Source organism: Euleptes europaea, chromosome 18 (assembly GCF_029931775.1).
Source record: "Euleptes europaea isolate rEulEur1 chromosome 18, rEulEur1.hap1, whole genome shotgun sequence".
Taxonomy (NCBI): Eukaryota; Metazoa; Chordata; class Lepidosauria; order Squamata; family Sphaerodactylidae; genus Euleptes; species Euleptes europaea.
Window position 1 is genome coordinate 11,601,432 of NC_079329.1, and position 64,753 is coordinate 11,666,184.

Consider the following 64,753-nt stretch of genomic DNA (forward strand, 5'->3'; position numbering starts at 1 on the left):
CTTCTTCCTGCCGGCCCCTGGGCTGGTGTTAGGGTTGCCAGGTCCCTCTTCTAAACTGGCGGGAGGTTTTTGGGGCAGAGCCTGAGGAGGGCAGGGTTTGGGGAGGGGCCTCCAACGCCATAGAGTCCAATTTCCAAAGCAGCCATTTTCTCCAGGGGAACTGATCTCTATTGGCTGGAGATCAGTTGTAATAGCGGGAGATCTCCAGCTATTACCTGGAGGTTGGCAACCCTAGCCGGTGTTTTCATGAACATCCATTGAACATCTACCTGCGTTTAGGATATGAAAAATATATGCCTAGATTGCTGTATATGCTTATGGCAATTTATGTACATAGCACTTCACTGATGTGAATTGTCACTTCTGTATATAGCACCTTGCTGTTGTTGTTTGTTTGGTTTTCCAATACAAACTGTTTTTGCAGATATTTCAGCATTACCTGGAGGTTGGCAACCCTAGCCGGTGTTTTCAAACTCTAGACAGCCCCGACCAGTCAAGGGAGATAATACAGAGCTAGACGGACCGATGGTGTGACTTGATATAAAGTGGATTCATATACAAGTTCTAAGATGCTGGGTATAACCTAGAGGAGCATCCTCTAAAAGCAAAGAATGCTTTCCCCCTCTTTAGAACAATTTCCCCCCTCACATGCAGATTTGTGAAGATTTAATCAACTAATTGATTGATCGACCAACAGCACAGTCCCCAACAGAGTTATACTTTTCTGTGTCCATTGAAGTGAATGACCTTAAAAGGGTGTAACTCTTATTTGGCACTACACTTTTAAACGTGCAGTTCATAGACAAAGCTTTTTTTGTATCAAATGACAATTCTAGCTAAAATCCTTTGTTGGGGGAGGGGGAAGGCATTTGACCCCATCTTCTCTCTCTGCCTTTTCAATCACGTCTTTTCAAAGAATGGCAAATCCATAGCTTCCCCTTTATCTTCCTTAGATTTCTTCCCAAATGGAGGTAGAACGTCTTCTCCTCTGTGGGGCCAGCTAGGGTTGCCAACCTCCAGGTAATACCAGAAGACCTCTTGCTATTACAACCGATCTCCAGCCAATAGAGATCAGTTCACCTGGAGAAAATGGCCGCTTTAGCAATTGGACTCTATGGCATTGAAGTCCCTCCCCTGCCAAACCCCACCCTCCTCAAGCTCCGCCCAAAAAATCTCCCACCGATAGCGAAGAGGGACATGGCAACCCTAGGGCCAGCTGTAACTGGTTTCCTGCTGGGCTCTTTGAAAACTGGGGGGTTACCGCACTTGTATTCCCAGTGATGTATTAAGAGTTTGAAAACGTTATAAAAATACTGTTCTCACTTTGTTTGGCGCCTTTAGCTATGAAGACATCTTCCAACCATTTATAAGCCGTGGTATCCAAAAACCCTTTTAAAGCGATGTTTTTTATAACATTTTCAAACTCTTTACTTCGCTGGGAATACAAAGTGTGGTAACCCTCCTGGTTATTGATTTCGGCTCTATTTGTAGCACAAGAGGTATTTGGAGTTGCAGAGGCTGAATCCCGCTATAAAGAGCACGTTCTCCACTGAGATGCCACAAGAGAAGGTTATTCTGCTTATTGCTAGAGGGAAGTGGTACTTCTTGTTCTCAGCTGAGATGAGAAAACAGATTCCTGTGTAGGAGAACAGAAGCTTTGTGGCTAGCAGGCCAGAACGGAATAGAGGGGAAAGAGGAAAATAAGAAGGGCTTACTTGTGCCTTACGGATTTATTTCTAAGGCATCATCACTCGATCATGGCACTTTACACGGTATAAGAGACAAGACTCTGCCTCAAGGAGCTTCCAGTTTTATGTGGCATAAGGTAGGGAAGAAAGGTGGAGATAAACCAGTGGAAGAACCTGAGTTCATTCTACTTAACCATGCTTAGTGAGGGAGGGGGACCAAGAAGAAGAAGAGTTGGTTTTTATATGCTGACTTTACCACTTAAGGAAGAATCAAACCGGCTTACAATCGCTTTCCCTTCCCCTCCCCACAACAGACACCCTGTGAGGTAGGTGGGGCTGAGCGAGCTCTAAGAGAGCTGTGACTAGCCCAAGGTCACCCAGCTGGCTTCATGTGTAGGAGTGGGGAAACCGACCCAGTTCACAGATTAGCCTCCGCCACCACTCACGTGGTGGAGTGGGGAATCGAACCCGGTTCTCCAGATCAGAATCCACCACTCCAAACCACCGTTCTTAATCACCACACCACGCTGGTGATAGAAGACAGTCTCGGCTTGAGACCCTGGAGAGCCGCTGCCAGTCAGAGTAGACAAGACTGACCTTGATAGACCAAGGGTCTGACTCAGTATGAGACAGCTTCATGTGTTCATGCGAAGCACAAGTTCCGGGGCAAGAAAAGCTGTAGTCTTCACAATTAAATTAAGAGCATTTGCATAATTCCTGTGATGAGCCATTGAGAGTGGTTCGCCTGTCACAACAGAGGCTGCTTACGCTTCCAGTGCCAAGGGGAAGTTATGGATGGTTTCAGATTGTACGTGGGCTTTTTTCTGTGGCAGCTTCAATCCTCTGAAATGTGCTGTGTAGAAAAGTGCAAGAAATGTAACCCCTGGTGACTGCGGGGGGTGGAGGTGTAAGGCCAAACTGTTTAAAAGGGCCTTTGGAAATTAACTCATTGTTGTGCCGATTTGTTCGCTAATCTGTTGCTTCCGCTGCCAGTATAATGTCCTAATGCCCGGGCTGGCCCGATCTCATCACATCTTGGAAGCTAAGCAGGGCTGGTCCTGGTTAGTTCTTGGATGGGAGACCCTTTATTGCCCCAGCCCCAACTAGATACCTGTTGGCGCCAGCCACTTATTTGCTTTCCCTTGAAGCAAATAGACGCAGAAGAGCATTCTCACTCGCCAGATGCTCAGCACTGCCCTCGGCTTTAGTAGAGGGTCGTTATAAAAAATAAAATCCCCAGGGCTCAAAGATTTTGTCTGTGTGGCAGTGGGCAAGTCGAGACCACGGAGTCACATCCTACTATTCTGACCTCTCTATGAAAAAGCCTTGTGTTGAAATGATCTCTCCGCTGTTGGTAAGGTTCCCAGGCCGGGATTCAGGGTCGCGAGACTGTTAAGCGGCGAGAACCCTCAGGTTACAACTCAGGTTGCCAAATTTTGTGCTGTCTCTATGAAGCTTCGTAAATCTCTGCTAGGATGATGTCATTAACCAAAAAATAACACCTCTGTACTAATACCTAAGGTTAGAAAGCAAGTACAGAAAACAGGCAATGCTATAACAATGTAACAAAAGTGTATTGAGTATGATAAACATACATGTGACACATAAGTGTATGAATAAATATACAGTAACATTCAATCCAAGATAGATGTCTTGAAAGAAGAGTGTGTGGAAAGGGATACGATCGTTTCAAGTCTTCCTCAATCCCGTTTAGTTAGAATTTCAACATATACACTTGTTTCAATTGAAGCTTCTAGAGCCGACAATATCAAACTCCCATAGGGATGAAAAAGGCAGACCATGTAGAATTATTTCATAAATTCCTAAGGTGGGATATCTTTTCGCCAATACATGGTTGCACAGACAATTTCAACAGCTTACAGCGTTCCCGAACAGGATGCAATCAGTATAGCTTTTACTGGTCTGATTGTACTAATAAATTTGAATTTCAATAAATTTGAATTTGGATGGGAGACCTCCGAGGAAGTCCAGGGTCGCTATGCAGAAGCAGGAAATGGCAAAGCACCTCTGAACGTCTCTTGTCTTAAAAGCCTCATGAGAGGTCACCATAAATCAACTGTGTCTTGAGGGTGGATTTACACACACACAAGCCATTTATGCATGGCTGTTTCCTCGCTGACACCCCGACAACTGTTTCGGGGCTTTTCTTTCATCATGCCTACATTCTCCAGCCATGAGAGGTCGCCTCGCTCTCTGCACGTTTCCCCTCGTTTTACCTGCGTTTTCTGGATTTGTGTTGCCAGTTCCATGTTAGGAAATACCTGGAGATTTTGGGGGTGGAGCCTGAGGAGGGCGGGGTTTGGGGAGGGGAGGGACTTCAATGCCATAGAGTCCAATTGCCAAAGTGGCCATTTTCTCCAGGGGAACTGATCTCTATCGGCTGGAGATCAGTTGTAATAGCGGGAGATCTCCAGCCACAACCTGGAGGTTGGCAACCCTAGTATTTAGCCAGCATACAGAAAACGCATGGAAACGCACGGGGAGAGCAAGGCAACCTCTGAACATTGAAAAATGCAAGCATGATCAAAGCAAAGCCCCGAAGTAGTCGGTGGGGTGACCGCGAGGAAACAGCCATGCATAAATGGCCATAATGCTTATGGTATGCTGTATTCATGGAAATTGCTTTGTGTATGACTGAAAAACAGTATCGAAATATGTGAAATAGATAAAATACCTGCTCATTTCCCTATAATTTAATTCCACTCCTACTAGCTTCAGCCTGTTCTAGTCCCTGTCGCAACTGAGGGATCTATGAAAAAGTTAACACGGCCTGCTGTTAGATGACGAATGTCTTGTTGGGGAAAAGATGAAGTATGCCAATGATTAACCTGGCCTTAACATTTCAGTCGATTAATTGAATGGAATGTTTTGATTGACTAACAAGGTGCCTCTTATTAATCAGTCTAGATTTTATTTTTTTAAACTCATTTTTAACATAGAAAGGCCATCCTTTTAATCTAAAATTTTATTAACTATTATTTTAAAATGCAAAACACAAGTGGTCCCTTGCCTAGGGTTGCCAACCTCCAGGTGCTGGCTGGAGATCTCCTGCTATTACAACTGATCTCCAGCTGCTTTGGCAACTGGACTCTATGGCACTGAAGTCCCTCCCCTCCCCAAACCCCGCCCACCTCAGGCTCCGTCCCAAAAACTTCCCGCCGATGGCGAAGCGGGACCTGGCAACCCTAACCCATGCCCCCCAAGCCACTTCCATAAGAGAAAACTAAAGCAGAAAAAAGTAAGTAAAGAAAGAAAAGCGGAGGAAAGTGGAGTGTATCAACTATGAAGTCACTTTTGTACAATTCTCAAAAAAAGTGGCCCCCAACAAACTAAACTTCCTGTTTCCCAGCTTTTGAAAACCTCTTTTTTTTTTTTGCCTGGTTCTTACATTTCCTCTGTCCTGTTTTTATATGTGAAATGGTTGCAACTATACATCCTTGAAGGATAGGTCCACAAAGGCCACCCTGAAAGAAGTATTCCCTCCTTTGTGAAAGATCTCAGGGAATGCTGCTGGCTGTGTCGGACATCACCTCAAGAAAAGCAAACGCCTTTTTTCCTTTAAGGATAGTGGGTTAGCGCTAATGACTCCCCTCTGCTAAACTGGATCTAGTGACTCTCGACTTTGATGGGGAAAGACCTCCGCTAACAGAAAGTAGTCTTTCTCTACTGGAGGAAGACTTAGTGGATGAACGTAACTGGATCCAACCCATTTTACATACAAATGAATGCAGATGAAATACAGTAATCAACTAAAATGTTTTTAATCGCATGACAGCCCAAGTGATTATTTCTAGAGCTCTGGCTGGGATTTCTCATAGCAGCATTTGTGGGGAGGGGTGCCACATTTTTTAGTTTAGGGGACATAAATGACTGCCTAAATACATAGTCTGCCTAGGAAACGTCGGGATGTGATGTCACCCCATGGGTCAGGAATGACCCGGTGCTTGCACAGGGGACTACCTTTACCTAAATATGTGTATAGTTGAGCTGTAAAGAAATTAAGCTGTGTGTGTGTGTGTGTGCGTTCGTGCGTGCGTGCCGTGGGTGCAAGCAATTAGACTTTGGAGCGACATCTTTGCATTGAGTTGAATCCCACATTTCCCTTCCACTAATACACAGCCATCCTGATAGTGTTGCCAGCTCCGGATTGGGAAATTGCCAAGGTGGCTGATGGTGAGGTGAAAAAGCATATTACACCATCAAGAAGAAGAATTGGTTTTTATATGTCGATTTTCTCTACCTTTCAAGGACAATCAAAGTGGCTTACAATTTCCTTTCCTTGTGAGGTAGGTGAGGCTGAGAGAGTTCTAGAAGAACTGTGACTGGCCCAAGGTCACCCAGCTGGCTTCATGTGGAGGAGTGGGGAATCAAACCTGGTTCTCCAGATCAGAGTACACCGCTCCAAACCACCACTCTTAACCACTACACCACGCTGGCTTTCTTGGGTGACCAAGGACTTGTTAATGCAGTTTGGATACTGTACTGTGCAACAAAATCGGTGTGTGTACAGAAAAACAATCCTCATATGGTACTAAGAAGGTCCAGATCTTATCTGGGGGGAAACTGCACTTAATCTTACTGCTTCTCACCTTCTTGTGCAGTTTGACTAAAGTCAGAATCCAGTCTGTCCTACAGAAGACTTGGGGGGAGGTTATAAGGAAGGATGATAAACTGCGCTAAGTAGGAAGGCTGAATCCCTGAACCCCAGAAAACCCTGTGGGTCCTCTTTCAGGTTGAGTGCCTCAAACTACAACCTATCCTTCAGCAATTAATCGCCTCTTGTCAAGATCATCCCCCACCGCACAAAAATCCTAGCGGCAATTCTGCTCCTATCCACCCCTTTCCCAGATATTCCTGCCCAGCTGTAGTCCGGTTTCTTTAGTAGAAAATTCTTTGTATGGTGATGATTTTGTCCCAGAATGATGAAGTTTAAACCTTTTTATTTTTTTAGCAGAGGAAAAAAGAGATAAAAGCCACATTTTTTTCAGGATTTTGCATAAAGTACTTGGTTTTTCTCCCCCTCCAACCACTCGCATCTTGTTCTCTGCAGTGTGTTGACAGTCATGCAAATTTCTAAGCCCCCTGAGCTAGACAGTGTAGGGGGTTTTGTAGCTCATGTTTGTAACCGTCTGTTCAGCGCCTGTGAGGATAAAAGTCTGTGCGTATGCGAGCAAAGCACGGAGATCGCTTTGCATATCTATGAATGATCCCAGACATTTTATGCATACATATGTATAGAGGAGTGAAATGGGTATTGCATAATGTGCTGGCTCTGCAGATTCTGATAAGCATGCGACACACATACACTCAAAATTTTCCTCGGTGCATTTCGCAAGCAAGCAAAGGCTCTATTCCGTTCCTAAGATTTCCATCCATCATAATAACGCACCAATTTTCCAACCATCCCAACAGGTGATCTTGGTTCCCCTTCTTTCCTTCCTGTCCATCTAGCAACACACTTTCGCTCACCCTGTTCCCGTATTTCGTTCTTTCCCTGCGCCTGTACCCTTAAGGCCTGTGTGTGTGTGTCCGCATGAACATGTGTCAGCCTTTGTGTGGTTCACTGTGTGCCTTCGCCTTGACAGAGCAGGTGCCTCTTTTCCTCTCCATCTGGTTGAAAGAGTGATTCAAATGAAAAAATAAGAGAGACCTGCGTGTACACCCCTTTCTTTTTGATATAAGGCACTATTGGGAGGGATGTGTGAAGAGGTATCTTAGCCATTTGGCTGATTGCTTGAAGGTGACCAGGCAGTTTTATTTATTTTTATTTTTAAGTTATTTTGAACATTTGCACAATGCTTCTCCTGGCCTGTCTGAGGCAGCTCGTAACTAAAACAAAGCCAACCGAGACAGTAAAAAACGAGTCAATAGAACCAAATCGATGACACGAGTCAAGCCAATGAATAAATAAATAAATGTCAATAAAAATAGGTCAAGCCAATAAAAACAAGCCATGGCATAAGAGCACATAAAACAAACCTTACTATCTAAAAGAATATTAATAAAAGAAGGACTTTTGTTGTGATGATACTCGCAGGTACTGAATACTGGCACCTTTTTCAAGACTCTCCCAAGTCCTGAGGAGGGAATGGGTGGAAATCAGCCAAAAGCTTATATATGAGTTCAGTCCACTCGGGTGGGTCCAAATGTGGCACTTGCCCAGCAGGACTTCTGATTGGCCCCGCCCTCCTCAGGCTCCGCCCCAAAACCTCCCGCTGGTGGCGAAGAGGGACCTGGCAACCCTAGGGACCCCTGACCTAGAATGCCAGGGTGCCTCGGCTGCTGCCACCAATATGTCCACCATGAGGCCAGTACTGCCCCAACAAAGTTTTCCACTTTGGGGTGATGGATGAGATTAGCTGGCATTTGACACATTAATTCAAAATGGCTAATTACACCCCACACTCATGATTCAATAATTTTGCAAGACTCAAACTTTAATCATCTGCCTCTCAAGCAATTCTTAATTTGTTTAAAGACACTTGTGTATTACCAAAATGTTAGCACAGTTGACTTTTCTGAGATATTGAAGGAAAAAGGATATAGTAGGTTAGATCCATACTAAATTTTCCACTAATGGAAGGGGAAGGGGTGGTGGTGAAAAATGCCATCAAGTTGAAGCCAACTTAATGCTACCCCATAGGGTTTTCAAGGCAAGAAACGTTCAGAGGTGGTTGGCCATTGCCTGCCTCTGCACAGCGGCCCTGGACTTCCTTGTGGTCTCCCATCCAAGTATTAGCCAGGGCCAACCCTGCTTAGCTTATGTTCACCAATTCCTCCTTCCTGCTTGCAGATCTCAAATTTTCCTCTTAGTAGCGTTGTCGAGTCCACCGGCGGGAGGTTTCTGGGGCGGAGCCTGAGGAGGGAGGGGTTTGGGGAGGGGAGGGACTTCAATGCCATAGAGTCCAATTGCCAAAGCGGCCATTTTTTCCAGGGGAACTGACCTCTATCGGCTGGAGATCAGCTGTAATAGTAGGAGATCTCCAGCTAGTACCTGGTGGTTGGCAACCCTACCTCTTAGGCTGTTCCTAGGGGTCCCCTGTCAACCAGGAACATCATTGGGGGTGGGGGAGTCAATGGGCTGCAATTGAAGCGGAGAAGTAGGAAATTTGTGTTCCAGTGACGTAAGTGCCTTGCATAAGCAGAAAACTTAATCTGGATCCAACCCAGTAAATTAATAATAAAATTGAACATTCGTCGGAGGCCTGCTTAAATATTCCCTTTGTCGTTCTGTTACAGTAAAATTCCAAAAACAAAAATTTAAAAGTGTGTCCTTAATTTGCCAATCAAAATGGGCTCCTGTTAGTTACTTAAATAAACCTTTAGCTGAGCAAAATATCACACTCTGGCGCCGCGGCTTTGGTTGACCTCTTCGCAGTGACTGTCAACAAAGGAAAAAGAACCTATCAATTACTCTCAGCCCGGCCACTGAAGGGAAGCCGCCTATGGTCAGTCCAGCTAGCTACCCAGAAGTCTTTTCTCCCATCATGGCTGACATGGCACATACACGGCACAAATGGGCAACATTCTGCTCTGGCATGGCCAGTGGGGGACATCGCAGCATCCAATCACACAAAGGCCTCTGCCTCTGAAATGGGTGGGAGTTTGAAGAAACTGGGAATTGCTGGTCAGGAATTTACCCACAACTCTGCACTTTGTGTGTGCTGATCCTATTTCCAGAGGAGGAAAGGGAGCATTTCAATCCAATAAGCATTATAATATTGTCTGTTAAAAAATATAATGCCACATATTGTATTGGCTATATGACCCTCAAATAGGGTTGCCAGGTCCCTCTTCGCCATCGGCGGGAGGTTTTTGGGGCGGAGTCTGAGGAGGGCAGGGTTGGGGAGGGACTTCAATGCCATAGAGTCCAATGGCCAAAGCGGCCATTTTTCTCCAGGGGGACCTGATCTCTATCGGCTGGGGATCAGTTGTAATAGCAGGAGATCTTCTGTTATTACCTAGAGGTTGGCAACCCTACCCATAAATATCTCTTGCCAAAATGGCTGCCCTAAAGGGAACGTGTGCTCTTAGGACTGCCAATGCCAAAGTCTCCCTTGCTGATACAACTGATAGGGAATGCATACAAAATGTATATGAAAAGGCTGATGTGGAATGCATGGAAAAAAATGATCAGTTTTTCGCAAGGACTCATGTCTGCCTGTCCAAACAGCCTAGGTGCTCCCCCCAATCCAGGCCCTCGAGTCCTAGGCTAGCAATCACGCAAACCCAAAAGACCTCAAGATTCACTTTCCTCCCTGAAATTCCCTGCGTAATTCCTCTTTGATCCTAAAGGAAACCCCTCCATATGAGACACCTTTGTGATAGGTGACCCTCACGCCAATGGCAGCACACGGTGACCCACCCCCAGTCCAGGTCCCTAATGAACTCCCCCCCCCTCCTGCATCCCTTTTCTCCCCTTCTACCCCCAATGGTGGGTCTTCATTCATCTGACAGATCCAGGCAGCCTTGCTGTTTCCATGACAACATTGCCATGGAAACTGCAGAGCCCGTTACCTCCTCCCCCTTATCGCCATCCTTCCCTTCTACCCTTACTCCCCTCTTGCTTCAAAGATGAACCACAACTGCGGTTCGCTGGCTCAGCCCGCCTGGGAAAGGAGCCCCAGGGGCAATATTGGCAGAAAGACTCCCAAAAGCTCAAGGGAGGAGGGGGGGTGTGACTCTTCAGCTCAGCTGGCACCCATGTTTAAAGGCTGGGGAAGCACAAACATAATTCAAAGATGCGGCTTAATTCGCTGCATGTCAGCTCTCCCCCTTCCTCGTCATTTCTTTGGCTTTTCGTAGGTAGCTGCCTAGCTTAATCTCTCTTATTTTATAATCTTACCACTGCCCCCCTCCCAATCATTCCTCTTCAAATATCCCTTTTACAGGATTCTCCCCCTCTCTCTTTCCTTCCATCCCTCCTGATATCCACCCTCCCGTTCCTGACTACCTGAGATGCCCCCATCCGTGTTCCCTTCTGTCCAATCCCTTCCTATGACGGTAGGAGATCCCGCCAGCAAAACACCTGTGGGTGCGCGTGGCCTGCACCCTCTCACCGACAGCACCGCTGGCACCTGGTGAGAAAGGTGTTGTTTCTTTAGGTTTCGCCTCCTGCATTCGCACAACCACCTCCCTCACAAGCACACCAAACATATCTCCGCACGCACTCTCCAGCGTGCGCATACCTTTGCTGAGCGATACACCCAGGTGTGCAAATGCAAGTGCTTCACGCATGCTCTGCGCTGACATGTATAAACTTCTCACACATACCCTGTGCAATCAAGCCCCTGTTCACACATGCAAACATGAATTCCTGTCTATGTTCATTCACACGCAGAGACTTGATGGCTATGTCTGGCCTGATGCATATGTTCTGAATCTCCCGCATACACAGCATCGTTCTCTTCCACACAGGAATGCAGACATGCGAGGGTGCGCAGTCATGGATACTGCCACATGTGTGTTCACACACGCATATAGCCAGCACCTGTTTTATGTTGGAGCCGTTCCTTTGTCAAATTTCGGCAGAAGAGCAGTGTAGCTGCCCCAGGGGGGTTGGTAAGAGGAGGGGTGTTGTGGTTAATTTGTGCAAGCTCTGCCAGCCGGTAAAATCTCAGAGAAGTCAGTTTCTATCATCTTCATTCAGTGTGTGTGTGCGTGCATCTGTGCCTGTGTGTATGGAGAGAGGGCAGAAGAAGCAAGTAACCCTCGTGTGTAAATGCCATAGGAATGGCTCATGTTGAAGCTGCTAAAATATAACACCCTCCACATAGATGCATGCAGAGACAAACGCGCACTAAGTAACACACTCAGACCCTCACACGCACGCACACATAAAGCAGCAAGAAGCGGAAAGCACAACTCATGATGTGGTACGCGCGCGCACACACAAAGGAAATGTCACATGCCCAGACCCGCAGCACCGATACACACACATACACTCACACCTAGCACAAGCACAGTCTTGAGCACATAACAGAAATGCACAAAAGCCTCCATCTCATGCTCACACATAGGCTGGCAGACAACTACCCAGACCAAGTAACAGCATCTTTGAAGGTGTGAAAAGCACACACACACACACACTCAGATACAACCTTAAGAAGAAGCAAAAGGAAACCAGTCACTCTTTTTACCAACTGCCTCAAGAACACATACACACACAGGCACAATCGTCTGCACCGCTAAAACCAATTACAAAATTGTTGCCGCTCGTACTACAGTAGGGACCGGGGTCCTGTCAAACCATCCCAAGAGCCACATGCCACATCGCCTTTGAATGTCAAGATAATTCCGTTCCCCCACAGACTCAAACCGGGGGGGAGGGGGTACCTTTGCACCAGAACGCAACAGCCAGTGACTGGGCAGCCCCAGCTCTCCTCCCTCCCCAAGAGAAACTGCTCGTAAAATTAACAACAGAAATGTTGAGATTTCGCATAATTGGCACAGACTTCGATGGTAGCAAAATCTGAGGTGCAAATACACATCCCCAAACACCTGCACACAAATTCTCATAAGTCTTTGTGGGGGACACACATACATACTCATAACTTAGACCTGTGTACACATATGCACACAGACATAACTAAATCCTTTAAGAGGTCTTCCCTTTTTAAACCCCCCACCCCACTGGCATCTGCCAATTCTGGGTAGAAAACTGCAACCCCTTTAGCTTGCTCTGACCCACCGACCCAGGTTACCAACAGGAAGATCGGCAAAAATCCACTGCTTACCTTGATCTGTTTAAAAAATCCCGTACAAAACACTTCCCCAGTTGGTGTAGATTTTTTTGCGGCAGCCCATCAGTGGAAGCATCTACTTAAAAAAAAAAAAAATAGGAGCACCTGAAATTCCAGATGTTCCTCCCACCCTCAGTAAGGAAATATTTCAATTTTCCTTAATAGAAAAAAAAATCCCACACCAAAAGTGGGCACTTTCTATTAAAAAATGGAATTCCACTCTGGTACAGGCAAGGCAACGAATGAATTAGACATGATGCTTGAGGAATTCTATTGGCTGGCTGGCCAGCAGGAGGCTGCTCTGATTGGTGGAGAAAATGCTCTCGGCGGATAACTAGAGTCCCTCCACAAAAAACTGGATCCCTCCCTTCGAACTGCCTTCGAGACCCAAAGGAGTGAAGAGGGTGGGTGGGAAGAGCTTTCATTAAGAAAAAAAAGAAGTGAGCATCCAGCGCGAGATGGGGCTAAGAGAGTGGGATGCGGGGGCACGTGATTGGACAGGGAAGGCTGTCAATCAGAGGGGGTAACACACCTTCCCCTCTCTCCCCTCCTTTCTGCTTTGAGAAAGGAGGGGAAACGGGGAAACGCTGTTCATTACCTGCTGCTGTCCCGTAGATCCTAAAAAGCCTTTTCCAGAAAACCTAGGACTCCCAGCTGACAGATCTCATTGCTCCAGCCTTCCACAATCTCAAGAGTTCTTCCTCTTACGAAGAGATCATTTACACTGATACAGTGTGGAGCATCGTATAGGTTATTTGCACACAGGCTCTTCGACCAGTTCTCATCGGTTGCTAGCTGAACCAGTGCATTTGAGTCAGTGTGCACCGCTGGCTTCATCCTTTGACAATTAATTTAAGTGTTGGAAGCCCACAAGGAATCCTGGGGGGCTGCACAATTTTATTCATTTTAATTTTCAAAATAATATTTTTGCATACCTGCAGAAAATATTCAGAAACCCCTGGTCTGTGGGTGACCCCAGTTCGCTAATGTACTGAGAAGCACTCAACCATGAATGCTGCTAACAGAAGAAAGAATAGGTCACCCAGCGTGGTGTAGGACAGTCAGCATGGTGTAGTGGTTAAGAGCTGTGGTTTGGAGCAGTGGACTCTAATCTGGAGAACCTGGTTGGATTCCCCACTCCTCCACACGAGCTGCGGAGGCTAATCTGGTGACCTGGATTTGTTTCCCCACTCCTACACACGAAGCCAGCTGGGTGACCTTGGGCAAGTCACAGCTCTGTTAGAGCTCTCAGCCCCACCTACCCCACAGAGTGTCTGTTGTGGGGAGGGAAGGTGATTGTAAGCCGGTTTGAGTCTCCCTTAAGTTGTAGAGAAAGTTGGCATATAAAAACCAACTCTACTTCTTCTTCACCCTATCCTGAAGGATGTGGGTGGGTTACAATTTTAAGCAATTCAATTCAGCAAATATAATTCAGCAATCCTATACTCATATAATCCTATACTTATCTCCTTTTTTAAAAATGTAGCAAATTCCAGAATTTCTTCTTAGTTCTAGTACCACAAAATTGCAGCTCACTAAAAACAAGTTCACACATGCATTTTATCATTTGGTGACTGCAGCATCAGGTAATAGTAAGCCTGTGTGTATGAGTCATGATAGTTATAACATCCTATAACACTCTGGCCAGAACTTTTATGTTGTTTCATCTCACCACAAATTTTAAATATTTATACGCCTGCTTTTCAGCCTGGTATCAGACATCCAAGGTAAGTAATGATCAAATCCATATGGCACTGTAATTACTATTACTATGTAATTACCAAGTATGGCATTATAATTATAACAACAATAGAAAAAAATTACCAGCAGATTAACATTAATACCCAGCTAGCAATACAGCACAAAACACAATGGTTTGTGGCTTTCCTAGATGGTTTTTATGCCATCTTAAAAAGGGAAGAAAAGATCTTGGTACCAGGTTCAATTCCCCAGTCCTCCCCATGAAGCCTGCTGGGTGACCTTGGGCTAGTCACAGTTTTCCCAGAATTCTCTCAGCCCATGCTGAGGCAGACAAGGGCAAACCACCTCCAAATGTCTCTTGCCTTGAAAACCCTATGGGGTCGCCATAAGTCAGCTGTGACTTGACGGCACCATGATATCAGGGAGGGAACTATGGTATATCCCAGTTCCTCATCGTCCCCATCTGCTCTCTCTTTCTCTTTCTACATCTTCATTCCAGCTCCGTGCCTGGCAGAAATGTCTCTTGGCTCCCTCCATTTCCTGGTTGGCGCCGGATCAGTATATCTGCCATTTGATGTTGGCTTTTTTGGGTAATTAGGGAAATCTGGCAGGACGGCACCAGAGCTCCCTAGAGCTAGAATCAAAACAGTGCAGAATCCAGGGTTATCTAGTCCAACCCCCTGCACAATGCAGGAAATTCACAACTACCTCCCCCACACACACCCAGTGCCCAGAAGATGGCCCAGATGCCCTCCCTTTCAGGAACTGCCTAAGTTCATAGAATCAGCATTGCTGACAGAAGGCCATCTAGCCTCTGCTTAAAAACCTCTGCTTAAAGGAGATTGTACAGCTCAACACCCCCTTTGGATGTTTTGGATGCACACCTTAACATGGTGAGGGGGTTTGAGTGTGTCAGGGAAGCTGACAGAAATACCGGAAAGGGGGTCTAGAATCTATCAAGACACTAAATTCCTAGCAGAGTCACTCAAGATGGAATGGTCTCAGCGGAGACACCAGACGAAGATGCATCCACCTCCTTAAGGGATCAATGGCCACATCCGCAGAAGAGAACAGGCGGTTCCAATGGGGATGGGGGCAGAGGAATCCTTGAAGGTTAGCTACTGGGGAGCAGCAGTAGCGGAAGGTGACACTGGTGGAGGATCTTTCGTAGACAACGGCAGTGCCACTACGGCTAACCCTGGTTAGTACTGCGCAGAAGAAGGCACTGGTAAACCACTTCTGACCAACCTTTACCTTGAAAACCCTATGATGAGACAATCCAAAGCAGAAAATAACCATAGGGTCGCCGTGAGTTGGAAGCGACTTGACGGCACTTAACACACACACACAGCTCAACAATGTGTGATACTGTGTATGTATGTGTGTGCTGTCAAGTCACAACAGACTTATGGCAAACCCCCAAAGGGGCTTTCAAGGCAAGTGAGAAGCAGAGGTGGCTTGCCGTTGCCTTTCTCTGCAGAGTGATTACTCAATGCACATAGAAGGGAAAATCAAGTGTACACGACATAGGCTGTACGTGCATTCACTGCAACTAGCGAACAGGGTTTATGACCACTTCCAGAATAGCACGCAGAAAGAAATTATACACCACACTGTGCCTCCTCTGGGCAAGGTATCTGCTTTTAAATGGCTTTCCAAGGAGCAGGAGCTGATTGGACTAACTACCCACAACTGATTTCCCTGTTATATATTAGTTATATATATAACATTCCTAGTGTGCTAGCAATTACCTGGATTATATTAGGACGGCGGTCAGCTGCCTGCCAAGGCTACAAGATTAGAAAACTGACTTTGACAGGGGATGGGATTACGTCACAGCTGAGCCGCAAGAAAAAGAAAACTCCTGAAAGTATATTATAAGTTACTGTCACAAATATTAGGGTACTCTTGAGATTTAAAATATGCTTGGCTCTGCTGCAGGTAGGAGAAAGAGCAGGGCTTTTTTGGAGGGGGGGATGCAGGAGAAATAGCTGGCACTATAGCCCCCCCCCCAATGGCCAGCTACATGCCGACCCAGGGGCATGGTGCCATGCTGATGGGAGGACACAGTTACTGGAACACAGTTGGGTAGGGAAACAGATGTTCTTTGTACCCCTCCCCTGTAAAAGAAGAAATTAAAATGGACTTGGCAAACTGTACTCAGTTGTGATATTAGCCACATATTGAACACAAGTGACTCACTGACAATCAGAGTCAGATAAGAACACGGTCAGTTTCAAGGAATTGACGTGCTGGAATTTTGTGCAGTTTGGAATTGATTTCAACTGTTTGTGTATACATGTTTATGTAAGCAATGTTTGTCATTGATATATACAATGATATATGATTCTTGAGTGTGAATACATTTCTTGGCACCATTGGATAACAGCCTGAATTGCTGTTAGTTTTCCAAATTTACATGGTCAGCAGTTCTTTCCCTTTATTTTTTATTTGTTTAACCTCCAGGTACTAGCTGGAGATCTCCTGCTATTACAACTGATCTCCAGCTGACAGAGATCAGTTCCCCTGGAGAAAATGGCCGCTTTGGCCATTAGACTCTTATGGCATTGAAGTCCATCCCCTCCCCAAACCCCACCCTTCTCAGGCTCCACCCCCAAAATCTCCCGCTGGTGGCGAAGAGGGACCTGGCAACCCTATCTTTGAAGGTCTAGGGCGGGCATGCCCTGCCATGCTGTTGCCCTGGCACCTCAGTAGATGAACTCTGTGAGCCCTTGGCCGGAAGCACTGCTGTTGCTACCCTGCAGGCTGGAGCTGACCAGATGATCACAGTACATTTGCAAAGGTTACCCAAGCCCTGCGGGTGTATACAGCCTCTTGAGCAAGCAGCCAACTGTAGCTAGGGTTGCCAGGTCCCTCTTTGCCACCAGCGGGAGGTTTTTGGGGCAGAGCCTGAGGAGGGTGGAGTTTGGGGAGGGCAGGGACTTCAATGCCATAGTCCAATTGCCAAAGCCACTCCAAGTTGGGAAATTCCTAGAGATTTTGTGGGTGGAACCAGGGAATGGTGGGATTTGGGAAAGGAAGGGAGCACAGTGGGGTATAATGAAGAAGGAGAAGGAGAAGGAGGAGGAGGAGGAGGAAGAAGAGTTGGTTTTTCTATGCCGACCTTCTCTACCACTTAAAGAAGAACCAAACTGGCTTACAATCACCTTCCCTTCCCCTCCCCACAACAGACACCCTGTGAGGTAGGTGGGGCTGAGAGAGCTCTAACAGAGCTGTGACTTGCCAAAGGTCACCCAGCTGGTTTTGTAGGTAGGAGTGGGGAAACCAACCCGGTTCACCAGATTAGCCTCCACCACTCAAGTGGAGGAGTGGGGAATCAAACCCGGTTCTCCAGATCAGAGTCCACCGCTCCAAACCACCGCTCTTAACCACTACACCATGCTGGCTCTCTGTCATACAGTCCACTCTCCAAAGCAGCCATTATCTTCAGGGGAACTGATCTCTGTCCATTGGAGATCAGTTGTGCTCCCAGGAGATCTCCTGGCCCTATCTGGAGGTTGGCAACCCCATGGCAGACTTAACTAAATCAATTCAATGATCTCCTGGATTTACCAACCTCCTTGAACCCTTTAATACACTAGCAATGTGTTTTCAAGCGAAACGGGAACATTTTGTGAGGGCAAGATGCGAAATGAACATAGCCAGGGGGAAAAGGTTGGCTCCTTTGGGTCTATGAAGAGTTGCTAACAGGAGGAGGAAGAGGAAGTGGAGGAAGAACTGGCACTAAATCCAGGGCAGGCGTTACCTAGGTGTCAAACGCCCACGCGCCCGCAAAGATGGCAAGAAAATTGTCCTTTCAATGGAACTTCCTGCTAAGCCCTGCCTAATTTGCCGCTCGCTATAGGATCCGAAGACGTGTGCTGAAATTTCTTGAGATGAAAGGGAAAAGGGGGGGGGGAAATTGGTTCCCCCCGCAGAGGCAAAGTGTTGCCCAACCCCATTCCCGGGGCCTCTACCCACTCGCGTCCTTGTATAACTCCTCATGCCATCGTGGCATGGGGAGAGGTAGGTAGCAAACAAGAAAAGGGTCCCTGTTGGTTACCGTGGCGCTCCCATTGCCATGGCAACTGGCTGATATTCTACACACTGGGAAACATCAGCTAATTGAGCTAAATTGCTGATTCCTTTCCTCTCTCTCCCCTTCCCCGTTCCAGGCCTGATAAAGTCAGGGTGGGAGTATATGGGAACTTGAGAAAGCCGGGATCCCTCGCTTGGCATCGCGACGTGGCTGCCTCTGGGGTGGAGGCGGCTGTTTATATGCAGGAAGAGTGTCATGAAATGCGATCTGGGGCCTTTCCTGTCTCGGAGAGATGGCGGCGGTCCAGGAGTGGCTGGGAGAGGGAGCCTGCCGCAAGCTGGGAGAAAGCTGGGGGTTGAGAGATCAGAGGGGAAGAGGGTGCCGAAATGGGGCCTCTTTGAGTAGGGTTGCCAACCTCCAGGTACTAACAAAAAAAGAGACACCTCTGCACTAGTACCAAGAGGTTTGGAAATCAGCACAGGAGCGACAACTGCTATGTCTTGTATCCCTACGGCAGGGGTGGGGAACTTTTTTTCTGCCAAGGGCCATTTGGATATTTATAACATCATTCGCGGGCCATACAAAATTATCAACTTAAAAATTAGCCTGCTATATTTGGTCAAACATTTAGCCAAAAGGCATGACCAGAGACGGCTCCGAGTGTCTGCCACATAGAGCAACTCACTTTTGAGCTCTGCTGTCCCCAGCTGGGCCCAAGAGATTCAGGCAGGGCAGCATCCTTCTGAGCTAGAGATCTTCCAGGACCCATGAAGGGCCAGACCAAATGATTTCGCGGGCCTTATACGGCCCCCGGGCCTGACGTTCCCCACCCCTGCCCTACGGGAACCAGTTGACTATCCTGATGTAAGAGATGACTGAATACATAATTGAATAATATTACATGTATAAGAATCGTTGTGGAACTGGATTAGAAGTGGGACTGAAGAAGAATTCGAAACAGCCGTATCCCCTTCTGCTTGGCTTGGTGGTACCTTTTTTGGACCTCCCCTTCTACTTTCTGGATGGTACCTGCTTTGGACCAAGATGGAACTTGAATTTTGAAATTTGAAGATACACATATAGGACTTTTGCATTATATATTTTAGGATTAGGATAGTAGAGTCTTTCATATGATGTGTCACTGTGTTTTTGTTATTGTAGCACTTAATATATAATTTTGCACTTTGTTGTACCTAGTCGCTCCTGTACTGATTTCCAAACCTCCAGGTACTAGCTGGAGATCTCCTGCTATTACAACTGATCTCCAGCTGATAGAGATCAGTTTCCCTGGAGAAAACGGCCGCTTTGGCCATTGGACTCTATGGCATTGAAGTCCCTCCCCTCCCCAAACCCCACCCTCAGGCTCCCCCCCCCCAAAATCTCCCGCTGGTGGCGAAGAGGGACCTGACAACCCTATCTTTGAGGGTCTAGGGCGGGCATGCCCTGCCATGCTGCTGCCCTGGCACCTCAGTAGATGAACTCTGTGAGCCCTTGGCCAGAAGCACTGCTGTTGCTACCCTGCAGGCTGGAGCTGACCAGATGATCATAGTACATTTGCAAAGGTTACCCAAGCCCTGCGGATGTATACAGTCTCTTGAGCAAGCAGCCAACTGTAGCTAGAGTTGCCAGGTCCCTCTTCGCCACCGGCGGGAGGTTTTTGGGGCGGAGCCTGAGGAGGGCGGGGTTTGGGGAGGGGAGGAACTTCCATGCCATAGAGTCCAATTGCCAAAGCCGCCATTTTCTCCAGGTGAACTGATCTCTGTCGGCTGGAGATCAGTTATAATAGCAGGAGATCTCCAGCTAGTACCTGGAGGTTGGCAACCCTACTGGCAACTCTATAATACCAGGAAATCTCCAGGCCCCTCCTGGACGTTGGAAACCCTATGGAAGAGACATATTTGGGGCAAATTTTTCTGCCCCTTAATTATGCCCCAAATTTGCAAGGAGAGGCAAGGCCCCACTCATACTGGCAATGCTTGCTGCTAGTTAACTAAAATAAGTCCTGCCAGACCTGAGCTAAATCAAAGCATAGCAGCTTACCCGTCTGGCTCCTTTGCAAGTGAACAATATAGCTTTGCTGACTCTAGTTGCCAGGTAGCTCAGGTCTAAGGTCTTGCTTGTCGTGTTACTTCCTTTGCCAGCCGTGTTCAGAGCATGATTTAGAAACGATACCAACTTTTAAACCTGCAGATTTATCTTAAGAAGTCATCATAAAGCAACTTAATATTTTTGCTTTTATCTTTCTGGGAGTCTAAATAAAGATTCATTTTTAAAATATCTCCATCAGTGGGTCTAGAAGGATGGAAGGGAGCCAGGTAACCTGCTAAAACCATTACCACAACAATAGATATCCTGGGAACTTTCAGGAAGGAAAAATAATAGGATCAGATTTCAAGAAACAAGTTATTCCTGCCTACAGTCAGTTATCGCTTTGCCCTAGGGGGTAGTGATTTGTTTCCTTCTAGTACTAGTTTTTAAAATCTAGATTCCCAGAAAGTTTGGCATTTTACCTTCACCCACTCTGGACTCTGAGGTCAGAGCTCGGTTAAATAATTACTCCTTTTTTTGGGAACAGGCCACACATACAGATCTCTTTCTTCGACCTCACTAACAAGGAAAGAGGCATGAAAGCCTTTGAATTTCAAACCTCTTTTCTTCAGGGAACTCTCCCCACAGTGGCTCGTCTGCTGAGAAAACTCTGCACTTTCCCCACAAAGCCCTGGCGTGTTGCAGAGAATTGTGGGGCACGTTCTAGGGCACACAGTCACTTCACATTACAGATGCCAACTCTTGAATTAAAAATAAATAAATCTGGTGCCTGAGGATGTATCCCTGCGGTTTTGATGGCCCCAAGCTGGAGCCCAGCATAACATCTGTATATACATTCAAGGTATATAACTTGAATGAGAGTATGAGAGAGAGCGAGAGAGAAAAAGAGAGAGAGAGAGAGACGCAGATGTTAGATTTTGCTTTTCCGGCAATCTACTTCAAAACAAAAGGCCAGGTCATAGATTTATCGAGCTTCACTGCAGCCCCGCGGAGCACGTACTAGAAAACAACTGACATTCATTCCCTCCATGGCCTCACATTGTATTAGGAGATCAGTACTGGTGGGCAAACCGCCTTTCAAGGCAGTTTCTCCATTATTCCCAGTCTTCTCATTCACCCATTTCAGATGTACTAAGCAGACCGAATGAGCGTGCATGGGGGTGGGGGTGGGGGGGCAGGATTTCAGAGGCAACCTCTGCCTCGCCCTACATATGTTCACTGGAAAATACGTACGGCTCTCATACCAGTTTATATGTGTCGGGCACTCTCCACGCAGCTGGGAACCCTTCCTCGGGCTTTCTGATCCCAGAGAGAGCCGCAAAACACACACGTGCATTCATGCGAGGAATCAAAGCATTGTGTCCCGACTTTATTTTATTTGTTTACATTGTTTATGGTCCCACTGTCTCACCGAAACTCGAGGCGGATTACACGTGTCAACGGGATAGGACATCCAATAAACAGCGTAACAGGGTTTGGATTGCGGACCCCCGAAAACAAGCAGAAATCTGAATCAGAGCTGAAGCGAAGCATGCGAATTTAAATAGGACATATTAAACGAGGCAGAAATTATACAACAGGAGCGTATTTGCAGCAACAGACAGCACACGGTAGCATAGTGCACAGGCCCTGTCCCTTCACCAAAGCATCTTTCTGAACCATTTCATTACAGTACAGCCATCTTAAAGGTAAAGGTAGTCCCCCTGTACAAGCACTGGGTCATTACTGACCCATGAGGTGACCTCACATCCTGACGTTTACTAGGCAGACTCTGTTTACGGGATGGTTTGCCATTGCCTCCCCCAGTCGTCTACACGTTACCCCCCCCCCCAGCAAGCTGGGTACTCATTTTACCAACCTCGGAAGGATGGAAGGCTGAGTCAACCTTGTAAAAAAAGACATAAACACATGAAAGCTGCCTTATACTGAATCAGTCCCTCGGTCCGTCAAAGTCAGTATTGTCTACTCAGACCGGCAGCAGCTCTCCAGGGTCTCAGGCAGAGGTCTTTCACATCACCTACTGGCCTAGACCCTTTAATTGGAGATGCCGGGGATTGAACCTGGGACCTTCTGCATGCCAAGCAGATGCTCTATCACTGAGCTATACCCCACCTCCCGAATAATTAGTTTGTGTAAAGCCAGGAGAGTGCGTGCCTTCCAAACCTCCTCAGGCAGGCCATTTCGTAAGGTGGGAGCCACCACAGAGAATGCACCTTGTATGGGCAGTTGTCAATATTGCCCATTTCCAGGGTGGTACCTGCAGAAGACCCCCCCTCCCAATTTAGATGAGTGAAGCTGTCATGTTGGAGCAGGTCAGGGATGGAGCTTCTTTACCACTGTGATCCTGTTTCCTCCCATGTGTATTTACCATTCTCTCTCTGTGTTAAGTGCCGTCAAGTCGCTTCCAACTCATGGCGACCCTATGAATCAAAGTCCTCCAAAATGTCCTATCTTTGACAACCTTGCTCAGATCTTGCAAATTGAGGGCCATGGTTTCCTTTGTTGAGTCCATCCATCTCTTGTTGGGTCTTCCTCTTTTCCTGCTGCCCTCAACTTGTCTGAAAAGAGCTAGCAAGGATCCCCAGTGCTCCCTGAAATGCAGTCTGAAAACCAGAGAAGTATCTTTCCCCATTTTTGTTCATTTTTGGTCACTGCTAGGTGCCTTGTCCTATTCAAAATCTTCATGTGTTACAAAGGTAAAGGCAGTCCCCTGTGCAAGCACCGGGTCATTACTGTCCCACGAGGTGACGTCACATCCTGACGTTTACTAGGCAGACTATGTTTACGGGGTGGTTTGCCATTGCCTTCCCCGGTCGTCTACACTTTAACCCCAGCAAGCTGGGTACTCATTTTATATTCGTCAAAAAAACAGTAACAACATACCTAACCAACCGTCCCTATTTCCAGGCACAGTGCCTGTTTTCTGGGACTTTGCGTTTGTAAACCTCTGCCCCTATTTTGTCCCAATTTTTCTGTTCAGGAATGTCTCGTTAAAATGTCGCGACTCGATGCTCGGCTTTTAAAACACTGCTGGATCGGCCATTGAAGAGTAAAGGAATGCAGTAGATGGAGGAGAGCCTTTAGCAATATGTATCTGGGGAAGTGCAGCGGGTTGTAATTCTTGGTATGAACAAGGGGGATATAAGCCTGCTTCTGTTTTCATTTGTGAAATATAAGAAGGTATATAAGAGGATGCCCTGACCTGGATGGCCCAGGCTAGCCTGATCTCGTCAGATCTCAGAAGCTAAGCAGGGTAGGTCCTGGCTAGTACCTGGATGGGAGACTGTTGTGCCTGAGTACACCAAGGAATACCAGGGTTGCTGTGCAGAGGAAGGCACTGGCAAACCACCTCTGTTAGCCTCTTGCCATGAAAACCCCAAAAGGGGTCGCCATAGGTCAGCTGTGACTTGAAGGCACTTTATACACATATAAGAGGATATCTGTGTGTGTGTGTGTGTGTGTGTGTGAGTGTGTGTAGAGGTTTATGGAAGAACCATAAAAACAGGCAAACCTTTGAAAACCGGCCACCCCCCTTAAAATTGTTTAATGTTACACATTTTTAAATAGTTTACCCAGAGTAATACTGAGAAAATATTCAGGTTTTACAAATACTTTGACTTAAAATGGCAACTAATTGCAAGAGGTGGGGTGGGGAATGAGATTGGAAAAAGGGAACGAGAGAAAGCGCGATAATCCAATTTTGACAGGTGGTGTGATGTTGCAAATAGCCTCCTCAACCAGAAAAACAAACAAAAAAATCCCTCACAATATTATAAGCAGCTTATTATTGCACATGATTTTCTCAACAACATATATTGGCTTTGACAAAATCACATCTGATTTTTGCAGCTGCTGTTCCGGATCGGAGCCAGTTTGAACATTACTGGGTTTGACTATTTCCATTGAGTAAAAATTCATTTTTTGTGTGTGCAAACAACAGCTCTCTGAGCAATTCCTTCTCAAAGAGAACAAACCGAGAAGGAATGTGGCCCCTTATCCACCTTAGTTTGTGCCACAAACCCTAGACTGTCAGGTCTTTTATGCATGGCTGTTTTCACTCGGCGTCACCCCTCGGATGACTTCGGGTCTTTGTGTTGATTATGCATGCCGTTTCTGACCGTCAGGGGTCACCTCGCTCTCCCCCTGTGTTTCCCCACCTAAATGCGGGCAAAACGCGGGGAAGCACAGGGGGAGAACGAGGCAACCTCTGATGGTCCACTGTGTGAACAGACTGCTGGACTTGATGGGCCTTGGTCTGATCTAGCAGAGCCTTTCTTATGTTCTTATGTTCTTAATCAACACGAAGACTTGAAGTCATCGGTAGAGTTGCCAACCTCCAGGTACTAGTTAGAGATCTCCTGCTATTACGGTTGATCTCCAGCCGGTAGAGATCAGTTTCCCTGGAGAAAATGGCTGCTTTGGCAATTGGACTCTATGGCATTCAAGTCCCTCTCCTCCCCCAATCCCGCCCTCCTCAGGCTCCACCCCAAAACCTCCTGCCGGTGGCGAAGAGGGACCTGGCAACCCTAGTCATTGGAGGGGATATGGCAAGTGAAACCGCCATGCATAAAAGATCCTACACTCTGAATCTACTGAGGTCAGGGCATCGCTTTTTCATACCAGTGGCAACAACAGAATATCATGTGTGCCACTTTTCTCCCTCGCTCTGGGGACCATTAGAACATAAGAAAAGCCCTGCTGGATCAGACCAAGGCCCATCAAGTCCAGCGGTCTGTCCACACAGTGGCCAACCAGGGGCCAACCACTGGAAGAAAAAAATGCCAGGGCTCACTTCCTGATCTACTAACAAGGCTGTCAAAGATAGGACGTTTTGGAGGACTTTCATTCATAGCCATGAGTCGGAAGCTACTTGACGGCACTTCACACGCACACACACACATCCGTTTTTCACAGGTGATTCCAGAATGGAATTTGCAGGTACCCGTGATAGCACATGTACTGGCATAAGGGGAAAGCACAGCCCCCCCCCCTCATTCCGAAAAGGAGCACCATGTGAGGTGGAAAAGATGGAAGTGGTGACAGAGCGCAAGCATGTTCTCAGCATCCGTGTGTGAGTGGGGGGGAGGGATAATCCACTTGATTGTCAAGTAAATCAAAGGTAGGACATTTCCCTCAGCCTCCACACAGCGGAGAGAGAGAAAGAGACAGAAAGAGAGAGAGAGAGAGAGAGAGAGAGAGAGAGAGAGGAAGCCTTATAATTGGCCAGCTTTTGATGCCCCCGTTGCAGTTTAGCTTTTTTACAAATCTCCCTGCAAATCCTCTTACAACCATGCGATATTCCAGCTGCATATAATAATAATGTATTTGCTTGCTCATTCATCCCCTTCTTAAACAAACAAAAAAAATACGCATACCATCATCTGGCTAGTTGTGTCTATAATACACTCCTACCCTTTCACAAGTGCAAACCGACATCCTCCCAACCCGCCCTATTTCCCAGTCCAAGGATCGCTGCCCAAACCCACCCCCTTCCCTTGCTGAAAGGTCATCCCCTCCTGCTGTATAAATTTTCTTCTGCGACAGCCTGTCTTCGACTGAATTAAAAGCCAAGAGAGGGACGGTTTCTTTTGCTTAAAGACGTACAGCTCGAAACACATTTTCAGCTGCTGCAATGTATGAAATGGCAAGGCAGTGCACGGCCCGGTGCCTTCATGCGCAAGCATTCACATGTGCTCGAGACAAGAGTCACCCGCCCACCCACTCAGTTTTTCTAGAGATGTAACTCGCAGAACATCTGGGGAAGGATCTGAACTCTGTAGAATGGCGACCTTTTCGACTCACACAAACAACATTTTAACAAGGCGTTCCTAAAACCGCAAGAACACCTACAAAATACCCTTCCATTTTTTTAAAAAAATCTCAGATTCAGAAAATGGTAATGTCAAGGAAAGGACTCGTTGCTCTTAAAAAATGCTGGATGTGCAAAACCATGGTGGAGGTGACTGGGAGAGAATGTAACTTTGGAAGAATTGTTTTTAAATGCAAAAGACTGCAGAATTGTATGCATGGTAGGGTTGCCAGGTCCCTCTTCCCTACCGGCGGGAGGTTTGGGTGGCAGAGCCTGAGGAGGGTGGGGTTTGGGAAGGGGAGGGACTTCAATGCCATAGAGTCCAATTGCCAAAGTGACCATTTTCTCCAGGTGAACTGATCTCTATCGGCTGGAGATCAGTTGTAATAGCAGGGGATCTCCAGCTACTTCCTGGAGGTTGGCAACCCTAATGCATGTGGAGACTTGGCCAGGGGTCCAGACTGCTCATAATGCATGAATTACGTCACTGGGACTAGCCAATAGGTGCTTGTGAGATTCAGGCAACTACCTTCTACCCAACAACAGCCATGAATGGAGAAGGGCTGCATTTGTTTCAGCTACCAAAACACTGTGCTTTGAATATAACGTCTTTACAAAATAAATGTAACCTTGATGGAAGATGCCATAGCAGATGAGAAAGAAATGTGCTTTGATAGCGTACCAACTCCTTTCCTGATTGTGTAGGAACGTTTAATATTGCAGAGAACCTGAAACTTTCCGAACGGAAAGATTTACCTGTGCAGATTTACCTGAATGCCTGAAAGAGGGAATATAGACTGAGCGTTTTAAACAAAGTGGTCAGAGAGTCCCTGCCCCCCAAGCCTGGCATGCAATTGCCTAAGTAATTACAGCTCTGTGCAGGTTATATTATTTGCTTTCAGAGGAGGGCGATTTCTCCAAGCTACCTTGGATCCTAGCAGGTGCTTGGCAAATAATCTCTGGGCTTCCTGGATTGGCTGAGTCACATCTATTCTCCACCTGGCAACGGACACCGAAAGTAGAGCTGCTGAAGCAGCCCCTCCAAAAGTGGATTTGGGGGGGCACACAAAGGGGAACTGGCATTCCCTGGCCTGCCTCTGAACTAAGTGTGGGGTTCTGGCCTTCTCTCTCATCCGGAACAATCGACAGGGGAACTGAAAGAGGATACACGCCCGGAACTCGTGAGCAGGCAGGTATGTCTGTGTAAAAGTAAAACGGGAGAATGAGCAGGAGCATACAGCAGGAGCCAGGATTCTTGAAGGTCTGTCTGAGGGAGAGGACATGATGTCCGATGGTTGTGGTAGCTGTGGGGGCCAGAATCCTGGGCTCCCCTTAAAAGGAGCTTGTGTCTGATTTGCCAGTGATGGTGAAAAGGCAGGATTTGCACATGTTTTGGAGTGGGAGACTGATTCAGAAGGGGAGGCTACGAGCTAAGCCTCTGGTGTTCCTTGAGACGAAATGAAGCCTACAGAATTAGAGAGTGGGAGAAGAGTGACCATTACCGGTTACAACAGAGGATGGCGATTATGCAGCTTTAAGAGTTGTGTCAGAGAAGGAGCTGTGGCTTTTGCCTCCCACGCAACAGTAAAAGGTGCGGGCTCAGACCATCCTAGGGATGCCAGTCTCCAGGCGGGACCTGGGAACACCCCAGAATTACAGCTCATCTCCAGATTACAGAGATCAGTTCCCCTGGAGAAATAGACGCTTTGGAGGGTGGACTCTATGGCACTGTACCCCATTATGGATCCTCTCTCCCCAGACTCCATCCCCAATCTCCAAGAGTTTCCCAGCCTACATCTGGCCACCCGACCCCCCCCATCCCCCGCCAGTGGCCAGGGAAGACCTGGCAACCCTAGACCGATGGTTCTCAACCTGGGGCCATATGGCCCCCGGGGGGGTCCAGGATATTTTAAGGGGGCCACAGGTGAAAACTGCTGTGTGCATTTTGTGTGGCTGTTTATGCTTCTTTGTTCCTTGGCTATTTACAAACAAAACATTTAAGCAGCTACCTTTCTACCAGTAGGACGGGGTGGGGTGGGGGACACAGGAGGGAAACAAGGTCGGAAGGGGGCCACGGTCGGAAAAAGGTTGAGAACCACTGCCCTAGACCACCCTGTGGGGAGGTTTCAGGGGGTTAGAACCACCACTTGGTTTTTCTTTTACCAGCCGAGGCCCTATCTTTTCAATAAGCAGAAATTCTTGAGGGGCCGCTTTCCCCATCGTTGTGCATCTGTCACAATTTCGAAGGGGCACCGCAGTCCTGTCGGAAAAGGGTGGCGATTCTAATTGAGGGTGAGGCCTGAAAGCTAGGATTTCTGTGTTCCCTGCAATAGCATGAGTGGAAAGGGGAGGGGGAGATCCCTTGGATCATTCCGATATTGATTTGTAAATACATGGTTGTTTGGAATTGATAGCAGTACTATCACTGCTCCAATCCATTGGGTCCCCCAGAGGCCCCCATGCCTCTAACATTTCAGCTCCCCTTTCTCGTTTCCATAGAGCCTATCACCCGTAGCCATCAAGGCGAGGTTCAAATAAACAGGCCGGTGTAATCTTATTTGGAGTTTCCTGTGTGGCAGCTGGTGTACCTGGTAGGTGAAAGTTAGAGAGAGAGAGAGACTGCATGGGAGAGGCCGATTTCAAGGAAACCCATCACATTCTTCCGCAGTTCTTTTTCTTTCCCTTTGACGAAGGGATAAAGTTGGAGTTAAAAACCACATGATGTTATTCCCCCTCCTCCGAGCGAATCAGGAATGAGGAGCAGAAAAACAGGTGCCCTTTTGATCAAAAAGCTGGTAGCGGTGAAAGGTGCCATCTTCGTCAGACTGGGTGATTCCATCCGGCCAAGATCATTCCAAAAATGCAAATCCCATTAGCCTGGAATTAGCTGACAACTGTGAGAATGAGCTGAGGACATGTTAATTCCCGACCCTGTTTCTTTTTTAAACTAGAGCAGAGAACTTAAGAGCCGGTTTTTAAAAAGGCGAGTTTCCGTTTCTTCAAGGAAGAGGGTGGAATTTGGCTACACCCATATTTGGATTGTCCACTCTTCTCAGCCAGGCTTAAACTACTAATTGGAAAGATTCCAGGAGTTGTATGAAGCCATCAGAGGAAATAATACTAAGATGTTTGTTGGCTAATAATGCAGTTCTAAGCAGCTGCTACACTTTTATGAATCCATTGAAGTTAATGGGCTAGTGTGTAACTTTGCTAGGAATTGAACTATAAGAATCATTTCTATATAAGAATCAACAAGCTCTTTTGCTTGTTGATTGGTCCCTAATGGAGTCCTATTTTCATGTTGATTCACCAAGGAGATTTTGGTTCCTGTCATGGCTCAGATTAGGGTATCAGTTTAAGCAGATGGACACATGAACCTGCCTTATACTAAATCAGACCCTCAGTCCATCAAAGTCAGTATTGTCTATTCAGACCAGCAGCTGCTCTCCAGGGTCTCAGGCAGAGGTCTTTCACATCACCTACTTCCCTAGTCCCTTTAACTGGAGATGCTGGGGATTGAACCTGGGACCTTCTGCATGCCAGGCAGATGCTCTACCACTGAGCCATAGCCCAACTAGCTCAGAACTGTGGGAATTTCCATTCTGAAGGCATCTTTTTGATCAAAAAGACATTCATGTTTCTGTCTGTTTCTCAAGTGCATAGGTGGGGGGATAGCATAATGTGATTTTTAGCCCCAGGTTATCTCTCTTCATGGGGAAGGCAATGGCAAACCACCCTGTAAGCATAGGTCATTTGGAAAACCCGAGGACGTTTTGGAACGGAAATAAGTTGACCCCGCAGGGAGGAGGAGATCATGCATAACCACAACGGAGAATCGCTACGTTTGTGGGAGAATCGTTAGACGAAACAGCCATGCATAACCGACCATAGTCTGCCTAGTAAACATCATGATGTGACATCACCCCATGGATCAGCACCCGGTGCTTGCCCAGGAGACTATCTTTACCCTGCTTGAGAGCAAGTGTGGTGTAGTGGTTAAGAGCGGTGGTCTCTAATCTGGAGAACCGGGTTTGATTCCACACTCCTCCACAGGAGCACCGGACTCTAATCCGGTGAACTAGGTTGGTTTCCCCACTCCTACACATGAAGCCAGCCGGGTGGCCTTGGGCTAGTCACAGTTCTCCCAACTCTCTCAGCTCCGACTACCTCAGAAGGTGTCTGTTGTGGGGAGAGGAAGGGAAGGAGATAGTAAGCCAGTTTAATTCTCCTTAAAAGGTAGAGAAAGTCGGCGTATAAAACCCAACACTTTTTCTTCTTAACCTTTTATCTCTCCGTGAAAGTGAAAAAAATAGCACTTGATAAGATTGTGATGGACTTCCTTGAAATCAGCCATTCCTGGTCCATTTGTTGCTTTAACTGAACGTTTCTCATAAATAGAGGGAGGAGGGCAGAACCGATAGGTGCTCTCCATTTGCTTGTTAACAGAAAATATCCTCAAATGGTATCCTTTTCCTGATTGGCTGAGGATGATTTTTGGCTCTTGTCTGGTCTTGAAAATCTCTCTTGTCACAATTGCTGGTCTTAGGGAAGAAGTTGAATGGAAATCTTCGCTTTGAAATGTTTCTACCCATGAGGAACTGTTTGCCACAAGCCTGGAAAAGTGCCCAAAAGTGAAGAACAGAAGAGGAGAAAAAGACTGGTGAAAATATTGGAGGAAAAAACACCACTCTGATTACATGCCATTATATATTACCTGAGTATGATATATATATTACCTGGAAAAACAACATCATCTTTTCCTGGCTTTGGCACTACTATGTAGGCTCAACTCTGACAGGACCAGGGGAATTTTCCTAACATCCACTGCCCTCCCCAGCTTTCTTTTTCTCACCCGTGCTCTGCCCTACCCTATTTTGATTTTAGCCTACTAAAGCACTCCCTCAATCTGGACATCCTCCCTTCCCCCAGCCAATCTAGTCCTCTCTAATCTTATTTCCTATAGAAGATTCCAGAGTTCAGTCATATACAAGGATAAATGGCCCTGGTAGAGACATGCCCTAGTGAATTTGCATCAGGAAGAAAAGCTCCAAACAGAAGAAAACTGGAGGGTGTGACTTTCTAGCAGATTTTTAGAAGACAACAGTTCTTGGATACATTTTAGACTCTGATAAGGTTAATGTTAAGAGTAACAGGCAATCGGCTCTGTGCCTGTCAACTTTAGCATTGGTAGGGCTAAGGAAATCTACTATTTCAAGCACGTCTCTTTCAAGCAGACAGGATACAGATGAACTTGGGTATAGATTCTGTGCATAGGATTAGAGAGGTGTTTTGAAAATCAAATTAGTACGTAGATTATGGGATGACTCACCGGCTCTGATTTATGAATGAGATTTTGGGTCTCTAAGGCCTCTTTCAGCATAGATAAAAACAAACCTCCTGTATGATTCTTATAATCTCAATTTAGGATTAGGAAACAGACTATAACCAATTAGGAAGCAGAGATGACTCTGTTGGGGTCCTCAGAACGAGGGAGGAACCCACGCACTGTACCCCATCTATGTATTAGAAACCAATCAGGAGCTTCAATTATCCATAAAAGGAAGTGGTTTTGGAAGAGGATCTGAGGCGGATGATGAAGATCTGAGTTCACCTGAATACAGCAAGGGTTATACTTAAGGGCTAGGTATAAAGTGAAGTAGCAAGCCAACTGATAACTGTGCCACATCCTTGGAGTCGAAGTACAAGGTTAGGAAAGGGGGATAGAGTGAGATAGATATATAGTAAAGCACTTGTTTCCACCAATCTACATTGGATTTTAGGGATGTTTTTTAGGTTTAGGGAAAGTTTTTCAGGTTTAAGGAAGTAACGTTGCTGTGAGCAAGGCAGAATTCCTTCTGTAGCCCTGGCTGCAAAACAAAAAGGTAGGAAAAGCCTCCCGCAATTACAGAGGTGTAGTCGTGGGGTCAGTATAATTCTATGCCCCATTCCCAAAGGACATGGCCGGCTCCCAGGTCCGCTGCCTGGAAAGCGAAGAACCTTATGCCAAAGTAACCGAATCGAATCCTGAATTTTATTACTGTGAGGGCCAACGGCTGGCCCTCGAAGCCCTGTTTGCTAAGGGAAAGGCGGCGTTTAACGAATGCCTCTCCCAGGAAAAGCTGCGTCCCTTCCTGTCAGACGCAGAGCAGCAAGAACTGAAGGAGGCCACGACCGCAGAAGACTCACAGGTTCCTCCGCCGGGCGGAGCAGGGAGGAACAACCGTGGGGACCAAGGTTCGAGTCTCAGCTATTGGCCTGGACGATCAGATGAGCCCACCCCAGACCTGGAGCTGGGATGGCCGGAGGACGGGGCCTGGAAAGGGATTTCCCGGGCAGAGGTCTACACCCATCCCCCAGGCGACGGAGCGCCGCACATCAAGGAGGTGGTGCGCAGATGTCTCCAGCAAGCTAACAAGGTATGGAGGAGGGTATGTGTAGGTTTATAAAAAACAAAAGTGAAACAGAATGTTCCTAGCCTTATGAGCAGTAGGGCTGCCAGGTCCTTCTTTGCCACTGGCGGGAGGTTTCTGGGGTGGAGCCTGAGGAGGGTGGGGCTTGAGGAGGGGAGGGGCTTCGATGCCATAGAGTCCAATTGCCAAAGCGGCCATTTTCTCCAGGGGAACTGATCTCTATCAGCTGGAGATCAGTTGTAATAGCTGGAGATCTCTAGCTAGTACCTGGAGGTTGGCAACCCTAATGAGCAGGAAGATATGAAACTAAAGGTAGAGATTTAGTGAAGAGGGCAAGATGTATGCATCCCCAGTGTTGGGAAATATGTGGATAATTTCCAACAAAACTCTCTCTTTCAAATCGCCCCTCTTCCAGGAGAATTTTCTGTCTAAGGGAGAAGAGTGGAGATTTGGGGTATTTTTGCTATTATTTATTATACAGGTTGAGCAGGTATGGTGCAGAAACAACAACGTAGGCCATCTGAGACTCATAGCAAACTTATGGCTTTGTCCCATTCTCCCTGCCCCCAGTCCAGATCCTAAACTGCTCAAGCTTTTCTGCTGCTCTCAGAGTAAGCCTGGGCAGGCCAATTTCACCCCATTGTGGTTTGTAGTCCCGATGTTTGGAACAACAAATTTCCCATTCAGGTGGCACAGTCTCCCCCCTCCCACCACCAAAGAAAAGACAGCACAGCTCAGGGGAGGGTCAGCACCCTCGCTTACCCAGAAAGCAACTGAAAGGTCAGTGAACCAAAGCCAAACAAATTTGCTCAGCCAGTACACAAGATGCAGATCGGGTAAATGTGTGCATACACTCACTGGGTTTGCATAATTCCCCTGGCTGGATGTGGCTCTTCTGTTTGCTGATGTTTATCTCATGCTAAGGGCACGAATCCAGATCGTTTGCCTACATCTGCCCACACAAACCAAACTGTGCATTCTTCAGGTAATCGCCATAGTCATGGATGTTTTCACGGACCCCGACATCCTCTCGGATCTGTACGATGCTGCAGTCAGGCGCCGAGTCCCTGTTTACGTCATACTCAGCAGACGGCATCTCGACGCCTTCCTCGCAATGGCTGAGAAAATGTGCCTCAATGTCCGCTACACGGAGGTGAATTTGTGGGGAGTGGGACTTCCATTCTGAGCAGATGCCCCTGCACTGGAGGAAACTATAGCTCAGCCCTGGGTGAATTCAGTCAACCCTCACCTGGGTAGTTTCCCCATTACTGCTGCACCTATTGATGTAGTGCAGTGATAACAGGGCTTCCGCATGGCAGGTTTCACTGCCCCGGTCTCTCAGCAGCTGCCACCCCTTGCCCCAGGCTATCAGGGCTATTCCGGTATTTAAAAAAAAAGTAAATGAATATTATGTTGGTATAATGTTTGAAAGAAGTTAGTCGAATTCTCTGGATTCCCAGTGTTCGTTTTATGTGACTTTAAATGTTCCTAGCCCCTTTTGTTCTGGAGATGTGCCTTTCCCCCCATATAGGCGTTTTTAAAAAAGCAAAAAAGAGAGCCAGTGTGGTGTAGTGGTTAGGAGTGGTGGACTCCATTCTGGAGAACCGGGTTTGATTCTGCATCCTTCACCCCCTTTCTAGAAGCTGAGAGTCCGAGTCCTCCAGGGCTGCGTCTTCCAAAGCAGACACCAGAAGCAGGTTACGGGGTCGTTGAAGGAGAAATTTGTACTGGCTGATGGAGAAGTAGCCATCACTGGCAGCTACAGGTAAGGGCAGCTCTTGCCTGCTCCAATTGGGACAACAGGCACAGAGGCAGGGCCGGCTTCAGAAGGCAGCAAGAGCAGGCATTTGCCAGGGTCTAATCTTGTACCTTTGATTGAAATGCCTGTGTTATCGTATTAATTCCCAATGACAATAACACAGTAGGAGGTTGAAAGTTTAAAGCAGTTGTTTATTGGACCCAATATACATACCGGGTGAAAACTGCCCAGAGCGCAGGACAATTCACACACTTGAACAAAGGATTGCAAGAACCTTTATCACTTCTGGTCAGGGGCATTACAATTGCGTCGATTCAATGCACATTGGGTGTCTACTCCAATATCTCATTAGAATAGCCTATAGATATTGCCCGAGGCTGTCTCTAAGCAAGCACTTGGTCTTGTGATCCACATTCCTAACAGTGAAGGTAAGACACTGTTTTTATCTACTGGGGAAAGCCCGTACCAGGCAAGTATGTAATCTGTTGGCTTCTTATAGTTGTGGATGCCAACGTTCCCAAAGCTTCCATGTGTGTGCAGAATATATATGTGCCTGATGCTATGCTCTATACCTGAGCATAGCACCTTATAAAGCTATGAGGGTACATACATGTGAAAGAATATATATGTTTTCCCATAAATGAAGTTTATAGGCACTTCATGATCTGCAAGAACCAGCAGGCAATGCGGAACTGCTGTCAGGCAAATGGTTGTTAAAGGCATGCGGCTAAAAAGCCACTTGAAAAGTCAGCATGCCTACAGCCAATGCTCCAATAATACCACCATTCTCACTTTGTGCACACATAGGTCAGAGCTGGAAGGGGACATTCTTGGATTGCATGTCCTGTCCTTGCTTAAAGGTACCCAGTGGGTAAGCCTTGGCCAATGCCCCTCTAGAACTGGCCTGGAGGGTTGCAGGCCTCCCCTCCATTTTCGTCGTGGTGTAAATGCATCACATGGCATATCCATGCTATGGGACTCCATTCCTGATCTCTCTGTCCTCATTCTATAATTACAAGCAGCTAAACTGTTACCAGAGGGAAGGCGGCATGATATAGCCCAATCTCATTGGATCTTGGAAGCTAAGCAGGGTCGGTGCTTGGTTGGGAGGCCACCAAGGAAGGTTCTACAGAGGAAGGCAGTGGCAAACCACCTCTGCACAAGTTGATTTATGGGAACATAACATGGAAACCAGAATCCTGCCTAATAGGCCTATTACCACAAGAAATGGAGAAATCAGATAAGACGATCTGTCACTATAGCTTTGTTGCTGCAAGAATAATAATGGCTAAAACCTGGAAGGGAGAAACTAGGCTCCTTTTAAAGGATTGGAGAGATAAAGTATTATATTTTGTACAAATGGCCAAATTAACTAATAGTCTACATGAAAATGATGCAGAAGAGTTTAAAAGAGATTGGCTTAAGGCCTTTGTACACTGGGCTAACACGACAAAGATTGATTTTACGAAGATTGTGAAAGAGTTGTAAATAAAATATTGTAATAAAGAGAAACCAAATATATAGTGGATGATATAAAGTTAAGAGGTATTTCTCCGGAAGTCACAATGGGGGGGGGGGCACATATCACAGGGGAGGGAAGGGGACTTTTTTACTTTTAATTGTTTAATTTCTTTCTGTAATTTCTTTTTGTTGTTAAAAATTGTTTTCTTTTTCTGTCAATAAAAATCCTATTAAAAAAAAAGCAAACCATCTCTGCTTCTCACTTGCCCTGAAAGCCTTCTTGGGGGATGCCATGGCCATTTATGCATGGCTCTTTCCTCATAGTCAACCCACCGACTATTTCGGGGCTTTGCTTTGATTATGCTTGCATTTTCCGACCATCAGAGGTTGCCTTGTTCTCCCCGCATGTTTCTGTGTGTTTTCCCTGCATTTTCTGGATGCTGGCTCAGTGGTAGAGCCTCTGCTCGGCATGCAGAAGGTCCCAGGTTCAATCCCTGGCATCTCCAGTTAAAGGGAATAGGCAAGTAAGTGATGTGATAAACCCCTGCCTGAGACCCTGGAGAGCAGCTGCTGGTCTGAGTAGACAATACTGACTTTGACGGACCGAGGGTCTGGTTCAGTATAAGGCAGCTTTCATGTGTCCATGTCTTTTTTTACATAGGTAAGTAGCCAGCTCAAGGTTGACTCAGCCTTCCATACTTCCGAGGTTGGTAAAATGAGGACCCAGCTTGCTGGGGGTAAAGGGAAGATGACTGGGGAAGGCACTGGCAAACAGCCCCGTAAGCAAAGTCTGCCTAGTAAACGTCGGGATGTGACGTCACCTCATGGGTCAGGAATGCTTGCACAGGGGACCTTTACCTTCCCCCCCCCCTGAACCCAATATGTTACCTAATTTCCCTCAGTACCTAGTGGCCCTAGTATCTTGCTTCCAACCACAAATCTTTAAAAATCTATTTCTTTGTATGACATCACCATGTTTTTTTTTTTTATTTCTTCTGTGACATCAGCAAGGTGATGTCAAGGACCTCAAGAGACTTAAACTGGAAGTACTGAATGGAATCCACCTTTGGCACTCATTGTGATGACATTGTTCAGGTCACATCAAATTCCACTGGGCTGCTGCTAGAGGATCATTGTATCCCTGAAGTGGGTGATCGTTGCAAGACGGAAGGGTGCTCGTCAGGGCAACACACTTTCTTCTGAAACCACTGGGACAAAAGAGCCCAAATCCAAGAGTTTGGACCTGGTTTTGGAACGCCGTGTACTGAATCGACCAGGTTTTATCACTCCAGTCTGGAGATACTGAAGCAAAAGGAACACGGTTCATGCTGGCTTTCTGGGTAGTCCATGCAGATCAATCAAATATTTCCACTTGAAGTCCAGCTAGTTTGGAAGACGTCTCAGCTGTGAATCCAACAGCTAGGTCCCATGTTTCTGGAACTGGAAGGCCTAAAATTGGCACTGTAATTTGCTTCTGGAAAAGCTACTCCTTGAGAAGCAGAGATTAAGTGGATGTTCTGGCTCGCTTCCAGCATCTAGCATCCTCAATCTGGTTGAAGTTCCTATAGATTTGGGGGAAGTTAATGACATATAAGAAAGTGGATTTTGTGACTAAGGAAACCGGTTAAATTGCTACAACCAGGTTCTGCAAACACAGAGAGTTACGGGTAATCTAAATCCCCCAGTTACGAGCATTCTTTGGAGGACCAAGAAGTTTAGATCCAAGGTACTAAATAGAAAAGTTCTGAAGTTAAGGAAATCTGTGGCCACCAATTGAGAACAATCTGTGATAAGGAACCCAAGAAGATCCATTTTGAAAAGCAAAACCGACCATTTGTGCCTGAAGTCTCAGAAGCCACAAAACAGTCAAATACATAGAAGGTCTGTGGAAGTCTCAGCTGGGAAAGAGGGGTTTAAGGTTGTCCCAACCCCCTACATTTCCACAACACTAAACTGTAAAATCCAAGAGAAGAAGCCAGGCGCCGTTCCATCTCATCTTAACCGAGCGATGAAACATCCCGTCTTCATCGGCGTCTTCTGCCTTCTGACTGGCCTGCTGCCCCCCGTCTTGTCTAAGGAATGCTACTTCTGCGAAATCACCTCCTCGAAAAAGTGTCCCAGCACCAAAATGGTTTGCGGAGATGACGAAGATTGCTTCGACGGCCAAGGGGCTGCCACAGGCGTGTCGCTGATCAGAAACAAAGGCTGCACTCGTTCCATCAACTGCGGCAAGGAGCAGCCCGTCTCCTATATGGGGGTCACCTACAGCCTGGTCACCAATTGCTGCCAAGGGGACATGTGCAACACAGGCCAGGCTCTGACAGCCCCCTCCCTCTTCTTCCAGCTTCTCTCTGCGGGTGTGCTTCTGCTGGGGGTTTTTTTCTGAGCCTCAATCAATAAAGGCCTAACCTCCTTTTCTAAAAAGCGAAAATCCTTGTGTCTATGGTGTGATCGTATGTTCCAGAAGCAGCTGTCCCTAGGCGCCGAGCGAAGAACAATTACACGTCTCGGCTCTCTCGGATGAATTATTAACCAAAAAAAAAAAAAAAACCCTGCCGCAACACTTTTTAAAGATTCTTCCCACCTCTCCAAAAAGACACGCACACACACCAAAACACAAACAACTCCCCAGGAGTTTTAATTCGCAGAATGATTCGTCCAGAACACGTAGGACCCATGTTTACGGCTGGGCCTCTGTGTCCATTAAGACATCACAGTTTGTTCCCTGCGGCGGCTACAGCAGATTGCTGTGTGGAACAATGCCACCTCTGCTGTCTCCCAAGTTCGGGCACAATTTCTCCTCAGTGCTTTGCCGAGGCAGTGATTCATACAGACCCCAGTCATTCCAGATCTCTGCTCCACAGTGTTTTCGCCGCAGGTCTCTCCTCCACCCTCCCAGCTGCGTAGTTACTGTGTTCCGGGCTCAGAGCAGGTCTTTGTGCCTCTTGGCGTGATGTCTGAATTTGGCAAGGGTCCGACTGAATTTTATGCCGTTCGTTGGGTGAGGAAGGTCCCCTGCTTTTTAAAAACGACGGCCATTTTTGCATGGTAATTAGTTGCGCGTTCCAGGCTGAAGTGCCTCGCATATTTTTTTGAATTTTTTCACACTGAACCCTCATTTTGAAAGTAACTGCAAAGCTGGCGCATACCTGCTTCGCGTTACTTAAGAGCCTCTGTAACGTGGCCTTTTGTGTTGGTTCCGCCATAGCCGAGAAGAATCCCCTGAAGGAACCGTGCAAAACAATAGCGGCGTGTTAGCTATGCTTGTGCTAATGGCGATGCAAACAGGAACAAAAGAGCAGGCGAGGGGGGGTGGAATTTCTCCTTTTGCGTCGAGACCACGAATAGGCATTTTTAAAGTCGCATTTTAAAAAAGAGCTGTGAGCGAGCATCAAAATTGACCATGCATAAATGGCCTATGAGATTTTGGAGCAGAGAGAGGCCTCAAGAGATACATCCGTGTGTATCTGATAATCATTTTGCCAGTAGATAGCTATGAGGTTGAGGGTCGTATGGGCATCAGACCAGATTTTGGAGAAGGTTTTTTTCTTCTTCAGACAGGTGAGCACAAGAAACATTTGATTCTTTAGCAGGACTTGGCGCTTGAGACAAATAAACCTTTAACCTAAATCAAGCACCCCTCCCGCAAACAATCTTCTAATTGAATGTACTTAAAGGAAATCATCTGCAACTTGACAGCGCTTTCCACCACCACAAAGGAAATCGTAACCAAGCAAAAGGATTCCACTTAGCCTGCATAATCATTCAAGCCAGTATTGACACGTTCATAGATTTCATTCATCAGATTTCCCTCCACAAGCTTATGAATGTCCTCTGCTGGAACAAAATTTCCCTCCAGCCTACATAAAATATATCCGAACAACTTTTACATGCTAAAATGGCAAAATAGGCATTAAAATATTACTGGTGCAACCACCACTATTACACAACCAACCTAATTTGCTCACCAAGTATACCTTAGTCCCTTTCTAGTACACGTTACTGTTGAGGTGAACAGGCTAGCCCGAAGTTGCCAGACCTTGGAAGCTAAGCAGGGTTGACCCTGGTTAGTACTTGGATGGGAGACCACCAAGGAAGTCCATGGTTGCTATGGAGAGACAGGCAATAGCAAACCACCTCGGTTTGTCCCTTACCTTGAGAAGCCTATGGGGTTGCCATAAATTGGGCTGTGACTTGATGGCACTTCCCTCCTCCTCAATGCTGTTGGAAATTTCACCACCACCAACCCGCTTCCCCACAGCATTGTGATGCATTCTTGCGCCTCCGCGTTTCCCCCAGCTTTTCTCCGAACTTTCCCAAACCTGCTTTGCTGCAACGTTTTGGGAAAGATTGCAGTCTGGGTGGATTCTGTGGGGGCAGGAAGGGTCAGATTTCCCCAGATCCGCCTTTTGAAGTCTGTTTTGTATCCACCACCATCTAACCTTAAAAACAACAACAACCATTGCTTCACTTTGAAAAGCATAGTAGAGCAAAATGCCTGTATGGAAGCAACTTAAGGCTGATTTTCATATGCAGGGGTGGGGTGGGGGAGCAACCCCTGCTGCAGAAGTAGGAGTAAGGTGGCAGTGAAGAGGGAATTCCCCTGTCCCACCCCTTCTTCCCTGCAGAAGCACAGATGTAATTAGAGATGGGTCGAGCCCCCCCTCCTTGAAGCCTGGCAACTAGGGTTGCCAACCTTCAGGTGGAGGCCGGAGATCTCCCGCTATTACAACTGATCTCCTGGTGACCGAGATCAGTTCCCCTGGAGAAAATGGCCGCTTTGACAATTGGACTCTATGGCATTGAGGTCCCTCCCTTCTCCAAACCCCGGCCTCCTCAGGACCCACCCGCAAAATCGCCAGTTCTTTCCCAGCCTGGAGATGGCAACCGTTGTGGCTGGAGATCAGTTGTACTAGCAGGAGATCTCCAGCTACTACCTGGAGGTTGGCAACCCTAGTATCAAAGGAGGTTGTCCTTTGATCCAATTTAAAGGAAGACTTGAGGACTAGTGAGGAACCCCACTGTGTGTGTGTGTAAAGTGCCGTCAAGTCGCAGCCGACTTATGGCGACCCCTTTTTGGGGTTTTCATGGCAAGAGACTAACAGAGGTGTTTGCCAGTGCCTTCCTCTGCACAGCAACCCTGGACTTCCTTGGTGGTCTCCCATCCAAATACTAACCAGGGCTGACCTTGCTTAGCATCCGAGATCTGACGAGATCGGGCTGTACCATGCTGCCTTCCCTCCTTAGGAACCCCACTAGTCATGCTCAAAATGAGCACAATGTTGAGTAGAGGCTCCCCCAAAAGTGGGGCATGCTGTGTTCCATGGGGGGGACCCCATGCGGAAGCCACAGTTCCATGTCTGTATTTCAAGATGGCTGCTGACTTTGAACTTTTCCGTCTTGTCTCCTCGCCAACTACCACCATTTTTTGTTCTTGAGCATCCAGCATGATGAAGATTTCCGAGTTAACTGTGAAAGCTCGTTCGAGGCAATTTGCTTAGCTCACCTAAATATATATATATATTACGCAGCTGCTGTTGCCTGGCAGCCTTTCATGAAGAGGGAAAAGCACTGCTGGATTGGGGAGCTTGAGAGGGGGGAAACAAGAGGCGGGGTGGGAAAAGGCTTCAGGTCTTCCCCACCCCAAAATGCCCCAGTAGCTTTCCTGCAGGGCTTTGCATTTGAAACTCCACAGGTGGAGGGGGGACAGGGGAGAGGGTTGGGGGGGAATTGTGAGAGTGGGAATACTTAAGCCCTTCCTGCCTGCCACACCTCAACCACCCCTATAGGGATGCCAGCTCCCGGTTGGGAAATACCTGGAGATTTTGGGGGCGGAGCCTGAGGAGTGCAGGGTTTGGGTAGGGGAGGGACTTCAATGCCATAGAGTCCAATGGCAAAAGCGGCTATTTTCTCCAGGGGAACTGATCTCTATCGGTTGGAGATCAAATGTAATAGCGGGAGATCGCCAGCCATCACCTGGAGGTTAGCAAATCCCCAAAATAGCAGAAAAATAAAGCATCAATGACATGCAATTGGATATCTTCAGTTAGACATATGTATTTTCCAATAATTCTATACTTATTGTTAGTTCAAATATTCTCTAATTCTTGTATTCTCATATATGTTGTTGAATCACAAGCATATCAAAATTACAATCACAAAGTCTTTCGCGAGTATCTTGGCCAACTTGCGTCTAGGAGACGTGGAGATAGTCACAGTAGCAATAAATCTCTAGCAGTATAGATGATTCTCTCTTCTTGTTACTGTTCTGTTGAACAGAACTTGGAGGTTGGCAACCCTACTCCTCTAATGGCTTTTCCTCTTCATAAGCAGGTGTTTGGTCTCAGGGCCAAACTACATGTTTTGGGTTTTTAAAGAGTAGAGTCCAGGTTCCCTGGGCCCAACTCAGGTTCTGTGATTCCTAGTTTTATATTTTAAAAATGTGATTAAGCTGCTTTGAGAACCTTAAGTGACTTGAGAGCAGAACAGAGAAACGTTTAAAATAAATCTCTTTAAAATGAACAAACTGAACTGCTACTTGCTTGTTTCCCAAGAAACGTCCCTTGTTTTAAAGAGAAAATCCCCGTTCCGTTCCTTCTAACAAAATGGGCCAATGCCAAGGAAAATTTCCCTTGATCTACAGCTAGTAGAAAATTCCCCTCGATCTATGGTAGGTTTTTTTGGGGCGGAGCCTGATGAGGGTGGGGGGAGGGGAGGAACTTCAATGCCATAGAGTCTAATTGCCAAAGTGGCCATTTTCTCCAGGGGAACTGAACTTTATTGGCTGGAGATCAGTTGTAAAAGCAGGAGATCTCCAGCCACCACCTGGAGGTTTGAATAAAAAACAAACAGCGTTAATGGCTAAACAAATGACCTGCTTATTAAGTCAATTTGTTAACTGATTATTTCAAAATTATTCTTACTATGAAAAAAGATAGATGCAACATATAATGACATGTAGTGCCTCTGTTGTTATTAAATCCTATAAGCATAACCAAATAAACATAACATTGTAACTAGCGAGATACCTCGAACGTACAAGTCATGTAATCTATAACATCAAATACAAGATTCAAATACAAGGGTTATACCACAAGATGCCACATATAATTCTGACCATATGAGACCCAGTGTCAAAAGTATCCCGAACATGGTCAGAATTATATGTGGCATCTTGTGGTATAACCCTTGTATTTCAAAAGGGAAAGCGCACCAGGATTTGAAGTAGCATTAAAAAAAAAAAAAACACTGCACAAGAAAACACCCTTTAGAGAAACATTGTGAATAGGTGGGAAAGGGTTCAAGTTACAGCACTCAAGAAAAGTGCAAAGTCCCATTTGCGGAGACAGATTAACAATGGGATGGATAAGCAATGGCTAGGAACGGTTGCTTTAGTTAATCCTCTTTCTCTCCACCTGTCTTCTTGCTAGGTATCTCATTTAATTTTCAGTGTTGGGTGCCATATAGCAAAGCCCGCGCGTTGTAATGGCTTGAGTACAAGGTAGGGTTGCCAACCTCCAGGTTGTAGCTGGAGCTCTCCTGCTATTACAACTCATCTCCAGCCGATAGAGATCAGTTCACCTGGAGAAAATGGCCGCTTTGGCCATTGGACTCTATGGCGTTGAAGGCCCTCCCCTCCCCAAACCCCACCCTCCTTGGGCTGCGCCCCAAAAAACTCCCGCCAGTTGCAAAGAGGGACCTGGCAACCCTAGTACTAGGTCTGGATGTGGGAAACCCCCCTGAAGTGAAACCCACTTGGATTCAAGCCCCACCTACCTCACAAGGTGTCTGTTGTGGGAGGGGGATTGTAAGCCGGTTTGATTCTTCCTTAAGTGGTAGAGAAAGTCAACAAATAAAAACCAACTCTTCTTCTTCATAATCTAAATCTGAAAGCATTGTTATGGGTGCTTCTAACATCTTCCAGTCCCATCATAATTGTGTTCACTTGGACAGAGATTATTTATTGGTTTTATTTTAACATCACCGTATCTCCAAGGACCTCAGGACATCATGGATGGTCCTTCTCCCTTTTATCCTCACAACAGCCCTATGAGGTCGGTTGGGCTACGAGAATAGTAACTGGTCCAAGCGAGCTTCATGGCTGCTTGGGATTTGAACTTGGAATGATGGCTTGCCCCCATAGTAGGTGGTTATAAACAAATGTGGAACAAATGCAAAGTCTGTCTGACCCAGTCAGGCAAGAATTACGGTTTCCTCAGTCCTTCACATTTCCAGGTGGTTGCATGGGGCATGTTAAAATAATTACCATGCGAGGGCCCCTCCTGTGGGGAAAGTAAAGTTGGCTGAGCTCTCAAGCAGCCGTGTTCCCTTCCATTCCCCCAATGACTTGTTCATTTCCTGGCAGAATAGAAGAATGAGCCACTACCTGTCAAACCAATGCAAATAGGGTAGTGGGGAGTCATTACCTCTCTTCCAAGGACCTTTGGGAACTATAATTCTGGGGGCTGAGTGGGGAATTCTCATCATCCTAAACTGTAATACCAGCAATCCTTTAGGATGAGCCATAACAGTTAAAGTAATATAAAACTAATAATGTTGCCCTTCCCAGGGAAGATGAAAGGCCGGCAGTATCCCTGGTGAACGGGGGCTTGCATTTTTCAGAATCTTTTGATCCTCCACTTTCACTTTTTGGATTTCCTTTTTAGAAAAACAATTTTCATGCTCAGGCAAAAAAAGATGAGTTCTGTTGTTAAAAAAACCCCACAAACCAAAGATCCACCGTTGAAGTCTTCTCTCTTCTCCGCAGCTTCACGTGGACCGATGCCCGGTTGAATCGCCACCTCGTCACTCGGCTTACAGGGGAGGTGACAGAAGCGTTTGATCGGGAATTCCGGACCTTGTATGCTGCTTCCTGTCCCTTGCCAGGCCTAGAGGTACCCCCGCGGCCCCAAGTGGCTCATGTGCCTCCGCTACCTATGGCGAACGGGCCAGAAACGGCTCCGTACGTCAGTGTCCTGGACGGGGTACAACTGTCCTCCAACCGCATTGCCGAGAGGCGCTCCGTGGCCCCGCACCCCGTGGCCAAGAGTCGCGCCGGTGAGTGGGAACTGGTATTAGCCTCACCTGCGACTGCGGAGGAACCTGTGCTACCTCCTCCAGTGCCCGAGGCCTCCATCCGGAACCGTTTAGGAGCGTGGCGGGGCGTGGACTTGTCGGGGAGAGCCCCGCAGGGGTCCCAAGAACGGCACAGCGCTCTCAGTGATATCTTCCGGAATGTACAGCGGACCCGGCTCTCGGTAGCCAAGACCACAGGGGCCCGGGCTAGCAAGTCACTATGGGACCTCAGCCGTTTCAGCCAACTCTCTGGATCCAGCACGGGATTTGGGCATAATGGGATGGATGCAGCCGAAGAAGCAAAGGTAAGCGACCTTCCCAACCGTGTGAGGTCCAGTTCATCTGGGAATTCCCCCGTGCCCAGTTTCCCGTCATCCCCACAAGACTTCCTACCTTCACAAAGAGCCCCAGTAGGGTTGCCAACCTCCATGTACTGGCTGGGGATCTTCTGCTATTACAACTGATCTCCAGCCGAATAGAGATCAGTTTACCTGGAGAAAATGGCCGCTTTGGCAATTGGACTCCATGGCAGTTCAGTCCCTCCCCTCCCCAAACCCCGCAGTCCTCACGCTCCACCCCAAAAACCTCCCGCCGATGACGAAGAGGGACCTGGCAACCCTAAGCCTCAGACTTGTGACTCCTGTCACACATGGACCAGGGTGACCTGGGTTTAGGGTTGCCAACCTCCAGGTGGCTGCTAGAGATCTTCTGCTATTACAACTGATCTCCAGCCGAATAGAGATCAGTTTACCTGGAGAAAATGGCAGCTTTGGCAATTGGACTCTTTGGAATTGAAGTCCCTCCCCTCCCCACCCTCCTCAGCCTCCGCCCCAAAAACCTCCCGCCAGTGGCGAAGAGGGACATGGCAACACTATGGGTGGGGGGCTTCATAACTCTACCCCACCTGCTTTCTTCTCTACAATAATCCCTTCCCACTGGCTTTCCCCCTAGCTGCATTTTGAGATTCAATCAATCAATCTATCATTCCTTTATTGGCATAAAAAGGCACAATACAAAAGGAGCATTTTGAGATTGGAAATAAGCTGAATCAAGAAGAAAAGCTGTTGTGTGTGTGTGTTGGGGGGGAGAATCAGGAGACGTGACCCCCCCCCCATCCATAGAACTGTTCCCCTGCAAATTCCTTGCCCGCAGTTCGGTTACCTGGCGAACACATTTTTGCCAAGGTAACGTCTGGTTCTGCACTCATCATTTTCACTCAGAACTGCCATACAGAACTCCTCCCTGGAATTACAGTCAGCATGGAAGAAAAGTGCATGTAATGATTTCCAGAAAGAAATCTGACTCTCTCCTCCTCCCCAACCCCCAATATTTCTTCTCATAAGACACAACCCATTTTCAACCAATTCCCCTTGTTTTGCAGCTTAAACTCTGACTCCCCTGGGAATTGAAATCCCTCTATTAGTTTAGGTTTCCATAGGAACTAAAATTTCAATATTGTTCTAATCCTGGCTTGAAGAGGTGGTCAAATTTTGCTTTTCCATAAACCTAGGCTCGGTGATTTTTGCCTTCCTTTAAATTCTGGTCACGGAGACCCAAACAATATTTTGCTCATTAATTCTGGTTGCTTTTAGAAGAGAAAAAAACCCTCCATAAATTCCAGATGTTATAGGAAACAGCACCGAGAGTTCCCTTGCACATACTCCAGCTGCTACGAAGACCAAATTCCTATCTGTGCCAACTTTGAGATCTCAGAAATTCTGATTATTGTGGGGGGAAATATGCATTTTCCCATAAGCTCCAGTGATTACAAGAACCAACATTTTTTGTTTTCCCATCATCCTCAATTACAGTTAGGGTTGCCAACCTCCAGGTACTAGCTGGAGATCTCCAAAAAACCTCACGCCAGTGGCAAAGGGGGACCTGGCAACCCTAAAACAGTAGGAATGAAGCTTCTGTCTGAATTCAAACAGCAAACTAGGGTTGGAAATTCTAAAAAAAAATTGTTCACTTTTATTCCCCTGTGTAAAACTATTTTCATGTAGGCGGTGCATCCCTGAGGTTACACTTTATGACATACACCATTGATTTAATTCTTACATTGATATCTTAATTTCTAAACTACAGGTTTATGGCGTAGTAAAAGAGATTATCGCTTCCCCAAGGCTATCTTGTAAGCCTACAGCTGCGAGAAAATAGAAAAATACTTAGCATTTATATAAAGCTTTCAGTTGTTCAAAGCACAACCTATGCATCGGTTTGGACACTGTGGTAAATCTGTGTGCATATTCCTCATTCCCCACCCCTTCCTGTTGAAACCAGAAATTAACTGGGAACATGGAACAACATGAATGGGTTGGGGAGTAGGGTTGCCAACCTCCAGCTACTAGCTGGAGATCTCCTGCTATTACAACTGATAGAGATCAGTTCACCTGGAGAAAATGGCCATTTTGGCAATTGGACTCTATGGCATTGAAGTCCCTCCCCAAACCCCACCCTCTTCAGGCTCCGCCCCCAAAAACCTCCCGCTGGTTGCCAAGAGGGACCTGGCAACCCTATTGGGGAGATCTACAGCAGGATTAGGGAGATCAGTGGAAAATGTCCCTCAGTGGAGATTTACCATGTGATCACACCTATCATCCTGTTGTAATATTTACAACAATCCTGTAAAGTAAGCCAGTATTATCCTCATATTGCAGGTGGGGTGGTGAGACTGAGAAAAAGCAGCATGTAAGGCTAGCTAGTATTGGACTGCCAACCTAGAGGTGGGGCCTGTAGGTCTCCCAGTTGAATGAGATCAGCTCCCCTGCTAGGGTTGCCAGCTCCAGGTTGGGAAATACCTGCAGGTTTTGGGGGCAGAGCCTGAGGAGGGCGGGGTTTGGTCTGCAGTATTAAAGTTAGATTCAAGTCCAGTAGCACAAGACCAACAAGATTTTCACGGTATAAGCTCATACCCTGAAAATCTTGTCAGTCTCTACATAAGAAGCCAAGCTGCATCAGACCCAGGCCCATCAAGTCCAGCAGCCTGTGCACACAGCGGCCAACCAGGTGCCTCCAGGAAGCCCACAAACAAGACGACTGCAGCAGCACCATCCTGCCTGTGTTCCACAGCACCTAGTATAATAGGCATGCTCCTCTGATCCTGGAGAGAATAGGTATGCATCACGACTAGTATTCATTTTGACTAGTAGCCATGGATCGCCCTCTTCTCCATGAACATTCCAGGTTGGCAGCCATTGCCACATCCTGGGGCAGGGAGTTCCACAATTTAACTTGGCAGTTGTGTGAAGAACTACTTCCTTTTCTCAGTATTGAATCTCTCACCCTCCAGCTTCAGCAGATGACACCACATTCTGGTATTATATGAGAGAGAGAGAGAGAGAGAGAGAGAGGGGGGGGGGCTTCTCCCTGTCCACTCTCTCCACACCATGCATAATTTTATAGACCTCTATCCTATCTCCCCTTAACTGCCTTCTTTCTAAGCTAAACAGCCCTAAGCGTCTTAACCGCCCCTCATAGGGCAGGTGCTCAAGCCCCCTGATCATTTTGGTTGCTCTTTCTCTAAGGTGCTATTGGACCCAAATCTAACCAGTCTGGAGTTTCCTAACAAACTGGGCTGTCAGAACCCTCAGTCCTTTCCCTTCTCTGGCTCCCACCTTGGGCCAACAGGTGTAAACCATCACCTTAGGTCAATATTGATAAAGGCAACACCCACGTCGGGCAGGGAGAATTTGGTCACCAGGAGCGAGGCTGCTTCCTTTCCTTATCTTCTGGAGTTGCTCACTCATTTCCCCCCCCCCCCTTTAGCACCTGTATGGCAGGTACTTAGTCAACAGCCAGGGCTTTGCCTCTCACTGTTCCTTTGTGGCAGCTGTTAAAGGCACAGAAGCCCTGCCAGAAAGAAGAGAAAGCAAACGGCCAGCCTGCTCAGGGGCTGATCCTCTAATCCCGTTCTCTGCATTTCACATTCCTTTGCTCCTCCCACATCCTCGACCCTGCTGCTCCCTCTCCTTTCAACCACCAATTTACTCTCTTCTCCTGCGTCTATTGCGCCTAGTCGTGCCTGTAGAGAATCTGCAGAGAATGCAGAGTCCATAAACGTTAGAACTTGGCTTCAAACGCAGAAGCTCAGAGCCGGCGCTTGAGTGCTAAAGAGAGAGGGGCTGGGTGGAAGAACTCTTGAAAGCCAAACATGCTGACGCAGAAGTGCTAGTCCTGAAATCCGGCTGTGTAGATGTATGCAATGGTCCAAAATTAGGGTTGCCAGGTTCCTCTTTGCCATCTGCGGGAGGTTTTTGGGGTGGAGCCTGAGGAGGGTGGGGTTTGGGGAGGGACTTCAAGGCCATAGAGTCCAATTGCCAAAGCGGCCGTTTTCTTCAGGTGAACTGATCTCTATCGGCTGGAGATCAGTCGTAATAGCAGGAGATCTTCTGCTATTACCTGGAGGTTGGCAACCCTATCAAAAATGCCCTTTACATGTGCTCCGAGCCCCCTTAAATCCTGTTCCAGAGCTTCCAAAATAGGGTTTAGAGAAGGCAGCCCCAGGCTCAGCAATTGCTATGGGCCAAGGAGAATCTAACACTTCCAATTTATATTTATATACAAGCCCCTTGCCTTGATGGTTACGGACAGCTTGAAAGCACATGGCTGTTTCTGCTCCAATTTAATGTAGTTTAGATTGGTGGGGTTAATCAAATACAAATGGTCCCCAACCCTTTTATCTTTCTACTACTCTTCCAAAGGCCCCTTTCAGATTACCAGTCTAAACCGGATGTTATCTGTTGTGGGCCCAATTCCGAGTAAAGAGATACAGGGATGGGCATTTCATACAGCTGGTTTCAATCTGTTAATGAGCCATCTATGAAGCGTTCTGGCCATTTCAAGCAGCGCCACCCTTCCCTGCCGCCTTTTTCCTGGTGTGTTCTTTTTCAGCTTTAAAAAAAATGTTCTAAGATTAGTGCTATAGCACCATAGCAACCCAATGCATCCGAATGGTGGTGATATATTAGTGCTATAGCACTGATCTTAGGACATTTTTGAAAAAGACGGAAAAATAACACACTGCAAAAAAAACAGGCGGGGTGGGGGTGAGTGGTCCTTTTGGAAGTGTGCCAGACATTTTAAACAGCACACTGCGGCGATTCAGAAGCACAAGGAAGAACTGAAAATGGGAGAAAGCTGTTTTTATTTAAAAAAAAAAACTGCTGAGGCCTGGGATGCCAATGGGACATAAGCAGCTTTGTCTAAAAAGGTAACCAAAAAAATCTGTTAGCAGTCAGGAGCCAAAACGGTTGACACAAAAAACTCCGCTAGCAACCAGCTGCTCAAACAGATTATAAGGGCAGTTTGAAAGGGACCAAAGTCTCTTTTAAGTACCAACCTGCAACCTTTAATCCTCTTTCTCAGTCTCCGCTGCTCTCAACAATGAGGACTAGAAACATTTGTTTAATTTAAAAAACCGCTTGAGTGTTTTTAAGCGTTTCCAAGTTGCAGGGCTGATATTACATAGTTGCATGTAACGATTCCACATCTGTGTTGTTACCTTCCCACAGAAATGGGGTTACCAGGACACTCCGGCCAGGGAGCTGATGAAACAGCGAGTTGTCGGCCACACTCCAGATGAGCCATGGCTGCCTGTCTACCTGGCACCTGGGCGCATGACACCTTCCCCTGGCTACTCAGGTCTAGGAAGACTACAAGGACAGCTATATCGTACAACTGCCCATCCAGGTATACCCCGGGTTTGGGGGCACTCAGGAAAGCCACATCATGGGCATCAGTACCGGTTCTGAAATCCCTCTATCAGTCTCGAGGCAGAAAATCTATCAGGAGGCTAACCTGGAACACAAACGGTAAAATTTGCCCCAAGAACAATGGCTTATGGAAAGAAGAATTAAAGACACATGTCAGGATTATAATTTGGTGTTGCTGGTTTATAACGGCATATGCTGGGAGGCGTTTGCTGCCCCGGGAATGGTGCTAACGACTGGAGGATGATATTTGGGATTGTTACCACTTGATACTGGGGAAAGAACTTGTTCTAAAGTGATTCTGTGTTAAGCAGCAAGGGGAACAGAACAACGTCCCACTAGGGCATCTACACCGGAGTGTGACTGGTTTATACTAGGATGAACTGGAAACAAGCAGTAAACATGGAAACTTGCACATTTTGGGTACAACTGCTGAGGCACTGAGAATCAGTATATGGATTATACTGGCAGAAAAATGGGAGAACTGGGATGGAGCTTTCAAACTCCCCCATCAATTATTTGTAAAAACGGGCTACTTACAGAGAACTGCTACTGCGAGTTTAAAAACAGTTACTGCAAGTCAAGGATATACCGTACAGTTCTCTCCGAATAATCAAAATACAGTATTGGGGATTTGAGCAAGGGATGCAAGCAGAAATGCTCCAGCATGTCTAAATAATGGCACATCCTCAGGGGGTTGGACTAGATGGCCCCTTCGAACTCTATGATTCTATGCGGAACTTCAGGGGGTCACCCTGAAACGGTTGCGACTTGACAGCACTTTTCACCACCAATAGTAATGGTAACACCACAGTATAACAATCATTAATAAATCAGTTAAGTATTTTGTTGGAAGCCAACAAATAAATAGAGACTCCATTCCAGGACATGTATGAATTGGGAGATATAAACCCTGAGGCAGATGATCAAGAGAAGATAACTTGCTCCAAGATAGCAGGAAGGATCGCTCCATCACATCCTGGCGGAATATTGGACTGGGCAATGCAGATTAGAAGAAGAAACTGGAAACAGCTTCATGTGAATTTTTGGTTTTTAATTCAAGCTACAAAAGGGGAGAGGAAAATCTAGAGAACTAGTTGAAAGTGGATCTATCGGTAACTATTAACGGGGTGGAGCGCAAAGCTTCCCTATGTGGAATATCTGCCAAGGTCTGCGCAAGGATGATCAGAATCTGGAATCCCGAATAATATTCTGTGCTCAAATGGGCAACATCCGTTATTTCTTCAAGGCAGCTGAGTGGCAGCAAAGGCTAACGGGGGGATTCTGAAAATCTTGTCTCCAAGCGATTGCTTCCTCTGCAGGGGAAATCTCATTTCCTCAGCAATCAAAAATATTTTGTCTCAGGGGGAAAAAATGCAGCATCTCCACCCCACAGTCGCTGCACCTATGAAAATGATTTCATTAACCCTTCCAAATGGCACAAGTCTTCTGGGCATCGGGGGGAGGGGCTAGTGCCAATAAGGACATTACAAATAATGAAAAACACCCCTTCCGCTCCCTTGCTTTTTTGCACTAGCCGTAGACCTCAGGGAAGAAGCCCAAAGCCACATATCTAAAATTGACCTTTCAAAACGGCACAAGGAAATGTGACGGCTACGCAGGCTTCTACAATTCAAGCCCCCCCACTCCGTCGAACCGAACGCTTGGCATGCTCCAGCACTGGGAAATCTATTCCCAACCTCTTTTTAATCCTCTCCTCCATTAGCTATTAACGTCAGGGCTAAAGTGTTTCATTATTATTAACACAGAAGACTTTTGCCATATGGCGGAAATCTTTTTTTGGGGGGGGGGGAGAAAAACAAAAGATGTGGAAGTTGCGCCCTCTAGAGGTTGGAGTCCCCCCCAGGCACCGTTTTCCAGTAGCAACATCAACGCGAGAATATTTGAACCAAGAAAGTGCCAGCGGCACAAAAGTGAGCCCCTTTTCGGAGGGACTCGCTTGGGACGGAGCCCACGGTTAGAAAAAGCTCTCTTGAAGCCGGGGGTCTATTTTCTGTCACAGCGACAAGGCTCTGAAAAAAATCTCAAAGCAGTTCTCTTTGGGCGCAGTGGCTTCTCGCGTCTTCAGAGAAAACTCAACCGAAGGTTTTGCCAACAAAGCTGTAAGAGAGGGGAAAAGACAGACGTTTAGAGACCAGAGAGCCATGGAGAGGGGTTGTGGCTCAGTGGTAGAGCATCTGCTTGGCATGGTCCCAGGTTCAATCCCTGGCGTCTCCAGTTAAAGGGAGTAGGGAAGTAGGTGATGTGAAAGACCCCTGCCTGAGACCCCGGAGAGCCAGAAAGAGGGGCCGTGGCTCAGTGGTAGAGCACCTGCTTGGCCTGCAGAAGGTCCCAGGTTCAGTCCCCGGCATCTCCAGTTAAAGGGACTAGGCAAGCAGGTGATGTGAAAGACCCCCGCCTAAGACCCTGGAGAGCTGCTGCCGGTCTGAGTAGACAATGCTGACTCTGATGGACCAAGTACTGATTCAGTATAAGGCAGCTTCATGTGTTCATGTGTGTTCGACGACACAAAGCAGGCATTTCAGATCAGACCATCAACCTACCTAGCCCAGTGTTAAAAGGCCCTGATTACAAACATGAACACATGAAGCAGCTTAGAATCATATGTTTCTATGATGCTTTATATAGAATCAGATCAATGGTCCATCAAGGTCAGCACTGTCTACTCAGACTGGCAGCGGCTCTCTCACCCTGAGGTCTTTCACATCACCTGTGTCCTGACCAGGGTTGCCAAACCTCCAGGTGCTAGCTGGAGATCTCCCGCTATTACAACTGATCTCCAGCCGATAGAGATCAGTTCCCCTGGAGAAAATGGCCGCCTTGGCAATTGGACTCTATGGCACTGAAGCCCCTCCCCAAACCCCACCCTCCTCAGGCTCCACCCAAAAAACCTCCCGCCAGTGGCAAAGAGGGACCTGGCAACCCTAGTCCTGACCCTTAGAGGAAATGCTGGGGATTGAACCTAGGACCTTCTGCATGCCAAGCAGATGCTCGACCAGTGAGCCACGGCCCCTCCCTTAGCCTGCACGTTACCCAGCCCTCCTGTTCCGCCGTATCCTCTGAACTGTGGGGGTTACCGCACTTGTATTCCCAGCGATGTATTAAGAGTTTGAAAACGTTATAAAAAATACTGTTCGCACTTTGTTTGGCCCCTTTAGCTGTGAAGACGTCTTCCAACCATTTATAAGCCATGGTATCCAAAAACCCTTTTAAAGTGATGTTTTTTTATAACGTTTTCAAACTCTTAATACATCGCTGGGAATACAAAGTGCAGTAACCCCCTGTGTGACTGTCCCTAGCACTGCATTCGGCTTCCTGGTTACAAATACTTAATTTTGACTGATTACCCTTATTCCCTCTTTGCCTGCAACTGAATGTTAGCCAGTTGATGGTGCCATCCTCATAACTAACTACCCTCTAATTGTCAGTGGTTTAGAGGGTCATTAGACATTGTCCCTGTGGAGTTTAACCAATGGATTACCTTTCATGCATTTTATGTCCCTTTGCCTTTATTTTATGTCCCTTTGCCTTTATGTCCCTTTGCCACTCAAAGCATCATCTTCCATTTCAGCCCTGCTTCTCCCAAAATCTTTTTTAAACTAGAGGTGCCATAGATTGAACTAGGGTTGCCAACCTCCAGGTAGTAGCAGGGGATCTCCTGCTATTACAACTGATCTCCAGCCGACAGAGATCAGTCCCCCTGGAGAAAATGGCCGCTTTGGCAATTGGAGTGCCTCCCCTCCCCAAAACCCGTCCTCCTCAGGCTCCACCCAAAAACCTCCCGCTGGTGGCGAAGAGGGACCTGGCAACCCTAGATTGAACCCGGGACCTTGCGCCAACAAAGCATGTACTCTATTACTGACCTATGAACCCTCTTTGAGATCTCCAAGGGTTGGAGGGCTGATAGTTCCTCAATATAAGAGAGACAGTTGATGCATTACATAGGACAAGGGAGACAAATTGCAGCAGTAGAACTCTGGACTGTACAACTTTAGGCTGCAGGTAAGGAGGTCATATGTTTGATCAACCCCCTCCCTTCATTAAATACCTCACTGCATGTCATAAACTAATTCATCAGGGAGAGAGAACACAGTGCTAAAACTTTCTCCCTGCGGCCCTCATTTTCTACAGGGAAAAGTATACAAAAACATGACCCACTTCCACCATTGTGGCCTAAGGTGGTGCGATCCAAAACTGTACTGCCCTCGGCCTGACATCTTATTTTGTATGATGTGCCGAACTACTCTAATAAATCACCATAAAGGAGCCTCTCCCAACAGAGCCAGCCCATGAACTGTTGGCACCAGAGCTGGCGAATTTAAAGTTACCCCGTCCCCAAACACACACATGCCATCACAATAGGAATGTACATTCAAATAACTGCACTTTCCCCCCTCTTTAACGGCAACACAAGCTATTAGCTGAAGTTAGAGTTGCCAGCCTCCAGGAACTAGCTGGAGATCTCCTGCTATTACAACTGATCTCCAGCCGATAGAGATCAGTTCGCCTGGAGAAAATGGCCGCTTTGGCAATTGGACTCTATGGCAATGAAGTCCCTCCCCAAACCCCACCCTCCTCAGGCTCCACCCCAAAAACCTCCCACTGGTGGCGAAGAGGGACCTGGCAACCCTACCTGAGGCCGCCTGCCCAGTTTGCCTCAAGGTAGGGGCCAGCTGAGATATTTATTCTTAACTGAGAGATCAGCTAGACAAATTGCTGGAAGATCTGTGATGGGCAGGGCTGTAATGGGATGGGGGCGAGGAGGGCAGCCACCGCCTCTGTGACATGCAGAGAGGGCAGCAGATCTGCCTCTCCTGCAGGTGCCTCTGCCGGGCAGAAGAGGCAGCCCTCTCTGCATGCCACAGGGGGGGCAGCTGCCCTCCTCGCCCCCATCCCAGCTATGGCCCTGGGTGATGGGATCTTCCTAACATTTTTAAAGTGCAAATAACAGATGTGCAGAGCAACAATTCAGATCTAGGATAAAGCACAAAGGGAAAGGAGGTTTATCCTTTTCCCTCTCGCACAGTTTCATCAATTAAAAACACTCCTAGCCTGTTAGTCCTGACAGAAGGGGAGAAAGAAGACAGGCAAAGAGGGTACCTGTCTTTGTTCTCTGCCTGGGCTAACAGACTAGGGAGGACTTTTTTAAATTAAAAAACGGGGAGGGTTAAATCCAGCTGTTCTCCCCCCCCCCAGCCTTGAATCAAGGTGCAATATGGCTACTATGTCCATTTAAAAACTGCTGGAAAGATCTGATCTCGATCCCCTTAACACCACGCCAGCTTGGCCTTAAGAAAAGCTTAAGTGAAATAGTTTTTCTCACAAGTATTGTTCTGCACCAAAAAAAATGGCATTACCTCTGAAAGGGGAGAGGGGCACTGGGGAGCTAGCAATACTTGTTGGGAAGGGGACGCAAGCAGTGTTTCTACTTTTTAGAAAATGGCCATAAGCCTACAAAGCCATAAACCAGGACCATGTGTACACCACAGTTTTAAATTCTCCAAACCTGTAGATATATGTGCATGTGCTCAATTTGCATAATATTTATACATGGCATAATGTATTTTGCTTCTGCTGATCAATGTGTAAAGCACATATGCAATGCTAACAGCAAGAGATGTTCTTTTATGTCCTCCCAAGCTCTGCACATGTGCCTCACACATTGTAGCAGCACTGACAGGTCTCCACGTGCGGGGGGGAATAAGGTGGCAGCGTGGCCTGACCTGCAGCAGATGACAGGTGGGGGGAATACCATGACCATGTTTGAAAATCCGCCCACGTTAAAAACTCCTTGCAAAAACAACCACCACCACCCAGTGTATCAGGGGTTCAAGCTCAGCCTTTTGCCTGCTATGCTGGTTTTCTATTTTCAAGGGACTTTTCAAAATTGGGAAGTGTTAGAAAACCACAGCCGACTTCAGCACTTCAACGTGCTATCGCTTCATTCTGCTGCACTGCATAAGGCCAGCCCAGGAATGGTTTCAAAAAGGAGTCTGGGCACATTTCTAGGGGCTCTGTCACCATAATGGATATTAAACAGAGCCTCCATATCCAGGGGCAAAGTATCTCTGCACTACAGTTGCAGAGGACCAACAACATAGGGGAACCCATTGGCTTCATGTTTTCTTTATATTCTTCCAGGTTGCATCTGGCTGCCTTCTGTTAGAAACAGGACGCTGGAGTAGATGGGCTCTAGCAGGGCTCTACTTATGCCGTTGAAACCCGGCTTTCTGATCACTTGGCCAGGCACCACTCACACACTTTTCAAGGCCTCCCACTTTGCAATAAAGGCAGCTAGTGGTATACATAGGGTTGCCAGGTCCCTCTTCGCCACCGGCAGGAGGTTTTTGGGGGCGGAGCCTGAGAAGGACGGGGTGAGGGGAGGGACTTCAAGGCCATAGAGTCCAATTGCCAAAGCAGCCATTTTCTCCAGGGGAACTGATCTCTATTGGCTGGAGATCTGTTGTAATAGCAGGAGATCTCCAGCTAGCACCTGGAGGTTGGCAACCCTAGGCATACACAAAACTCCGCCTGCACACAGTCAAGGTTCCAGCCCCTGCCCGTAGCAGGGAGGCCTGTAGGGTTGCCAGGTCCCTCTTGGCTACTGGCAGGAGGTTTTGGGGTTCCTAGACAAGAAGCCGTCTAGGAACTCCAATAGATGCTGTTCTGGGACCCTAGGACATATAAAAGTCATATAAAAGTAGGGTTGCCAGGTTCCTCTTTGCCACCGGCGGAAGATTTTGGGGGTGGAACCTGAGGAGGGCGGGGTTTGGAGAGGGGAAGAACTTCAATGCCATACAGTCCAATTGCCAAAGCAGCCATTTTCTCCAGGTAAACTGATCTCTATTGGCTGGAGATCAGTTGTAATAGCGAGATATCTCCAGCTAGTACGTGGAAGTTGGCAACCCTAGAGACCTGGCAGCCTGAGTTTCCAGCTAGACCAAAGTGAGGAGCATACAAACTTCATGGGAAAGGCATTCTCTGGAGGACTAAACAGCATCAAAAAGAGATGTAGGAATCAGTGGGGAGAAACCACACGAAGGGCACAAGAACTGAAAAGCAGATTTGAAGGACCGAGAGGAGGTCTAGTAGCTGGGGAAGGCATATATATTTGGAACAGATTGCTCACAGTCACTGTGGACTGGGTGGGCTTTTAAACATTTGTAGTGTTGATTTTTCTACTGCTTTTTAAAATGTAATACTTCCCACTTGAAGCCTTCTGAATCAGACAGGATAAAATGGAAAATAAATAAGCAAATTCTTCCTGCGGATGACTTGAGAATTTTTTCCTCGCTTCCCTCGTTCCTGAGGGAAATGGGAGACCAGCCTCCAGCGAACAAGTATAGTGACAAATAATAACACCCAACGATGCCAGGCCAAAGAGACACACTGCACTCCTCTGAGATGATGAAGAAGAAGAGTTGGTTTTTATATGCCAACTTTCTCTACCACTTAAAAGTAAAGATGAAGGTCCCCTGTGCAAGCACCAAGTCATTCCTGACCGATGGGGTGACGTCACATCCCGACATTTACTAGGCAGACTTTGTTTTATGGGGTGGTTTGCCAGTGCCTTCGCCAGTCATCTACTCTTTACCCCCAGCAAGCTGGGTTCTCATTTTACAGACCTTGGAAGGATGGAAGACTGAGTCAACCTTGAACCAGCTACCTGAAACCAACTTCCGTCAGGATCGAACTCAGGTACTAAGCAGTACTGCAGCTTACCACTCTGCGCCAAGGAAGAATCAAAGCAGCTTATAATCACCTTCCCTTCCCCTCCCCACAACAGACACCTTGTGAGGTAGGTGAGGCTGAGAGAGTGTGACTAGCCCAAGGTCACCCAGCAGGCTTCATGTGTAGGAGTGGGGAAACAAATCCAGTTCACCAGATTAGCCTCCGCCACTCATGTGGAGGAGCGGGGAATCGAACCCGGTTCTCCAGATCAGAGTCCACTGCTCTCAACCACTACACCATGCCGGCTCTCAGATGAGATGGAGGGGGGGGGCGCCACTCACCTCAAACCCTGTGCACGAGGTAGTGCGACCCCCCCCTGGACACACTGAGTCTGACTCCTGGCACCTCCTCCAAGAACCGCAGGATGTCCCCGTAGCCCTGCTCCTCACTCAGCTTCAACAGGGGGACTTTGTGCTCCTTCCACATCATGGTCATCAGCTTGTTCAGTCGCAGCCCCAGAGGGAAATGACTCAGGATGCTTTTCAAGAGGGCCACCTCTGCACCACCTGGAACACGAGAAGGCACTGGACAATGCAAGAGGTTAGCACTGGAGGAGTGCACTGGCTGAAACAGCTCAGCTCATTTGCACTGAGCAAAGACTTAACATTTCCAGCCAACGTGTTTCTGACTCACATCTACGTGTTTCTGACTCACATCTACACTGTTCAGCTTGTCCTGGAACCTACAGCTACATCCAAATTTGCCAACTCAGAGGCCAATTTTGCATGGTCAGTTTTGATGCTCGCTCAAAACTCTTTTTAAAAACCCGACTTAAAAAATGCCTTTTCACAGTCCTGATGCAAAAGGAGTTCCACTCCCCCCACTTGCCTGCTCCTTTGTTCTCATTTGCATAGTCATTAGCATATGCATAGCTAAAGCGCTTCTGTTGTTTTGCATTGTTCCCTGAGTGGGATTCTTCCCGGCAAACACCAAAGGTCGCGTTAAGTGGGCTCTTTTGTAATGCGAAGCAGGTCTGCCCCGGGCTTCGTAGTCACTTCTGGAATGACGGTTCAGCGTGCAAAATTCAAAAGAATAGGGGGGGGGGCAATTCAGCCTGGAACATGCTGCTAATTACCATGCAAAAATGCCCAGAGCCAAACTAAACGTGGGGAATCTGTCTCCCACAGCCACACAGCATTTATGTGTGTGCACACATATGTTGTATAAAAGGAAAAGATAATGTGCAGAGGGGCCAAGAGACCATGAAAAGCAAGAGGGATGCAGTGGAAATTTCCACAGATGTGTCACAGGGGATACTTCTTCCATTTCACAAGTGGGTGTGTACACACACACACACACACACACACACACAGATAGTTAAAAAACACATGTAAACAGTGGAGCCAAAAGGCTGTGAAATGGGTTCATCTCGCGGTACTTTCACGAGAAGCTCTTCCATTCCCCGTCTTTTGGCCCTGCTGTTTACCATTTCTCTCTCTATGTATACCGTGTGTGAGTATAAATACATCTCTGCAAACTGAGGATAACACTTCACATCTCGATGAAGTGGGCTCGAGGCCATGAAAACTACAATAAATCTGCTATTCTTTAGCGTGCTTCAAACTCAGTTCTCTCCTGCGTGGCAACTGGGAGAGCTGCGCCTGCTGAATTTCTTCGTCGCTCGCCACTGTTTAAAGGCACTGGAGCCCTGCCAGGAAGAAAAAGGTAGCCAGCTTCCGCCACAAGAATTCAGACATCCTCCTTTTCGTTATTCTATTCCTCAGAATTCCTTTTTTTGGCAGTGGGTTATAGATCAAATCAAGCCTGAACTGACCCTAGAAGCTAAAATGACTAAACTGAGGCTATCGTATTTTGGTCACGTCATGAGACAACAAGAGTCACTGGAAAAGACAGTCATGCTAGGAAAAGTTGAGGGCAGCAGGAAAAGAGGAAGACCCAACAAGAGATGGATTGACTCAATAAAGGAAGCCGCAGCCTTCAACTAGCAAGATCTGAGCAAGGCTGTCAAAGATAGGACATTTTGGAGGACTTTCATTCATAGGGTCGCCATGAGTCGGAAGCGACTTGACGGCACTTAACACACATTCCTCAGATGCTCTCCCCACAACCATCAGAAAGTCCCAAGCGTTTTCTCATTGTCACATGGCTGGGGCCCCGGCTGGCCCCCAAAATTGCTGCTGGCCTACAAGTTCCTTACGTTTTCTTGCTCGAGGAGACTCCCTTGGCCATTCAAAGGCAGGGTCCAGGTCATCTGAGGTGAAGTCGTAGGGATCATAAGGGGCCCGGCGTGGAGGTTTTTTCTGTGGTTGTATGGATGGAAGGACTATTGGGAGGACAGAGGGTTGTGTGGCTGGAAGTCGTATTGGGGGGCAAGCCAGGCAGGAGGCAACAAAGCCTGTAGGAACAAAACAGAAGTCTAAACAGCAATGGGAAATGTGTGATTGGCTCAGAAACCTTTTCCCACAGGGGACTTACTAGAGAATCCAGGAGTTCATTTTCCCATACTCTTCCCCTAAAACTAAGTCACTAAGCCCCATGTTCCCACCCCAAATGCCCTACAGCCAGTATGGGGACGTGCTTGAAGTATTAGATTCGGATAGGGGTTCCCAACCTTTCTGCCCCATGGGCTGGTTGGTAACTTTGAAGCAGAGTGGCAGGCACCACTACAAAATGGCTGCCATAGGAGGCGGAGCCAAGCACACACCCACAGAGAAGACAATGGGTGAGAGGGAAGATAAAACACACAGAGAAAAGACCACCAAGGGGGAAAAACACAAAAACACGGAAAGAAGATGGCCAAGGTGAAAAGTTTATTTATTTTTATGAAGACAGCCGGTCATCGGTCCTGCCTTCACAAAGGCCCTGCTGACTTTCCTGAGGCACATGGCAGATGCCAGGGTGCCATGTTGGGGAGCCCAGAGACCCAGGTTCAAACCCCCCACTCTGCCATGAAGCTCACTGAGTAATCTTGGGACAGTCACTCTTTCACAACCTGACCTACTTCACAGGACTGTGGGAGAGATAAAATGGGATCGGGAGCCATATATACTACACTGAGCTCCTTGGAGGAAAATGCAGATAGAACTGTTGTTTATTCTCCTTCCTCTGCTCCAAACCTAGGGTTGCCAGCCCCCCCCCCCGGCCACTGGCAGGATGGGGGTAGGGTTGCCAGATCCAGGTTGGGAAAAGCCTGGACATTTGTGGGGGGGGGGAGCCTGGGGAGGGCAGGGACCTCGGGGGGGGTACAAAGCCATAGAGTCCATTTTCTCCTGTGGAACTGTAGTCCCCATCCCTTCCCTATTGAGAGTATCACTGTGTTCCCTTATTCCTTCCCTCTGAATGTGTTCCCACCATTGTTTTGTGATATGGTTTTAGGGCGCCCTGGTAATTTTACGAAGAAGAAGAAGCGTTGGTTTTTACACCCCGCTTTTCTCTACCTTTAAGGAGTCTCAATGCCATCGAGCCCAATGGCTAAAGCGGCCATTTTCTCCAGGTGAACTGATCTCTATCAGCTGGAGATCAATTGGAATAGCAGATCTCCAGCTAGTACCTGGAGGTTGGCAGCCCTAAACCCAACCCTCCTCAGGCTTCGCCCCCCAAAATCTCCCAACCCGGAGCTGGCAGCCCTGTGCCTTTGTGATGTACTTACTCAAAGCTTCCGGTTATCTTTGCATTTGTAAGAGAGCCTGCATTTACTAAGCAAGGGGCGTTTCCTGGAAATGAAGGACCTTCTATATCACTAGCTTCCCACCATCGTAACAGGTGCACTTACACCGAGGTGGTTGCAAAGAGGCTTCCCACTCCAGAGGGTAAGTCGGCGAAGCCGTCCGCAGTCTCTTAGAAACAGGCTGATCATCTTCAGGAGTGGACACTCGTCGCTTCTGACACCCAGGGCTCTCACTAGAGACCACCACAACTTCCAGGCGTGGTTTTTCCATAGACCTCGCTCCGAGACACTCTCCTCCAAAGACAGGAATCCAGGCTGGTCAGTCTACAGAAAAATAAATAAAATAATAATTCTAGGTAGGGTAGCCAACGTTCAGGAGTTCTCCCACAGTTACGACTGATACCCAGAGATTAGAAAGATCAGCTACCCTGGAGGCAATGGCAACTTCAGGAGGCAGAGTCTACGGCATCAGGTGCCTGCTGACCTCCCTCCCTCCCAACCCCAAACTCCACCCTCCCCAGGCTCCACCCCCAAATTTCCAGGAAATTCCCAAGTGTTGGCAAGCCAAAGCCTTCATCCTAAGGTTGCCAACCTCCAGGTAGTAGCTGGAGATCGGCTATTTCAACTGATCTCCAGCCGATAGAGATCCGTTCCCCTGGAGAAAATGGCCGCTTTGGCAATTGGGCTCTATGTAGGGTTGCCAGGTCCCTCTTTGCCACCGGTGGGAGGTTTTTGGGGCAGAGCCTGAGGAGGGCGGGGTTTGGGGAGGGGAGGGACTTCAACGCCATAGAGTCCAATGGCCAAAGCAGCCATTTTCTCCAGGGGAACGGATCTCTATCAGCTGGAGATCAGTTGTAATAGCAGGAGATCGCCAGCTAGTACCTGGAGTTTGGCAACCCTAGCTCTATGGCATTGAAGTCCTTCCCCTCTCCAAACCCCGCCCTCCTCAGGCTCCTCCCCCAAAATCTCCAGGTATTTCCCAATCCGGAGCTGGCAACCCTATTCGTTCAGGTTCTCCTTCCTCTCTAAACTATCCCCCTCCCCCATAATTTAGGGTTGCCAACTGCCAGGTAGTAGCAGGAGATCTCCTGCTAATACAACCGATCTCCAGCCGACAGAGATCAGATCACCTGGAGGAAAATGGCCGCTTTGGCAATTGGACTCTATGGCCTTGAAGTCCCTCCCCTTCCCCAAACCCCGCCCTCCTCAGGCTCCACCCCCAAAACCTCCTGCCGGTGGCAAAGAGGGACCTGGCAACCCTCCCCCATATACTGCGCATGCCTGCACGCTCACATAAATTGCAGATGCCAAAGTTATCCAAAAGGAGGGGGGGAAAACAAAGGAAAAAGACCACCCCCCCTCCCCTTTCTAAATATAATTTGCCTTCGTAGACTTGAGGTCAAGAAGTGGCCGGCAAAAAAGATGGAGTCTGAGAAGGCTTTTCCGTTTGCTAACAGCCAGGCCCGGTCACATGGTACGCAAGGCCTTCCAACCAGCAGCAATGAGATTTTGCTGGCATGACAAGGCCGTGCTTCTGTTTGCCAGTCAGTCCTGCTGCAGGGAAAACCCAAAGAAGTCAGACAGTCATTGCCTGCTTCATTCATGTGTGCAATTTTTTTCAAATGACCCACTGAATGGCATTAAGGCAGGGGTTGCCCACCTCCAGGTACTAGCTGGAGATCCCCTGCTCTTACGACTCATCTCCAGCCGACAGAGATCAGCTCGCCTGGAGAAAAATGGCCGCTTTGGCAATTGGACTCTATGGCACTGAAGCCCCTCCCTTCCCCAAACCTCGCCCTCCTCAGGCCCCGCCCCAAAAATCTCCGCTGATGGCAAAGAGGGACCTGGCAACCTTACATTAAGGTATAAAAGTAAAACAAAAAACTCTGAGCTGGAAAAATTCCAGGGATTGCCAGATTACATCCTAAGGGAGGGAGAACCCTGGGGAACATAGGCAGGCACACTCTGCTATGCGTCTCCAAAGATTAGGGTTGCCAAACTCCAGGTACTAGCTGGAGATCTGCTATTACAACTGATCTCCAGCCAATAGAGATCAGTTCACCTAGAGAAAATGGCCGCTTTGGCAGTTGGACTCTACGGCATTGAAGTCCCTCCTCTCCCCAAACCCCACCCTCCTCAGACTCCGCCCCAAAAACCTCCCGCCGGTGGCAAAAAGGGACCTGCCAACCCTATGCATTCTTTATTTTGGAGCTCAAAGAGGGACCTGGCAATCCTACCCATGGCCCAGACCCAGCCGCTGGAGAAACACAGATTTTTGCCACCGGCACTGCAGATGAAGCCAAGAGACAGCAAGCTTCCCTCTTGCAGAGAAGTTTCTCTTTGGCATTTTGGGTGCCTCGCCATTTTATAAAATGGCAGAACGGTTTAGCTCTCAACTAAGCCAGATTTCATGCTCTAGACCAGGGGCGTCGAACTCAATTGTTAGGAGAGCCGGATATGACATCAGTGTCACTTGGACGGGACGGGCCATGCCCGCGGGCCTTATGTTTGACACCCCTGCTCTAGACCACAAGATCTGCTTAGGGATGATCCACGTTTCAGCCATCCCACTACTTGCTTGTGATCACAGGCCTAGTCTTGGTTCCTTAAACATGACAGATGCGCTCCTTCTACGGAGCAGCGGGCTAATGACAGGCAGAAACAGACAGGCACATTTTAGTGCCTGGAAAACTCAAATGGTAGTCCACAACTGATCATTTCCCTTCTTTATGAAGCTACCTTTAACAGAGTCAGATCATTGGTCTATCCAGGCCACTACTATTCTTGTGCCCTCCAACTTTCCATATTTACCAGGCGTAGTCCCTGTTTTCTGGCCCTGCTAAATCTAGGGTTGCCAGGTTCCTCTTTGCCAGTCATGAAATAAATAAAGATTCTTATTCCCTCCTCCTTT

The 64,753-nt window shown here is 47.4% G+C and overlaps 2 protein-coding genes across 2 annotated transcripts; both read left to right on the top strand.

Moving 5' to 3' along the window:
• Nucleotides 1-32,006: 32,006 nt before the first annotated feature.
• FAM83E (family with sequence similarity 83 member E) lies at nucleotides 32,007-50,504 on the top strand. Its single transcript, XM_056863064.1, has 5 exons — nucleotides 32,007-32,465; nucleotides 33,445-33,612; nucleotides 34,100-34,224; nucleotides 44,447-45,059; nucleotides 50,265-50,504. The coding sequence occupies exons 1-5, from the start codon at nucleotides 32,007-32,009 to the stop codon at nucleotides 50,502-50,504; spliced, it is 1,605 nt and encodes a 534-aa protein (XP_056719042.1).
• Nucleotides 37,688-38,065, top strand: SPACA4 (sperm acrosome associated 4). Its single transcript, XM_056863558.1, has one exon. It carries the CDS (start codon nucleotides 37,688-37,690, stop codon nucleotides 38,063-38,065), a length of 378 nt encoding a protein of 125 aa, XP_056719536.1.
• Nucleotides 50,505-64,753: the final 14,249 nt, after the last annotated feature.

Coding starts and splice junctions, on each gene's coding strand:
- FAM83E (XM_056863064.1), top strand. CDS start 32,007: ATGGCCGGCTCCCAGGTCCGCTGCCTGGAAAGCGAAGAACCTTATGCC. Junction 32,466..33,444: donor GTCTCCAGCAAGCTAACAAG/GTATGGAGGAGG, acceptor TGCATTCTTCAG/GTAATCGCCATAGTCATGGA. Junction 33,613..34,099: donor TCAATGTCCGCTACACGGAG/GTGAATTTGTGG, acceptor CCCCCTTTCTAG/AAGCTGAGAGTCCGAGTCCT.
- SPACA4 (XM_056863558.1), top strand. CDS start 37,688: ATGAAACATCCCGTCTTCATCGGCGTCTTCTGCCTTCTGACTGGCCTG.